General features: G+C 41.0%; 3 protein-coding genes across 7 annotated transcripts; all 3 read left to right on the top strand.

The window, feature by feature from the left end:
* The first annotated feature begins 18,915 nt into the window (after positions 1-18,915).
* LOC306938193 (uncharacterized protein) lies at positions 18,916-20,296 on the top strand. Its single transcript, XM_079522254.1, has 3 exons — positions 18,916-19,517; positions 19,631-19,726; positions 19,840-20,296. The coding sequence occupies exons 1-3, from the start codon at positions 18,993-18,995 to the stop codon at positions 20,092-20,094; spliced, it is 876 nt and encodes a 291-aa protein (XP_079378380.1). The 5' UTR covers positions 18,916-18,992; the 3' UTR covers positions 20,095-20,296.
* A 1,588-nt stretch (positions 20,297-21,884) lies between these two features.
* Positions 21,885-27,801, top strand: LOC306939016 (uncharacterized protein). Of its 4 annotated transcripts, XM_079523456.1 has the most exons (9): positions 21,885-22,006; positions 22,122-22,202; positions 23,783-24,020; positions 25,334-25,431; positions 25,565-26,162; positions 26,257-26,352; positions 26,447-27,051; positions 27,150-27,210; positions 27,305-27,801. In XM_079523456.1, exons 3-7 carry the CDS (start codon positions 23,901-23,903, stop codon positions 26,783-26,785), a joined length of 1,251 nt encoding a protein of 416 aa, XP_079379582.1. In that variant the 5' UTR covers positions 21,885-22,006; positions 22,122-22,202; positions 23,783-23,900; the 3' UTR covers positions 26,786-27,051; positions 27,150-27,210; positions 27,305-27,801. The 4 variants fall into 4 exon arrangements, with proteins under 4 accessions (XP_079379582.1, XP_079379583.1, XP_079379581.1 ...); XM_079523457.1 differs by lacking the exon at positions 27,150-27,210 and having other exon boundaries at positions 27,328-27,801; XM_079523455.1 differs by having other exon boundaries at positions 26,447-27,210.
* Positions 27,802-68,035: 40,234 nt separating this feature from the next.
* LOC306939020 (uncharacterized protein) lies at positions 68,036-71,576 on the top strand. 2 transcript variants are annotated; one of them, XR_013791815.1, is made up of 7 exons: positions 68,036-68,094; positions 69,316-69,553; positions 69,714-69,800; positions 69,940-70,533; positions 70,630-70,725; positions 70,820-71,247; positions 71,304-71,576. XR_013791815.1 is itself a non-coding variant. In XM_079523463.1 (6 exons), exons 2-6 carry the CDS (start codon positions 69,434-69,436, stop codon positions 71,063-71,065), a joined length of 1,143 nt encoding a protein of 380 aa, XP_079379589.1. In that variant the 5' UTR covers positions 68,036-68,094; positions 69,316-69,433; the 3' UTR covers positions 71,066-71,576. The 2 variants fall into 2 exon arrangements, 1 of the variants encoding a protein (XP_079379589.1); XM_079523463.1 differs by having other exon boundaries at positions 70,820-71,576.
* The last annotated feature ends 513 nt before the right edge of the window (positions 71,577-72,089 follow it).

Here is a 72,089-nt window from a genome sequence, read left to right as displayed (position 1 = left end):
TATCGAATCTTGTGGACCAGATGCGACTGGTGTTGCATATTCATTAAATCACACCTGTGTACAGTACACCCCATGATACATCATTCTGGGCGCTCATTCAGACTGGCCAAAATTTGTACCAAGTAGACATGCAGTCTCAATTAAATTAGTGGTTTAGCTTGATTAGCTTGACGCGAATATCATCATCATAATCATCATTGCTTTAGAGGTTTATCACATGTTTGCATGATTTCAAATCTTTTGAAATACACAACATAGAATAAAATAGGCCTATTGACCGTGATGTTTTCGTTCAGAACTTCTGTAAGCTTTAGACTGCACTTATTGCTATATCCACAAGAGGGCAGCCTTGGTCTGAACTTGAGGATTCTTTAGTTTATGGCATGGAGTAACATTTCTCTGTTCTTCTGAATTTTCAATAGTGTGCACACCCATACTAAACTGAGAATTAACATAAGTTTTCTTTGAGTATACTAGTTTCTCAGGAAAAATTAAACAAATGTTTTCAATGCTTTTATTTAAAAAAATAAAACTCAACAAGTACTGTAATCCATAAACTGTAAAGTGAAGTACAGGCAAAAATGATGAATATCGACATCAAATGGGTCCATACAGTGCTATCTGTCTTCTATCGAGGAACGCACTCATCATGGTTCCTGAAATATCTCTTGATGCATCATCATCACCACCAGTGTGTTAATTCTCTGACAGAGTAACTGTCACCTGCACATTGAACAAGCTGTGTGTCCACAGACTCCACAGGTGAAGAGTCCCAGGTGAACTTCTTCTTCAGTCCAACTGTTCTCTCTGTGGACCAACTAGGCTCCTGCTCCACTCCTGACCCATCGGCCTCCTCTGACAGAGGAGAGGCTTTGCAGCACCGACCAGAGGGACTGTCTTTCTTCAGGATGGAGTCAATGGAGAAAGAACTGTTGAACTTCACCTCACATCTGCTGTTAACAGCTTTACAGGCTGCAGCTGGTGGGGTCATCTCCTTTCTCTCTGTGGAGGTGAACTCTGGGAACCACTCCAAAAGGCCATGGAAGTGACGATGCACCATCTTTTCTGTTATTTTGCTGTGATCCAGTTTCCAGTAGTTACATGGGGACTCTGGGCTGAATGAAATCTGAAAATGAAAGAACAGTACGGTTAGAATTTATTGAGATGAGATATGAGAGCTCAGGTAAATACTGAATAATTTGTGACAATTCTTATCAGCGAAAGGAATTTATATTTACCTTGACAAAACATGTGTCGGTTGACAAGCGGACTCTGATGGTGTTCTCAAACGATTTTGTCCGCCGAGATCCCAATGAGTCCAGTCTGTTCATCAACTGCAGGAAAGAAAAATACGTGTTATTATGAATGCATTCTTGGAGAAGTCAAATTTACATTTGATATAAAATGGATATCACTGGCAGAGATAAGGCCAAGTTTGAAGTAGCTAATGTTGCCCAGGAAAGGGAAAGAGTTCAATTATTAGTAGGATTGTGCGTTTCTTACCTGACTGAAGGTGAGCATCTTTTCTGGAGAGTCTTGTAGGACGAAGGCGATCATTGCCAAGTAGGTTTTGCACTCGTTGAACCTTTCTTGCCGAGTAGCATTGGGTGGATCGGGACTCATGCACATTCTCTTGGTGGGTCTAGCAGCAGCACAATCATCAGTGAGTCCATCGTCTGCGTAGATCCTGTCAACAGTTCTCTCTGTAGACCAATTACGCTTCTGCTGCACTTTGACCGACCCAACAGACTTCTCTGACAGCGGAGAGGCTTTGCAGCCCAGACCAGAGGGACTATCTTTCTTCAGGATGGAGTCAATGGAGAAAGAACTGCTGAACTTCACCTCACATCTACTGTTAACAGCTTTGCAGGCTGCGGCTTCAGGAGAGTGGAGCGTTGTGTAGTGGTCTGGTGGTGGTGTGGTCAACATATCCTTTCTCTCCATGGAGCTGAATTCGGGGAACCACCAGATAACTCCTTTGAAGTGACGACGTGCCATCTTTTCTGTTATCTTACTATGATCAAATCTCCAGTTGTTCCATGGGTCTGACGGGCTCAGTGCAATCTGAAAAGTAAAGCAGTATGTTGTCAGTATAATGATATTTCAGCTATTTAGAGTTGACAGTTTACATTTTTATCAGTGAAATGTTTGTTTGGCTAATGTATATTTACCTTGACAAAACATGTGTTGGCTGACAAACAGACTCTGATGTTGTTCTCAAAGGATCTTGTCCTCGTCGACCCGAATGCTTCCAGTCTGTCCATCAACTGCATGGAGGAAAAAAATAGAAATCAAGTTACAAATTAGGTCTGAAATAAGTTACCATGTAGACCTGAGAGCCTTCGCAACACCAAGTGACGGCCTTTTATCCCCATATATGGCATTACATTACATTATGAAATGTATCAAACGGTTAGCAGCAGGATGGATTGTCTGTTTCTTACCTGACTAAAGGTGAGCATCTTTCCTGGAGAGTCTTGTAGGATGAAGGCGACCATTGCCAAGTAGGTTTTGCACTTGTTGAAACTTTCTTGCAGAGCAGCATTGGGTGAATGGTGGTAAGACAGGTGAGGTCCGTGGTTTTCAGACATCTTGTATCTTTGTTGTAGAATCAAGTCCAGGACACAGAGCAGTGGTTTGAGAAGTTCTCTCAGTCAGTAGCTTGTGCTGAATGAGCAGATGTCCAGGTCTCTGGATATATAAACCCTGTTGGAACAATAGGACATTTGAAGGTGTGAATTGCTGCTTGGTTAATGAGGGCCTTTCCATAGATGAGCTTTGATGGCCAGGGTGGAGCCAATGACCACAACAACAATAGACCATGTCCAACAGATCCTTTGGAGGTATCTGGGTGTAACATTCATTTTAGTTTTTTTTATTTTATTTTACCATGAATATCAGAGTGACAGTGGAAACAAACAGTATTCATTTCTCAAACAATGATCTTGAATTCCGTTTATTTTGGATACAGATTCCCAGAGCATATCAATATTTTTTGTTCATGGTTGTCTCGTTATATTTTGAGCATGTTGAACATATTGACATTGAGAAGTAAAAACCCAATGTTTTAATCCAACATGTTTTTTGTTTATTTGTAACATGGACCGCACATGTCCATGCATATGATATAACCTTCATATCCGGACTGTCCCACATAACACAAATCCAATCTATAATGTTCGTACACTAATTCATGTCCAATTGTATTCTTTACTACCCTGTGGTGTATAGTGTGAATCATTAGTTACTACGTAAATAGATTATTTTTCTACTTATAATATAGATAGCATGTAGAGACAGATGCCATGGGTTCATTAACCCAGCATCCAATAGTTTCAATGTACATTGTATGATGTTTAGACATTATAATACAATCAGTGATAACTGAGGTACTGTACTGTACTGTACTGTACTGTACTGTACTGTACTGTACTGTACTGTACTGTACTGTACTGTACTGTACTGTACTGTACTGTACTGTACTGTACTGTGTAAATGTATAATACATGTGTTGACTTCATTGAATGGCCCATTAGCCTCACAAACCTCCTGGAGTATGCATATGCATTATGCACATCACCTACACAGTTAGATACACATCACTATTATGCACATCACCTACACAGTTAGATACACATCACTATTATGCACATCACCTACACAGTTAGATACACATCACTATTATGCACATCACCTACACAGTTAGATACACATCACTATTATGCACATCACCTACACAGTTAGATACACATCACTATTATGCACATCACCTACACAGTTAGATACACATCACTATTATGCAAATCACCTACACACCTCTGGAATGGCTGTACATTGATAAGCTAATGTCAGCAATGTATAATAAATGTGTTGACTTCATTGAATGGCCCATTAGCCTCACAAACCCTGGGAGTCCTGGATGAGGTGATAATCACTGGAATGTGTTCTGTTCATGAACACACCAACAACATGACCTCCTATTTACGTCAATCTCCTTTCTACACAATTACACTCACTTCTGCATTAAAGAACACAGTCACATTTTACCAGAGGTGGAAAGTAATCAGCTACATTTACTGTACAGTACAGTACTGTGAAATGTTGAGGTTTACTAGTATTTAAATGTGTCTACACTTCTACTCTATACATCTCAGAGGCAAATATTGAACTTGCTCCACTGCAATTATTTGAGTTACAAGCTACGTAATTGTATACTAATGTATGGTATTGTATACGTACATTGTTGTTACAAAACATAATAACATTACATTTATATATGTAAATGGTCAAGGTGTGTGTGTGTACATGTGTCACACAGGTTATCCACTAAGACATGGTTCTCAAACTTTGTAATTGCAACCATAGGTCGCATTTACTATGAAAACGTGCAATTCCTGTGCGATTCCCGTCAGTGTATCATTCAAAATCCCCATACATGGGAAAGCCCCCATATATGGTGCCCAGGTCTTGTGACATCGCGTGACATCATCAGTGGAGATCCCTGATGTCATCAATATTGGCCGGCAACTCCACATCTGACCTCAAACCTCAAATCCTTAGATCTCCATATATGGATATATGTCCATTCAAACTAGACAGGCCTGCCCCAACGTTATTAGTGCAGCCGCGCCCGGCAGCTGGCGAATACTAGAGTTCTCAACAGGCCAGAAAATTAAGGCCTGGCCCTCATCAAACCCTGTACACTCAAGAGAATGTCCCCGCTGCCACCCTTAGATCTCCATATATGGAGCTGACCTGTTCTGAAATTCCATATCTTGATCTGAACTCATCAAACCATGTACACTCAAGACATGCTCCTTATATGGCCAGTACAGAATTCCTGCGCTCGCCCAGCAGTCTGCCGTCAACGAGGCGGATGCGTGCAGCCGTGCACGCTTCTCGCCCTTATGCGTCTTTTTTCTTTTTTTAAATGTTTTTTTTTTGTGGCTTTCGCCTTTATTTTATATTTGTTATGGAGGGACAGACAGTAGGCTGACAGGAAATGGGGAGAGAGATGGGGGGGAAGACATGCAGTAAAGGCCGTCGGGATCGGGAGTCGAACCCACGGCACACTGCCAGACTGGATTACCAGCCAAGGTGCCTGGACCGCTGAGCCACGGCCCAGGCCGCCCTTATGCGTCTTACTGGTTAATTAATAGTAATATAATTCAGTATTAATGATTATTATATATATACAGACCCCTATCTGAGAATATTGTGTGCCAAGGACCCCTCATTTGTGTCGTTAAAATATTTCAATATGTATCCATATAGCCAGTGTATAAGGTCAAAGGTTAAACGACTTTATGTTGTATTACCTCATTTGTCTGGAGCCCTGTCTAACAGTTTTGATTGATTGATTGAAATATGTATTAACAGTTTTGCAGAATTACAGTACATTTCAAGCACAACTCAATACAAAGACTGTTAACTGTGAGTGGACGACCCAATAAAGCATTACACTTGTTTACAAGAGGGTCCACCTTGTTAAATTCATCAAAACATTTAGAGACGTACAAATAGACACTTCTATATAGCCAAAGAACAGGAATTCATCATAAATGAGGTAAAAAGGGAAAAGAAACATATACAGTGAGGGGAAAAAGGGGTGGGGGGGATTCAGATTTTACGGGGGCCGTCCGTAGGTGCCCTTTGAGAGCGGTTTTGAAGGAGTCAAGGGATTTGCATGTCTTAATGACTGTTGGTAGGGCGTCCCACATTTTGGTGGCATAGGAGCGAAAATAATTTAGTCCCTTGTTTGTGCCGAATCTGGGTTGTACATGGTTTGTTGCACTCCCTCTGGTGTTGTGGGTGTGGACTTCGTTAACATTAAGGTACATGGGTATCTTGGTGTTGTATCGAATCTTGTGGACCAGATGCGACTGGTGTTGCATATTCATTAAATCACACCTGTGTACAGTACACCCCATGATACATCATTCTGGGCGCTCATTCAGACTGGCCAAAATTTGTACCAAGTGGACATGCAGTCTCAATTAAATTAGTGGTTTAGCTTGATTAGCTTGACGCGAATATCATCATCATAATCATCATTGCTTTAGAGGTTTATCACATGTTTGCATGATTTCAAATCTATTGAAATACACAACATAGAATAAAATAGGCCTATTGACCGTGATGTTTTCGTTCAGAACTTCTGTAAGCTTTAGACTGCACTTATTGCTATATCCACAAGAGGGCAGCCTTGGTCTGAACTTGAGGATTCTTTAGTTTATGGCATGGAGTAACATTTCTCTGTTCTTCTGAATTTTCAATAGTGTGCAGTGTGCACACCCATACTAAACTGAGAATTAACATAAGTTTTCTTTGAGTATACTAGTTTCTCAGGAAAAATTAAACAAATGTTTTCAATGCTTTTATTTAAAAAATAAAACTCAACAAGTACTGTAATCCATAAACTGTAAAGTGAAGTACAGGCAAAAATGATGAATATCAAATGGGTCATTACAGTGCTATCTGTCTTCTGTCGAGGAACGCACTCATCATGGTTCCATGCATCATCATCAATCATCATCATCACCACCAGTGAGTTAATTCTCTGACAGAGTAACTGTCACCTGCACATTGAACAAGCTGTGTGTCCACAGGTGAAGAGTCCCAGGTGAACTTCTTCTTCAGTCCAACTGTTCTCTCTGTGGACCAACTAGGCTCCTGCTCCACTGCTGACCCATCGGCCTCCTCTGACAGAGGAGAGGTTTTGCAACACCGACTAGAGGGACTGTCTTTCTTCAGGATGGAGTCAATGGAGAAAGAACTGTTGAACTTCACCTCACATCTGCTGTTAACAGCTTTGCAGGCTGCAGCTGGTGGGGTCGTCTCCTTTCTCTCTGTGGAGGTGAACTCTGGGAACCACTCCAAAAGGCCATGGAAGTGACGATGCACCATCTTTTCTGTTATTTTGCTGTGATCCAGTTTCCAGTAGTTACATGGGGACTCTGGGCTGAATGAAATCTGAAAATGAAAGAACGGTACGGTTAGAATGTATTGAGATGAGATATGAGAGCTCAGGTAAATACTGAATAATTTGTGACAATTCTTATCAGCGAAAGGAATTTATATTTACCTTGACAAAACATGTGTCGGTTGACAAGCGGACTCTGATGGTGTTCTCAAACGATTTTGTCCGCCGAGATCCCAATGAGTCCAGTCTGTTCATCAACTGCAGGAAAGAAAAATACGTGTTATTATGAATGCATTCTTGGAGAAGTCAAATTTACATTTGATATAAAATGGATATCACTGGCAGAGATAAGGCCAAGTTTGAAGTAGCTAATGTTGCCCAGGAAAGGGAAAGAGTTAAATTATTAGTAGGATTGTGCGTTTCTTACCTGACTGTAGGTGAGCATCTTTTCTGGAGAGTCTTGTAGGACGAAGGCGATCATTGCCAAGAAGGTTTTGCACTCGTTGAACCTTTCTTGCCGAGTAGCATTGGGTGGATCGGGACTCATGCACATTCTCTTGGTGGGTCTAGCAGCAGCACAATCATCAGTGAGTCCATCGTCTGCGTAGATCCTGTCAACAGTTCTCTCTGTAGACCAATTACGCTTCTGCTGCACTTTGACCGACCCAACAGACTTCTCTGACAGCGGAGAGGCTTTGCAGCCCAGACCAGAGGGACTGTCTTTCTTCAGGATGGAGTCAATGGAGAAAGAACTGCTGAACTTCACCTCACATCTGCTGTTAACAGCTTTGCAGGCTGCAGCTGCAGGAGAGTGGAGCGTTGTGTAGTGGTCTGGTGGTGGTGTGGTCAACATATCCTTTCTCTCCATGGAGCTGAATTTGGGGAACCACCAGATAACTCCTTTGAAGTGACGACGTGCCATCTTTTCTGTTATCTTACTATGATCAAATCTCCAGTTGTTCCATGGGTCTGACGGGCTCAGTGCAATCTGAAAAGTAAAGCAGTATGTTGTCAGTATAATGATATTTCAGCTATTTAGAGTTGACAGTTTACATTTTTATCAGTGAAATGTTTGTTTGGCTAATGTATATTTACCTTGACAAAACATGTGTTGGCTGACAAACAGACTCTGATGTTGTTCTCAAAGGATCTTGTCCTCGTCGACCCGAATGCTTCCAGTCTGTCCATCAACTGCATGGAGGAAAAAAAGTAGAAATCAAGTTACAAATTAGGTCTGAAATAAGTTACCATGTAGACCTGAGAGCCTTCGCAACACCAAGTGACAGCCTTTTATCCCCATATATGGCATAATTGGCATTACATTACATTATGAAATGTATCAAACGGTTAGCAGCAGGATGGATTGTCTGTTTCTTACCTGACTAAAGGTGAGCATCTTGCCTGGAGAGTCTTGTAGGATGAAGGCGACCATTGCCAAGTAGGTTTTGCACTTGTTGAAACTTTCTTGCAGAGCAGCATTGGGTGAATGGTGGTAAGACAGGTGAGGTCCGTGCAGGTTTTCAGACATCTTGTATCTTTGTTGTAGAATCAAGTCCAGGACACAGAGCAGTGGTTTGAGAAGTTCTCTCAGTCAGTAGCTTGTGCTGAATGAGCAGATGTCCAGGTCTCTGGATATATAAACCCTGTTGGAACAATAGGACATTTGAAGGTGTGAATTCCTGCTTGGTTAATGAGGGCCTTTCCATAGATGAGCTTTGATGGCCAGGGTGGAGCCAATGACCACAACAACAATAGACCATGTCCAACAGATCCTTTGGAGGTATCTGGGTGTAACATTAATTTTAGTTTGTTTTTTTATTTTAGCATGAATATCAGAGTGACAGTGGAAACAAACAGTATTCATTTCTCAAACAATGATCTTGAATTCCGTTTATTTTGGATACAGATTCCCAGAGCATATCAATATTTTTTGTTCATGGTTGTCTCGTTATATTTTGAGCATGTTGAACATATTGACATTGAGAAGTAAAAACCCAATGTTTTTTGTTTATTTGTAAGATGGACCGCACATGTCCATGCATATGATATAACCTTCATATCCGGACTGTCCCACATAACACAAATCCAATCTATAATGTTCGTACACTAATTCATGTCCAATTGTATTCTTTACTACCCTGTGGTGTATAGTGTGAATCATTATTTACTACGTAAATAGATTATTTTTCTACTTATAATGTAGATAGCATGTAGAGACAGATGCCATGGGTTCATTAACCCAGCATCCAATAGTTTCAATGTACATATTGTATGATGTTTAGACATTATAATACAATCAGTGATAACTGAGGTACTGTACTGTACTGTACTGTACTGTACTGTACTGTACTGTACTGTACTGTACTGTACTGTACTGTACTGTACTGTACTGTACTGTACTGTACTGTACTGTACTGTACTGTACTGTACTGTACTGTGTAAATGTATAATACATGTGTTGACTTCATTGAATGGCCCATTAGCCTCTCAAACCTCCTGGAGTATGCATATGCATTATGCACATCACCTACACAGTTAGATACACATCACTATTATGCACATCACCTACACAGTTAGATACACATCACTATTATGCACATCACCTACACAGTTAGATACACATCACTATTATGCAAATCACCTGCACACCTCTGGAATGGCTGTACATTGATAAGCTAATGTCAGCAATGTTACCATATTAGACATATTTAGGTTTTTCCAGTAAGGTTTCTTGTGTGTGTGTGTGTGTGTGTGTGTGTGTGTGTGTGTGTGTGTGTGTGGTTCCAACGATTGTTGTATTATAATGTTTAGACTGTACTGTACTGTACAGTTCGGCTCCATATATGAGATCTAAGGGTTTGAGGTCAGATGTAGATTGCTGGCCGGCTCCATATATGCAGATCTATGCAATATTGAAGCAATGATTTGTATGGTGTGTCCTATAAGTCCATGTGGGCGGGGCGCCTTGGGTGCATGACACACAAATAAAGAATATCTATCTATCTATCTATCTATCTATCTATCTATCTATCTATCTATCTATCTATCTATCTATCTATCTATCTATCTATCTATCTATCTATCTATCTATCTATCTATCTATCTATCTATCTATCTATCTATCTATCTATCTGATGATCCAGTCTTCTCCATGTACAGTATGGTTATCCAGGGTTAGATGAGGTCAGTGTCGTGATCTTCATATATAGAGATGGCCATATGGCGTGACGTGTCACGAGGTGTGATGTCACAAGGCGTGACCATATATGGAGACGTGACCATATATGGAGACGTGATGTCACGAGGCGTTATCTGGGAAAGGCATATTTTCTGTTTTTTTATGCACCACACATCTGGAACAAACTCACAGAAAATTGCAGGTAAAAATGTGTACCACTGAATATGTTTCATTTGTACTGTACCTAATTACTTTACTTTTTATTGTATTCAAACCTCCTTTTATATTGCTGTCCTGGATATCATGTGTTTTTTTATAATGATTTAGTTAAAACACTTTGTATTGCCCTGTTCCAAAGTGAATATTCCACACATTGCACAGTGAAAAGGTTTGTTTTCAGTCACAGCAGTCGAGGCAAGAAGAGAAGAGTTGTTTCATGCCACCTCTGCTGCATTCCAGTGATTATCGCCTCGTCTCATGTCTCTATTGTCTTAGACGATGATCCCTTTTCAAAGAGACCATCTCTTCAGACTCCACCCATAGCCCGTAGCACAGCACTGGCCCTAGCTTCGACGCCATTACAGGCGTATGCAAAGGAAACTGTGTGTGTGTGTGTGTGTGTGTGTGTGTGTGTGTGTGTGTGTGTGTGCGTGTGCGTGTGCGTGTGTGTGTGTGTGTGTGTGTGTGTGTGTGTGTGTGTGTGTGTGTGTGTGCCCTATAGTTTGTATAGTTCCAATGTGTACTGTACTGTACTGTACTGTACTGTACTGTACTGTACTGTACTGTACTGTACTGTACTGTACTGTACTGTACTGTACTGTACTGTACTGTACTGTACTGTGTAAATGTATAATACATGTGTTGACTTCATTGAATGGCTCATTAGCCTCACAAACCCTGGGAGTCCTGGATGAGGTGATAATCACTGGAATGTGTTCTGTTCATGAACACACCAACAACATGACCTCTTATTCACGTCAATCTCCTTTCTACACAATTACACTCACTTCTGCATTAAAAAACACAGTCACATTTTTACCAGCTACATTTACTGTACAGTACTGTACTTGTAAATGTTGAGGTTTACTATTATTTAAATGTGTCTACACTTCTACTCTATACATCTCGGAGGCAAATATTGAACTTGCTCCACTGCAATTATTTGAGTTACAAGCTACGTAATTGTATACTAATGTATGGTATTGTAGACGTACATTGTTACAAAACATAATAACATTACATTTATATATGTAAATGGTCAAGGTGTGTGTGTGTGTGTGTGTACATGTGTCACACAGGTTATCCACTAAGACATGGTTCTCAAACTTTGTAATTGCAACCATAGGTCGCATTTACTATGAAAACGTGCAATTCCTGTGCAATTCCCGTCAGTGTATCATTCAAAATCCCCATACATGGGAAAGCCCCCATATATGGTGCCCAGGTCTTGTGACATCGCGTGACATCATCAGTGGAGATCCCTGATGTCATCAATATTGGCCGGCAACTCCACATCTGACCTCAAACCTCAAATCCTTAGATCTCCATATATGGATATATGTCCATTCAAACTAGACAGGCCTGCCCCAACGTTATATTAGTGCAGCCGCGCCCGGCAGCTGGCGAATACTAGAGTTCTCAACATGCCCGAAAATTAAGGCCTGGCCCTCATCAAACACACATCTCTGTACACTCAAGAGAATGTCCCCGCTGCCACCCTTAGATCTCCATATATGGAGCTGACCTGTTCTGATGTTGATCTGAACTCATCAAACCATGTACACTCAAGACATGCTCCTTATATGGCCAGTACAGAATTCCTGCGCTCGCCCAGCAGTCTGCCGTCAACGAGGCGGATGCGTGCAGCCGTGCACGCTTCTCGCCCTTATGAGTCTTTTTTCTTTTTTTAAATTTTTTTTTTTGTGGCTTTCGCCTTTATTTTATATTTTTTTATGGAGGGACAGACAGTAGGCTGACAGGAAATGGGGAGAGAGATGGGGGGGAAGACATGCAGTAAAGGCCGTCAGGATCGGGAGTCGAACCCACGGCACACTGCCAGACTGGATTACCAGCCAAGGTGCCTGGACCGCTGAGCCACGGCCCAGGCCGCCCTTATGCGTCTTACTGGTTAATTAATAGTAATATAATTCAGTATTAATGATTATTATATATATACAGACCCCTATCTGAGAATATTGTGTGCCAAGGACCCCTCATTTGTGTCGTTAAAATATTTCAATATGTATCCATTCCATATAGCCAGTATATAAGGTCAAAGGTTAAACGACTTTATGTTTTAACTCATTAACTCATTTGTCTGGAGCCCTGTCTAACAGTTTTGATTGATTGATTGAAATATGTATTAACAGTTTTGCAGAATTACAGTACATTTCAAGCACAACTCAATACAAAGACTGTTAACTGTGAGTGGACGACCCAATAAAGCATTACACTTGTTTACAATAGGGTCCACCTTGTTAAATTCATCAAAACATTTAGAGACGTACAAATAGACACTTCTATATAGCCAAAGAACAGGAATTCATCATAAATGAGGTAAAAAGGGAAAAGAAACATATACAGTGAGGGGAAAAAGGGGTGGGGGGATTCAGATTTTACGGGGCCGTTCGTAGGTGCCCTTTGAGAGCGGTTTTGAAGGAGTCAAGGGATTTGCATGTCTTAATGACTGGTCTCTTTGAAAGGGGATCATCGTCTAAGACAATAGAGACATGAAACGAGGCGATAATCACTGGAATGCAGCAGAGGTGGCATGAAACTCTTCTCATCTTGCCTCGACTGCTATGACTGAAAACAAACCTTTTCACTGTGCATTGTGTGGAATATTCACTTTGGGCTTATACGCTGAATACAATGTTCTGGCCTTTAGGCCTTTTGTACAATGCCCATTGTACAATGCCCTGTACAATGAGAACAGGGCAATACAAAGTGTTTTAACTAAATCATTATAAAAAAACACAGGATATCCAGGACAGCAATATAAAAGGAGTAATAAAGTAATTAGGTACAGTACAAATGAAACATATTCAGTGGTACACATTTTTAAAACGACGAGAGTTGCAGCAGACCTGAAATTTTCTGTGAGTTTGTTCCAGATGTGTGGTGCATAAAAACAGAAAATATGCCTTTCCCAGATGACGCCTCGTGACATCACGTCTCCATATATGGTCACGTCTCCATATATGGTCACGCCTCGTGACATCACACCTCGTGACACGTCACGCCATATGGCCATCTCTATATATGAAGATCACGACACTGACCTCATCTAACCCTGGATAACCATACATGGAGAAGACTGGATCATCAGATAGATAGATAGATAGATAGATAGATAGATAGATAGATAGATAGATAGATAGATAGATAGATAGATAGATAGATAGATAGATAGATAGATAGATAGATAGATTCTTTATTTTTGTGTCATGCACCCAAGGCTCCCAGCCCACATGGACTTATAGGACACACCATACAAATCATTGCTTCAACATTGCATAGATCTGCATATATGGAGCCGGCCAGCAATCTACATCTGACCTCAAACCCTTAGATCTCCATATATGGAGCCTAACTGTTCTGCATTAAAGAACACAGTCACATTTTTACCAACTACATTTACTGTACAGTACTAGTATACTGTGACATTTTGAGGTTTACTAGTATTTAAATGTGTCTACACTTCTACTCTATACATCTCGGAGGCAAATATTGAACTTGATCCACTGCAATTATTTGAGTTACAAGCTACGTAACTGTATACTAATGTTTGGTATTGTATACGTACATTGTTGTTACAAAACATAATAACATTACATTTATATATGTAAATGGTCAAGGTGTGTGTGTACGTGTGCCACACAGGTTATCCACTAAGACATGGTTCTCAAACTTTGTAATTGCAACCAAAGGTCGCATTTACTATGAAAACGTGCAATTCCTGTGCAATTCCCGTCAGTGTATCATTCAAAATCCCCATACATGGGAAAGCCCCCATATATGGTGCCCAGGTCTTGTGACATCGCGTGACATCATCAGTGGAGATCCCTGATGTCATCAATATTGGCCGGCAACTCCACATCTGACCTCAAACCTCAAATCCTTAGATCTCCATATATGGATATATGTCCATTCAAACTAGACAGGCCTGCCCCAACGTTATTAGTGCCGCGCCCGGCAGCTGGCGAATACTAGAGTTCTAAACAGGCCCGAAAATTAAGGCCTGGCCCTCATCAAACCCTGTACACTCAAGAGAATGTCCCCGCTGCCACCCTTAGATCTCCATATATGGAGCTGACCTGTTCTGAAATTCCATATCTTGATCTGAACTCATCAAACCATGTACACTCAAGACATGCTCCTTATATGGCCAGTACAGAATTCCTGCGCTCGCCCAGCAGTCTGCCGTCAACGAGGCGGATGCGTGCAGCCGTGCACGCTTCTCGCCCTTGCGTCTTTTTTTCTTTTTTTAAATGTTTTTTTTTTGTGGCTTTCGCCTTTATTTTATATTTGTTATGGAGGGACAGACAGTAGGCTGACAGGAAATGGGGAGAGAGATGGGGGGGAAGACATGCAGTAAAGGCCGTCGGGATCGGGAGTCGAACCCACGGCACACTGCCAGACTGGATTACCAGCCAAGGTGCCTGGACCGCTGAGCCACGGCCCAGGCCGCCCTTATGCGTCTTACTGGTTAATTAATAGTAATATAATTCAGTATTAATGATTATTATATATATACAGACCCCTATCTGAGAATATTGTGTGCCAAGGACCCCTCATTTGTGTCGTTAAAATATTTCAATATGTATCCATATAGCCAGTGTATAAGGTCAAAGGTTAAACGACTTTATGTTGTATTAACACATTTGTCTGGAGCCCTGTCTAACAGTTTTGATTGATTGATTGAAATATGTATTAACAGTTTTGCAGAATTACAGTACATATCAAGCACAACTCAATACAAAGACTGTTAACTGTGAGTGGACGACCCAATAAAGCATTACACTTGTTTACAAGAGGGTCCACCTTGTTAAATTCATCAAAACATTTAGAGACTTACAAATAGACACTTCTATATAGCCAAAGAACAGGAATTCATCATAAATGAGGTAAAAAGGGAAAAGAAACAGTGAGGGGAAAAAGGGGTGGGGGGATTCAGATTTTACAGGGGCCGTCCGTAGGTGCCCTTTGAGAGCGGTTTTGAAGGAGTCAAGGGATTTGCATGTCTTAATGACTGTTGGTAGGGCGTTCCACATTTTGGTGGCATAGAAAATAATTTAGTCCCTTGTTTGTGCCGAATCTGGGTTGTACATGGTTTGTTGCACTCCCTCTGGTGTTGTGGGTGTGGACTTCGTTAACATTAAGGAAGTATTTAGACAGGTACATGGGTATCTTGGTGGTGTATCGAATCTTGTGGACCAGACCCATTGCACGATGCTGTACTCTGTCGTCAACCCTATCGGCTGTGTTCACAACATTCCTATGCTAAATGGTTTTAAGGAGCACATTTGATCATTTGCTTGATGTTCTGTGTAAACATCCCTGACAGTAGTTATAATTTACACCTGGTCTCTTTGAAAGGGGATCATCGTCTAAGACAATAGAGACATGAGACGAGGCGATAATCACTGGAATGCAGCAGAGGTGGCATGAAACAACTCTTCTCTTCTTGCCTCGACTGCTGTGACTGAAAACCAACCTTTTCACTGTGCAATGTGTGGAATATTCACTTTGGGCTTATACGCTGAATACAATGTTCTGGCCTTTAGGCCTTTTGTACAATGCCCTGTACAATAAGAACAGGGCAATACAAAGTGTTTTAACTAAATCATTATAAAAAACACAGGATATCCAGGACAGCAATATAAAAGGAGGTTTGAATACAATAAAAAGTAAAGTAATAAGGTACAGTACAAATTAAACATATTCAGTGGTACACATTTTTAAAACGACGAGAGTTGCAGCAGACCTGCAATTTTCTGTGAGTTTGTTCCAGATGTGGTGCATAAAAACAGAAAATATGCCTTTCCCAGATGACGCCTCGTGACATCACGTCTCCATATATGGTCACGTCTCGGTCACGCCTCGTGACATCACACCTTGTGACACGTCACGCCATATGGCCATCTCTATATATGAAGATCACGACACTGACCTCATCTAACCCTGGATAACCATACATGGAGAAGACTGGATCATCAGATAGATAGATAGATAGATAGATAGATAGATAGATAGATAGATTCTTTATTTCTGTGTCATGCACCCAAGGCTCCCAGCCCACATGGACTTATAGGACACACCATACAAATCATTGCTTCAATATTGCATAGATCTGCATATTTGGAGCCGGCCAGCAATCTACATCTGACCTCAAACCCTTAGATCTCCATATATGGAGCCGAACTGTTCTGACATTCCATATGTTGATCTGACCTCATAAAACCCTGTACACTCAAGACACGCTCCATATATGGCCAGTACAGAATTCATTTCATATGTTGATCTGACTCTCCATGGTAAAGCGCCAGAGCTCGCTCCGTCTGCCTTCACCCAGGCGGATGTGTGCACCCGACCTCGCCATCAGGGCGTCTAACTGGTATCGGAATATTGTTATTACTCTAATTTATGATATATTCTTCAGGTGACAGTAGGCTGACTTTGTAATTGTGTTAATATGACTGTTGAAATTCAGGTCTGAATTATAATTCACAATTTACAATTTAGGCATTATCATCAATCTGTACATTGAAACTATAAACACTATAGGATGCCTGACCACATCTGTGTACATAACATGCTATCTAAATTAAAAAATATATATATTTTACACCAAGGTTTTAACATTACTGTGTGCAGTTTACCGAATGTAAACTGCACTGTGCTGGTAGCGTTTTAAAGGATTGCACTGCACAGTACTTTATACTTTATAAACTGTGTACGCTCAAATGAAATGAATGCATGTTGCTGTAACTGTCAAAGACTGGGGTCAATGTTGTCCACAATCCAGCACTAAATAATTTCCAAACATGGAAGTATTAGTGCAATGACACTGTATATCAATATAGACTATACACTATAGAGTAGCCTCAGTCTGTTTCAGGTACAAACAATGAAGTGCAGAGGTGATAATCACTGGAATGTAAGCAAAACTCCCCCTCATTGAATAAACATGAACCAGTAAACTCAAATATATGCTGATGTTCATTTAAACACCGTTAGAACTATACACCTGAAGATGGTGAATGTATTTGACCGACTAGGTTAGGTTTGGCAGATTTTTTAAGGTTTACAGTATATATCACAGAATTAAAATAAATTAAACAAATAACCCACAAATATACAGAGTGCATCCAGATAATGCTAGAAATGTTTTTTTCATCCCACATATGCATATTTTGTTTTTACTTCTTTAGTTCAGTTCTAAGTGTTCAACATGCTCAGTCAAAATATAAAGAGATATTGATCGTTCCACTGTTAAAATTCAATTCAAAGGGCTCTATTGGCATGAGAAAACATAATTGTACATATTGGCATGAGAAAACATAATTGTACATATTGGCATGAGAAAACATAATTGTACATATTGGCATGAGAAAACATAATTGTACATATTGGCATGAGAAAACATAATTGTACATATTGGCATGAGAAAACATACCTTTACATTGCCAAAGCAAAAAGTAGAACAATACAGTCAAAACAAAATGGTATGTATTGAAAGTCAGAATCTTCAATAAATCAAAATCCAAAATTTCTACCAAGATCACTAATAATGCAGATAGTTGAGGAATACACACAATTATTAGTTATGTTCCATTTTGATATCCATCTCCTTTCACAGCAGCTCACAATCTTGCTGCTGTGTTTGCACATTGTTGTACTTCACCCAGCAGATATGGGAGTTTTTTGTTGTTCTGATATTCTTTGATTTCCACGATTATCTAAAATGTAGACTATATTAATAGAATCGATTGAAATACAACTAAACTAATTATGAATGTTCCACCCAGATACCTCCAGAGGATCTGTTGGACACAGTCTATTGTCGTTGTTGTGGTCATTAGCTCCACCCTGGCCATCATAGCTCATCACCCAAAAGGGTCCCATTTAGCAGGAATTCACACCTTCTAATGTCCTATTGTTCCAACAGGGTTTATATATCCAGAGACCTGGACATCTTCTCATTCAGCACAAGCTACTGACTGAGAGAACTTCTCCAACCACTGCTCTGTGTCCTGGACTTCATTCTAATCTACAGCAAATATACAACATGTCTGAAAACCTTGGACCTCACCTCTCTCACAAAGTAATTAAACAATGCAAAACCTACTTGGCAATGATCGCTTTCATCCTGCAAGACTCTCCAGAAAAGATGCTCACCTTTACTCAAGTAAGTAATAGACACACCTGCTAAGCATTGCAATTTGACATACATAAATGATTAAGCAAAAGTAAACATGTAATAACATTACATATATAATTCAGTATTATATATTTTCAAGGAATGTATTGTCTTATTTCATACCTGATTTGTAAATTAATTTTGTTTTTTGTTTTTCAGTTGATGGACAGACTGGAAGGATTTGCGTCTAAATGGACAAAATCTTTTGAGAACAACATCAGGCCTGTTTGTCAACGTACAGCTGTTTTGTCAAGGTAAATATAAATCCCTCTAATGAAGAATGATTCACTGATACATTTTCCACGGTTCAGGGAAAAACATTGAATAGCCGAACTCTCACAGCTTAATCAAATCTAACAGTACATTTTCTGTTGTTTTTGCTTCACTTTCAGGTTCCAAATGGCCCAGATGCTGCATGGAATTACAACCCCAACTATTGGAAACTTGATCATAGTCAAATAACAGAAAGGATGGTGGAACGTCACTTCCTAGGCCTTCTGGAGTGGTTCCCAGAGTTCACCTCCACAGAGAGAAAGGAGGTGTTGATCACACCACGACCACCACCGTACCACTACACAATTCTCCATCCTAGTCCTGAAGCCACAGCCTGCAAAGCTGAGGTGAAGTTCAGCAGTTTCTCCATTGACTCCATCCTGAAGAAAGACACTCCCTCTGGTCTGTGCTGCAAAGCCCCTACTCTGTCAGAGGAGTCCACGGAGAGAACTATTGGACTGAAGTGGAAGGTCAACTCTTCACCTGTGGGCACACGCCCTGTTCAATGTACAGGTGACAGTTACTCCATCTGCACAACAGGAGGCAGCCAAGACCATGAACTCACTGCTAGATCTGGTGCTGCAGCTAGACCCACCAAGAAGAGGTTGTTGGGGTTGAGTCTGCTGAGTCAGCAAGAAAAGTTCAACCATTGCAAAACCTACTTGGCAAAGATCGCCTTCATCCTGCAAGACTCTCCAGAAAAGAGGCTTACCTTTAGTGAGGTAAGAAACACATCTGATAAAACAAAAACTGTTTAATACATTAAAATGTAAAGTTGTCTCATTTCAGACCTAAGTTGTAATAAAGTTTTAATATCATTTTTCTTTTTTCCCAGGTGATGGACAGACTGGAAGCATTCGGGTTTGGGAGAACAAAGTCCTTTGAGAACAACATCAGAGTCTGTTTATCAACCAGCAAATGTTTTACCACGGTAAATATTAATTCATCTGATTATAATATTTAAATGGTGGAATAATGATACTTATTGATGATGATGACTTATACTGATCAAGCTTAATCAAACTTATTTTCTTTTCTTTTCAGATTCCAATGGGTTGGAATGGGTTGTGCAGGAACTACTGGACAGTTGATCATAGTAAAATAACACAAAAGATTCTGCGTCGTCACTTCGAAGGAATTCTGGAATGGTTCCCTGAGTTGACCTCAGTGAGAAAGGAGCTGTTGACCCCACCGCCACCAGAAGCTGAAGCTGCAGCCTGCAGAGCTGTTAACAGTAGATGTGAGATGAAGTTCAGCAGTTCTTTCTCCATTGAGTCCATCCTGAATACAGACCGGTGACCGCTACGTGACTCCATCTACTGAAAAGGGGGATTCAAAGAGGGAAAAAAACACTTGCTGTTGATGATAATGCATCGAGATATTGTTCACGAGTCATGATGAGTTCCTGGACAGAAGTCCTAAAGCACTGCTCCTTATTTCTACACTTATTTCACCCTGATATTCATCATTTTGTCTGTAAGAATTATTGGCTGTACTTTTTCTACATTGTAGAAAAATTGTATTGTACAATTGTATTGAAGATGTTGAGTTTTATTTTTTTTAATAAAGCATCGAAAAACATTTAGTGTTAATTTTATTTTTTCTAAATATTAAGTATAATGGTTTAGCTGCGTGCACTGCACATGGTTGAAGTCTGATGAAATTGAAAGAAGATGAAATAGTATAGACAATATCTAAATTAATGTTTAATAATCAGATCAAGATAGCTAAGATAAGCTTTTTTAAATGTTTATGGAGAGATTTGGGAGAGAAATTGAGGGTGTGAGATGGCACTATCCATAGAATATTAATTCATATTAACAGATAATCTATAATTATTCCTCACACAACATAATATTTTACCAAATAAAAACAAAAGCATTATTTTTGTAGAGAAGGACTGCCACATGCAACTGCAACTTTATTGATATGAAGCCATAGACATTTATCCGTGGCTAACTGCATATATGGAGCCGGCCAGCAATCTACATTTGACCTCAAACCCTTAGATCTCCATATATGGAGACGAACTGTTCTGACATACTATACCAAATCAAATCAAACTTTATTTGTATAGCACATTTACAACAGCCAAAGCTGACCAAAGTGCTGAACAGAGTAAGACAGTAGAGCTGAGCATAGCAATGTAAAACAATTAAAAGAGAGACAATAAAATATAAAACAGAGCATACAATAGCACAGAGCAGGAAATCAATATATAGGTAAATCAGGTGCAGTTAAAGGCGAGGGAGAACAGATTAGTTTTGAGGATGGATTTAAAAGCCCCAATTGACAAAAATATGTTGATCGTGCACTCGTCCTTCCTGTTCTGACATTCCATAATGTTGATCTGACCTCATAAAACCCTGTACACTCAAGATACACTCCATATATGGCCAGTACAGAATTAATTTCATATGTTGATCTGACAGTAGTCTGCCGTCACCCAGGCGGATGTGTGCACACGACCTCTCGCCCTCGCCCTCAGGGCGTCTAACTGGTATTGAAATATTGTAATTACTCTAATCTATGATGATATTCTTCAGGTGACAGTAGGCTGACTTTGTAATTGTGTTAATATGACTGTTGAAATTCAGGTCTGAATTATAATTCACAAGTTACAATTTAGGCATTATCAGTCTAACAGTAGAATACACACACACACACACACACACACACACACACACACACACACACACACACACACACACACACACACACACACACACACACACACACACACACACACACACACACACTCTCTCTCACACACACTCTCACACACACACACACACACACACACACACACACACACACACACACACACACACACACACACACACACACACACACACACACACACTTTGAATGAAGACACAGGAGAAACCTTACTGGAAAAACCTAAATGTCTAATATGGTATAACATTGCTGACATTAGCTTATCAATGTACAGCCGTTCCAGAGGTGTGTAGGTGATGTGCATAATGCATATCAATGTCACAGTTGAATGTGCAAAGGAGTCGAGCAGATATGTGTGGCCGGTTGGAATTGAGCCTCAGGGCCCACCATAGGGACAGTCCACTTCCTCATTGACAATCAGGTGACTATTTAAAGGCCCTGTCATCTGCCAAGCATCAGATGTTTGGTGAACGCTGCCGAGGGTCTAGAGACCTGGGTCTGCTGCTGGGCTTTTAATTATACTAGTGCCAGGGTGAGTAACATGTCTCAACTGTTGTTTTAATCATGTTCATTCTGCATCTAAGCGTATCTGTTATTCAGGTTGATGTTAATTCATTATGAATCTAAATGGATCTGTCATCATTCAGGTTTATAAGTAATGTGCCCTAGCTGTGCTACTGACCTCATGTGGCAGGAGGGAATGTGAGAGTACACATGGACATTTCAAGGTATCAATTTGTTACAATTATTTATTTTGTTTATATTTATATTGTGTACTAAATGTATGTTGTTCCCACTCCTTTAGATCTAGCCACTGCTGCTTTGTTTATGTTAATTTTATATTTGATACTGATTATTTGAGCCATTTATTTTACTGTGAATTCAAGTTTTGTCTTTTGTTTGTTTCCCCCAATATTGAGCCAGTATTTGTAGTTTTAACTTTATGTGTTCCACTAATAAATTAATGTATTTGGGGGAAGTTCATGTCTCATGACTCACTGTGCGAACTTGTTTGTGGGGAACCCAATTTACAGAGTATTCACTTATCCATTCTATTCCTTGATACCTCAAGGTGGCGTAGTCGTACAATTTTAACGTCTAAGCGTAACTTTCTTGCACCTGGTTACATACATCACTGAGAGACCATTGCCTTTGATGAAGACATTACATTACATTTATGTTCAACATTTACTCGGTGTACATTATATATGTTATAATTAATGAAAGAAATCAATGTACAGTAATACAGATTCACAAGACTACATTGCAGTGTTGCAAAGAACACAATTTGACATGACGGTGAATTTGACATATACTTTGTCTTATGCACATGAATCCACGTATATACCCTCATTCCTCCCCTGACTGGAAATAGACAATCTAAAAGTTCACAATGCATTGCAACTTGACACGTTGTGACCTTGTAGATCAGTTATTTTCATGGAAGGTTCTTCACCTCCTATGACAGAATTGGGCATTTCATCCCCCATTAATCCACTGTGAAATATATAGAAAAGTACAATAGTTAATTGTAAACTATAGTCATTGGACATCTATTTTAATAGTATAAAGATATACTAACTAGCTTATTAAAAGTCAAACACATTGAGGCTTTAAGAAATAAAAGCCCTATATCACATTTAACCTCATCAATATTTTCAAAATATAAAGAATAGACTTCATATTTAATATATTACAAAAATGCAAAAGTTACCTTTTGCATTTTGCTGTAACTGTCAAAGACTGGGGTCAATGTTGTCCACAATCCAGCACTAAATAATTTCCAAACATGGTAGTATAGTATTAGTGCAATGACACTATCAGTATAACTATATACTATAGACACTGGACTGGACTGGGAATCCATATCCAAAACCAAAATAAACAAATTGATCATTTATTTTATGAGAAATATATTCTGATCGTTCCACTGTTACAATTCAATTCAAATGGCTTTATTGGCATGATAAAACTTAATGCAGATAGTGGAGGAATACACAGAATGAATAGGTGGTTATGTTCCATTTTGATATCCTTCTCCTATCACAGCATGCAGCTCACAATCTTGCTGCTGTGTTTGCACATTGTTGTACTTCACCCAGCAGATATGGGAGTTTTTTTTGTTCTGATATTCTTTGATTTCCACGATTATCTAAAATGTAGACTATATTTAAAATTAGATTTTCTTTCTATGAAATAAAACTAAACTAATTATGAATGTCCCACCCAGATATACCTCCAGAGGATCTGTTGGACTACTAGTCTATTGTCGTTGTTCACACCTTCTAATGTCCTATTGTTCCAACAGGGTTTATATATCCAGAGACCTGGACATCTCCTCATTCAGCACAAGCTACTGACTGAGAGAACTTCTCCAACCACTGCTCTGTGTCTTGGACTTCATTCTAATCTACAGCAAATATACAATGTCTGAAAACCTTGGACCTCACCTCTCTTACAAAGTAATTTCACAATGCAAAACCTACTTGGCAATGATCGCTTTCATCCTGCAAGACTCTCCAAAAAAGATGCTCACCTTTACTCAAGTAAGTAATAGACCTGCTAAGCATTGCAATTTGACATACATAAATGACTAGGCAAAAGTAAACATGTAATAACAGTAATTATATAATTCAGTATTGTTCGGTTATTTGGCGATGTTGTGCCGGGGCTCCGACCAGCCCTGCAGTAGGCAGATCGTAGAGACTAATACGCACAGGGGTGAACTAAATGTTCCAATAATAGCTTATATTTGATGAACTCAAACGTGCATTTTATAGGGTTTTTATTAATTCATATTAATCATAAACACTTACAACATACATTCACACGTTCTGTTCACACTCCCCCCAACGCAAGATGAATTCAGTACCCTGGAGCTTGTCTGTCCTAATGGTCTGGTTCTATCCTCCTCTGTCGGTAGGAATTCTAGCTATCATTTGAACACTCTAAGCTGACCAGAATCGGCCCTGTTCTCAGGACTGTCAGATCTTGGTACAACTTAGCTTCCTTGATGGTTTTCAGTTAGTTCAGAGTGTGTCACTAAGTGATACTATGTGTGGTAGGTGTATCACACATTATGTGGTTTTAAATCTACATTATCATGAATTAAATGTCATTAATAAATGATCAGGACACAAGAAACACAAGAACACTTGGTTACAATCTAAACATATCACATCAATTATGAATAATGCACAATTATATATAGCATTTAATACATACCGCTGGCCTCTGCCTGCTACATGTATCACGTTCGTTGGTATTGGTGAATCTGCCTAATACTGTGCTACACAGAATAGTCACAGTGGGCTCTGACTGAAGTCGCACCTCAATGCTAACACTGTAAGCCAATCAGAAGCCACTGAACCATGCATCCTTTCTGCCCTCTCTGTGAGAGGACAGTGTGGAGATCTGACTTTAGGTTAGATTAAACTGTCAGACTATTACAGGTATTATTATTTAGGCTTTTTACCAACCCAATATATAATAGGTTATTAGAACACATTTAAACAATTGAAAAGGGAATTAAAGATTAAAGTTACTTATTCCACATTGCATGTCCTAGCTGAGTTGAGTCTCTCCTCTGAGAAGGAGTCATAAATGGCCTGTCTCACAACGAGAAGAGGCCGTAAATCCCCCGAATCCACCGGTCTGTATGTAGAATGGAATGTGGGGACCTGAAGCTCTCCCACTCTAGAGAGCTGCATATATCTCCAGTCAATCTGACCCAATATATCATTTCTCATTATGAGTACAAATCTCGCACACCCATAAATAACACGACAAGTATTATATATTTTGCATCAAGGAATGTATTGTCTTATTTCATACCTGATTTGTAAATTTTGTTTTTCAGTTGATGTACAGAGTGGAAGGATTTGCGTCTAAGTGGACACAATCTTTTGAGAACCACATCAGGGCCTGTTTGTCAAGGTACAGCTGTTTTGTCAAGGTAAATATAAATCCCTCTAATTAAGAATGATTCACTGATACATTTTCCACGGTTCAGGGGAAAACATTGAATACCCGAACTCTCACAGCTTAATCAAATCTAACAGTACATTTTTTGTTTGTTTTTGCTTCACTTTCAGGTTCCAAATGGCCCAGATGCTGCATGGAATTACAACCCCAACTATTGGAAACTTGATCATAGTCAAATAACAAAAAGGATGGTGGAACGTCACTTCGAAGGACTTCTGGAGTGGTTCCCAGAGTTCACCTCCACAGAGAGAAAGGAGGTGTTGATCACACCACGACCACCACCACCACCGTACCACTACACAACTCTCCATCCTCCTCCTGAAGCCACAGTCTGCAGTTTCTCCATTGACTCCATCCTGAAGAAAGACACTCCCTCTGGTCTGTGCTGCAAAGCCCCTACTCTGTCGGAGGAGTCCAGGGAGAGAACTGTTGAACTGAAGTGGAAGGTCAACTGGGCCTCTTCACCTGTGGACACACGCCCTGTTCAATGTACAGGTGACAGTTACTCCATCTGCACAACAGGAGGCAGCCAAGACCATGAACTCACTGCTAGATCTGGTGCTGCAGCTAGACCCACCAAGAAGAGGTTGTTGAGGTTGAGTCCACTGAGTCAGCAAGAAAAGTTCAACCATTGCAAAACCTACTTGGCAAAGATCGCCTTCATCCTGCAAGACTCTCCAGAAAAGAGACTTACCTTTATTGAGGTAAGAAACTGATAAAACAAAACAGTTTATTACATTAAAAGGAAAGTTGTGTCATTTCAGACCTAAGTTGTAATATCACTTTCTTTTTTCCCAGGTGATGGACAGACTGGAAGCATTCGGGTTGGGGAGAACAAAATCCCTTGAGAACCACATCAGAGTGTGTTTATCAATCAGCAAGTGTTTTACCACGGTAAATATTAATTCCTCTGATTATAATATTTAAATGGTGGAATAATTATACTTACTGATCAAGCTTAATCAAACTTATTTTCTTTTATTTTCAGATTCCATCAATGCTGCATTTGTGCAGGAACTACTGGACAGTTGATCATAGTAAAATAACACAAAAGATTCTGGATCGTCACTTCGAAGGAATTCTGGAATGGTTCCCAGAGTTCACCTCCACAGAGAGAAAGGAGGTGTTGATCACACCACGACCACCACCACCGTACCACTACACAACTCTCCATCCTCCTCCTGAAGCCACAGTCTGCAAAGCTGAGGTGAAGTTCAGCAGTTTCTCCATTGACTCCATCCTGAAGAAAGACACTCCCTCTGGTCTGTGCTGCAAAGCCCCTACTCTGTCGGAGGAGTCCACGGAGAGAACTGTTGAACTGAACTGAAGTGGAAGGTCAACCGGGCCTCTTCACCTGTGGACACACGCCCTGTTCAATGTACAGGTGACAGTTACTCCATCTGCACAACAGGAGGCAGCCAAGACCATGAACTCACTGCTAGATCTGGTGCTGCAGCTAGACCCACCAAGAAGAGGTTGTTGAGGTTGAGTCCACTGAGTCAGCAAGAAATGTTCAACCATTGCAAAACCTACTTGGCAAAGATCGCCTTCATCCTGCAAGACTCTCCAGAAAAGAGACTTACCTTTATTGAGGTAAGAAACTGATAAAACAAAACAGTTTATTACATTAAAAGGAAAGTTGTGTCATTTCTGACCTAAGTTGTAATATCACTTTTTCTTTTTTTGGGGAGAACAAAATCCTTTGAGAACCACATCAGAGTGTGTTTATCAACCAGCAAGTGTTTTACCACGGTAAATATTAATTCCTCTGATTATAATATTTAAATGGTGGCATAATTATACTTACTGATCAAGCTTAATCAAACTTATTTTCTTTTATTTTCAGATTCCAATGGTGCATTTGTGCAGGAACTACTGGACAGTTGATCATAGTAAAATAACACGAAAGATTCTGCATCGTCACTTCGAAGGACTTCTGGAATGGTTCCCTGAGTTGACCTCAGTGAGAAAGGAGATGTTGACCCCACCAGAAGCTGAAGCCTGCAGGGCTGTTAACAGATGTGAGGTCAAGTTCAGCAGTTCTTTCTTTATTGAGTCCATCCTGAATACAGACCGGTGACAGCTACGTGACTCCATCTACTGAAAAGGGGGATTCAAAAAGGGAAAAAAAACTCTTGCTGTTGATGATAATGCATCAAGAGATTGTTCACGAGTCATGATGAGTTCCTGGACAGAAGTCCTAAAGCACTGCTCCTTATTTCTACACTTATTTGACCCTGATATTCAGCATTTTGTCTGTAAGAATTCTTGTCTGTACTTTTTCTACATACTTGTGTATTGAAGATGTTGAGTTTTATTTTTTTAATAAAGCATCGAAAAACATTTTGTGTCAACTTAGGTTGGCTGCACATGAATGAAGTCTGATGACATTTAAAGAAGATGAAATTGTAATATACAGTATAGACAATATATAAATGAATGTTTAATAATTAAGATCAAGATAGCTAAGATAAGCTTATTTAAATGTTTATGGCGAGATTTGGGAGAGAAATTGAGGGTGTGAGATGGCACTATCCATAGAATATTAATTCATATTAACAGATAATCTATAATTATTCCTCACACAATATAATATTTGACCAAATGAAAACCAAAGTATTATTTTGTAGAGAATGACTGCCACATGTAAGACTGCAACTTTATTGATATGAAGCCATAGACATTTATCCGTGGTTAACTGCGTATATGGAGCCGGCCAGCAATCTACATCTGACCTCAAACCCTTAGATCTCCATATATGGAGCCGAACTGTTCATTCCATATGTTGATCGTGCACTCTACACTTAATACACGCTCCATATATGGCCAGTACAGAATTAATTTCATATGTTGATCTGACTCTCCATGCTAAAGCGCCAGCGCTCGCCCAGTGTGCATGCGACCTCGCCCTCAGGGCGTATCGAAATATTGTAATTACTCTAATCTATCCTCAGTCTAAACATTATAATAATATAATGTGTACATGGAACTATACAAACTATAGGATGCCAGGTCAATAAATGAACCTGACATCTGTCTACATAACATGCTATCTAAATTACATCTTTACCCAAGGCTAGAGCAATAATCTATACGACTACACCAAGGTTTTGTTAAAAAGAGGGAAGTCCACACAGGCTCAGCTCCACAGTGTTTCATTTATTTTAAAACACAGACATCCACAAACAGAAACACAACATTTCGGGTTTGGGCCTTCATCAGGTCAGGTGACATAATCAATGACAGCCTCCACATATGGCGGAAACAGGGCAGGTAATAATTGTTACGTACACCATTCTGTGAAATAAATAATAATAATAATTTGTTTTATGTGGTGGTTTTTCCATATTTATTGCGCTACACTCAAAATAAATGCATGTCTGAGTTTTAAACTTTTGTCCATGTTTTAGATTTTGCTTTTAGATGGTTTTCTGGCTGAGACACACACACACACACACACACACACACACACACACACACACGCACACACACACACACACACACACATTTAATGAAGACACATACTGGAAAAACCTAAATATGTCTAATATGGTAACATTGCTGATATTAGCTTATCAATGTACAGCCATTCCAGAGGTGTGCAGGTCATGTGCATAATAGTGATGTGTATCTAACTGTGTAGGTGATGTGCATAATAGTGATGCGTATCTAACTGTGTAGGTGATGTGCATAATGCATATCAATGTCACAGTTGAATGTGCAAAGGAGTCGAGCAGATATGCATCACTGAGAGACCATTGCCTTTGATGAAGACATTACATTTATGTTCAACATTTAGTCAGTGTACATTATATATGTTATAATTAATGAAGGATGTCTCGCGGGCGCCTCCCTAGGGAGGTCCTCGACGCACGTCCCACTGGGAGGAGACCCCGGGGCAGACCAAGGCGCAGTTGGAGGAAATACATCGACTCACTGGCCTTGGAACGTCTCGGAATCCCCCAGGAGGAAGTCACTAATGTTGCTGTGGAGAGGGAAGTCTGGAGCACTCTGGTGGAGCTGTTGCCCCCGCGACCCGACTACGGATAAGCGGTTGAAGATGGATGGATGGATAATTAATGAAAGAAATCAATGTACAGTAATACAGATTCACAAGACATTGCAGTGTTGACGTGAGAGTGAATTTGAGATATACTTTGTCTTATGCACATGAATCCACGTATATACCCTCATTCCTCTCCTGCACAAAATATCCTTGCCGGAAATAGACAATCTAAAAGTTCACAATGCATCGCAACTTGACACGTTGTGACCTTGTAGATCAGATATTTTCATGGAAGGTTCTTCACCTGTCCAGAATTGGGCATTAAAAACTATAGTCAGGCATATATTTTAATATTATAAAGATATACCTATGATAAATAGCTTATTAAAAATCAGACACATTGAGGCTTTAAGAAATAAAAGCCCTATATCACATTTAACCTCATCAATATGTTAAAAATGTTAAAAATATAAAGAATAGACTTCATATTTAATATATTATGTAATGTAATGTTTTGAGAATGCAAAGTTACCTTCTTTTGCATTTTGCTGTAACTGTCAAAGACTGGGGTCAATGTTGTCCACAATCCAGCACTAAATAATGTCCATATGGTAGTATTAGTGCAATGACACTGTATATCAATATAGACTATATACACTATAGAGTAGCCTCAACCTGTTTCAGGTACAAACAATGAAGTGCGGATGAGGTGATGTTATATGCTTGCATATATGCACACCTCACTTTACAACATGCTGATCACTATGTGTTCACTAATAGCACTTTGTCCTCCCTGTAGTGCTGATCTATGCTGCTGGGATCTACGCTGCAGTGTACACTCTCCTCACCTGGCTGTCACTCAACTGAGGCTGCCGCCGCCCTGTCCCAGCTGTAGCTCATGCATGATTAGGGCCATGAGTATAAATTGGAGTGTTTGTCAGTTTCAGTAGATCCCCAGCACCCAAGCAGAGAACAACATGCTGCCATTATGCCTTAGTTAAGTTTGTCTCTTTCATATTTTCAGTTAAGATGGGCTGGTCGTAAGTATGATTTTGGGTACTTTTCTTTTTGGTTAGTTTAGTTGCATATTAAGTTTTGGTAGTTTATGGGAGTCTGGTGACTCCGACATGCACATAGTGCGTAGCTCACCAGGCCCCCCTCTTTTGTTTGTTTGGCCAGTCCATCCTTTCTTTTGTTTTGTTAGGGCTTTAGTTAGGTCATGTTTTTGTTGATTGTACAGTTTGTTCACTCAGTTATTTATTGCCAAAAGACAATGATGTGTGATTATGATTTATGAATAAAGTTTCATTGTACTTTTGACCTGACTTTTGTCCTGTTATCATGTTATGGTCCTTGGTGTTCGAGCATAATTGATATGGCCCATATTGTAAATTGGGGGCTTTTGTAAAATTCTCTTATGTTTGTAGTATAGGCACTTTGGCTTAAAACTAGCAGAGCTCTAGTGGCAGGAGTCTCTAGTTTGAGAGGGATTTTTTTCAGGTACTGTTTTGTGTGGTTTTGTAACCCTTTGAGTGTATGCAGTGACCTGTTGAGTGACATCCCATTTGTAGTTTTTTTTTGCCAAATGCCTACTATAGTCTAAGGCAGGGGTGCCCACACTTTTTTGACTTGAGGTCTACTTTTAAAATTGCCAGCTCAAGGTGATCTACCAACCAAAAGATAATTATCCCTTTGCTTAAAATACTCAAAATGTACCTATATGGCGAATGAATAAATAACATTAAGGCATTAGGACTTTCAAAATCTAGGTTTCAAAATCAATTCTATTTATTTATCTTTTCAGTTTCCCCGCATTGCAAAGAAGAGACTTAATTTCTGACTTTTTCGGATTTTCTGACTTGATCTGGCCTGTTAACATTTTCATAGACCTGGTTGCTTGTTTCTCTCTCAGTCACGAAATGTGGCAACCGTCAAAGCTAGTCCTAGTTAGTGTGGTTGCCCTAAAGGGCAACCAGACTATAGTACTTGTAACACTTTATTATTTACCTGGATTAGTCTTTTTTTTGATGTGCTACTCCTCCCACAGTTTTGACTGTACGCACTTGAGCCATATCTCAAATTGACCGGCTTCATCGGGAAGGATGTGCTTGTATTTTTTTAAGAGAAATGTTGTATAGTTTAATTGATATGAATTTATTAGTGAATAGAATTTCCCCATTGACATGAATGGGAAAATGCGATTTTTCGCATTTTCTCACATTCAAGTATTTTTTCCTCAGAGACTGTAAGGACTATAGTTACAAAACTTGGAGGGTAGGTTCATAATAATTACTAAAATTAATCAACTTATAATGTTATCGGTCGGCCTCATGGTGGCGCTATAACAGCCCACTTTACATTTTGGCTTATAACTCTTGAACCGTAGGTTGTAAAATCAAAATATTTTTTTCCCTGATTTCCTTGAGTCATGACGCATCTCCTCATATAGGCCACGCCCATTTGCGTCATGATAGATTTTCCGCCATTTTGAATTTTCTCCAAAACACACTTTTTTCTCCTCCTCCTACAGATTTTGTCCAAATCTCACAAAAATCGGCACACATGATCTCCGGACCCATCCGATTACAACACCAACTGCAGAATTTTGGTAGTGCGTGTCGTTCGGCCGTAATCGTCGTCCGAAGATAGTAGGAGGGGCCTATTTTACAAAAAATGCCATAAATCACGAACAGAATGTCCGATCCATCCCAAATTGTAATCACATGTCGCGGGTGGTTCAATCGACCAAGTTCCAAAAGCAATTCCATTTTCATCCATAGGGGGCGCCTCAAATGCGAAAAATGTAACGGTTTGTCGCAAAAACATGATTTTTGGGGGCTAAATCCCCTCCGAATGACTTACGCATGATCGCAGGGGTGACACGACATTGTAATTGGCTGGCAATATCAGTGGGAGGGGCATATGTAAGCCACTGCGGCAACCACACTTTGCAATTTTTTAAAATTGCGACCTTTCTAGTTTGTTTTGGTTGTGATGCATGGATGATGGCATCATGATGCTACCACACAGAGACTACCGTGCAGGCGCGGACCCCCACGGAGGTCGGCGCGGACCCCCGCGGAGGTCCGCGATAGTCTGCGTGGGGGTCCGCGTCGACCTCCGCGGGGGTCCGTGCCTCCGCGGTAGTCTGTGTGGGGGTCCGCGGATAATGGGGGTCCCCGCGGAGGAGTTTGTTTAACAACAGAACACACCCGACGTTCTCCTTCAAAGCCACCGGCGCGCCGCCGCCTGTCCGAGGCGAGGATTGTTTTTCTTTTTTTCTTTTTTCATGGCAAGGCCAAGCGGTCTACCTGCGCAGCGCTTGCGATCGACTGGTCGACCGCGATCGACGTAATGGGCACCCCTGGTCTAAGGTGTACTGTTTTCGTGTTGGGGTAACCTAGTTATCTTATGTCTCCGCAACCTTTTGTTTTGGTTGACCTTTAAGTTGGTCTGTGCAGGTATAGCCTGTTTTCTTGTGAAGGTTGACCTCTTTGTTGTGGTGAATAATCATGGAGTTCAAACTTGATGGATTTGTGAGAGACCCTACATTAGAGGTTTTCCATCACTGTGCCAAAGAGCATTTGGGTTTAATTGCAGATCACTACAAGATACCTGTGGGTTCACAAGAGAGAAAGCGAGTTCTCAAACAGGTGTTGTGGGTGGGCTTGAGTGATAAGGGGGTGCTTTCTGGTCCTTCTAGTCCTGAATCATCAAAGTTTGTGGTTGAACTGTCTATGGAGAATCTCATTCGGCTGAAGGAGTTGGAGCTCAAAAGGATGCGTAGTAATCTCGAGAGATGTACTCGAGAGATGTACTGAGGCTAATGTACCTGGTGGAACGTTGTTGGTGACCCCTGAGGTGGTGCCAGTCCCTATGGCACAAAGTGAACATGAGGTGGGGGTGACTGTTCCAACTGTTTTTGCCTCTTTTGAGGTAAACTGTTCTGATGAGAAGCTGGTAAGCTATTATGATGAAGTTGACTTGAGTGAGAGCTTTCTTGTGGATCTAGATGAGGGTGGGACTGCTGTTGTGGGTGGGACCGACATGGTTTCAGTGGAGTCGCAGCAGGTCAGTGCCCCATGCGAGGCAGAGGTGTCCCTGTCCGTTGAGTCAGGAGGCGTGGCCCTGTCTAAAGAGAAGTTCATTGCTGAGCAGAGTGATGTGGAGGTGGCAGAGCTGGTTGACAGTACTGTCACTGAGGAGGAGGTGGAGTCCGTGTCAAAGGGGTATTTTCTGAGCAAAAACCTGTTTGTGCGTAAATGTTCTCCACTTAATGCATCTAGTCAGGATGACTGTGTTGTATTCTTGTATGAAATAAAGTACACACGGACAAGGCAGCTTCAAACCATGTGTTCACTTCTTTACTTCCTCTTACTTATCATTTGACCTCATGACATCATCAATACAATACCATTCACCTTTTCGCATTAGGGCCCCCTAGTCTACCTTAGGGCATTGCACTTTCAGACCATACACAGTATATCACATCTTCCCCTTTTTTAAGAGTAGAACGACATCCAGCCTAGCTAGACAAACACCTGTGCATAATGGCAATGTAACAGCATGGCATATCAAATATAGAATAAATGAAAATGAATAGCAAAAATATGAAATGCAAATAGCATACATATGAAATCTTTTTTTCTTTTTTTCAAACAAGTGATTAGTAATCACTGGCACATTCTTAATGAAACAAATCAATTATTCTCTGGCACACAATACATATTCTTTATCAACATGTTTTTTTTTTAAACAATGTTAATAGCAAAGCTATAATAGCATGCAAAGTCTACCTTGTTCTCAGTCTCTAAGTTACACAGTCCTTGAGCCAACAGGGCTTGCTTCTCACCCTCTGAGGTCTGCCCTGGGCATGATCAGTTAGCTGTGTGTGTGTGCTCTTACTGTGGGCCCAGGTACAGGGAGTGAGTGATCAGCTGGTGCAGCACTGTTAGATGGGACAGGTTGGGTAATGTCAGCTGGAGCAGCGCTGTCAGGGAAAAGTGACAGGTGGATTGCATTCCACTTTCGTCCATCCTCAAGAACATATGTGCTCTGTCCAGTCTTTTTCATTATCCTTGTAGGCTTTCCGAATTTCAGTTCTCCTTTCTTCACATGTAGTGGATTCCTGACACGGACCATGTCCCCCTTTTTGAAGGACGAATCCTTGGCCCGACGTCTCATCAGTGTAGGTCTTGGACTTTTGTTGATTGGCGAGAACGCGTGTGCGCACCACGGCGTCTGCGGGAGGTGGAGTCGGTTCCACCAACACACTGTTTAGCTTCGTGCGCATTTTGCGTCCATGCAGGAGCTCGAACGGTGAAACACCAGTTGTTGCATGTGGCGTTGCTCTGTAGTTCTGTAGAAAATCCAGCACGTAGCGTTTCCATGGTTTCTGTTCCTGATTGGCGCTCTGAATACATTTCTTAAGCACACGGTTAAAGTGATCCACGGCCCCGTTTGCTTGCGGATAATAAACCGAAGATCTGCTGTGCGTAATGTCCCTCTCTTTAAGGAACGTGGCGAAAACAGCAGCAGTGAACTGACCCCCGTTATCACTAACTAAATCCAGGCAATTGCCATGTTTGCTGAACACAGTAGCCAGGAAATGAATAACAGCATTGGTAGTAATGGTTGGTGTAAAAGCGACTTCGGGCCACTTACTGTAATAGTCAACCAAGGTCAGTGCGTAACGGCATTCCAGTGGCGCTGTTTCGAACGGTCCACAGATATCAATTCCCAGTTTCTGCCACGGCCCGTCTGGATACGGAGCCGGCTGCAGTGGGGCGACGTGTGTCTTTGTAGTTTTGTCAGTCAGCTGGCACGTGAGGCAGGAAGAGATGGCAGCTTGAACACAGGCGTCCATGCCTAGCCACCAGTAGAGATCACGTAGGCGCTGTTTAGTGCGCAATATTCCCTGGTGACTTTCATGGGCCAGTGCAACGATGGACTGTCGGAGTGCGACAGGTACAACGAGGCGATACGGGCCTCGGTAAACAAGCTCGTCATGTACTGACAGTTCATCTCTGACGGAGTAGTATGGAGCCAGCTGGGAAGGTAGAGCGTTCTTGGCGCTGGGCCATCCATTTTGTAATTGTGTTTTGAGCGCACACAGCTCTGGGCACGCAACACATGCAGTGGTAAAGTCATGTGCTGAAATAGCATGTAGATCAGTGGTTATGTAGGCGACTAGATCCGGTTCAGGCTCTGCATCCCCACAGCAGGGCAACGGGAGACGAGACAAGCAATCGGCTGTCACATTCTGTGCTCCTGGACGGTAAGCAATGTCATAGTTGAAACACAGCAAACGAGCCGATCATCTCGCTATGCGCATGCCAGCGCGTCCTAGCCCCTTTGTAGCGAGGAGAGTAGTAAGGACCTGGTGATCTGTGCGTAAAATGAAACGAGTGCCCCAGAGGAATGTTCTCCATCTCTCTGCAGCCCACACGCACGCCAGAGCTTCTTTTTCCACTATGGAGTATTTTCGCTCTGCAGGACTGAGTGTGCGCGAGACAAAAGCAACTGTGCGCTCTGTTTGATCAGGGTGGATTTGGGCAAGAACAGCACCCAGCCCGTAGTCGGAGGCATCCGTGGAGACTATGATAGGGAGAGCTGGGTCAAACATACATAAAGCAGAACTGTTAATGAGTCTCTTGACCTGCTCAAACGCTTGTTGAGCAGCATCAGTCCATTCAAAGTCATTTTCACTCCTCAGGCACGCGCGCATTCCCTCCACAAGGGAGGAGTAGTGTGGAACGAACTTTGCGTACCATGACGTCAGCCCGAGGAATGAACGTAGTGTAGTAGCATCTTTTGGAGCAGGTGCTTTGAGAATAGCACTCACATGGCCGTCATCGGGCAGCAGCCCCTCAGCAGTAATGACGTGCCCGAGGAAACGAAGCCTTTTCTTGTTGTAGTGGCACTTGTCTTTATTCAGCTGCAGGCCTGCCTCTTTCAGGGCTGCAAGAACGGCTTTCAGATGGCGGTTGTGGGACTCAACATCTTTTCCGTAGATAATCAAGTCATCCAAGTAGGCCTGTATGCCAGGCATGCCTTTCAGAATGGTTGCCATCATTTTTTGAAAAGCAGAAGGAGCCGATGCGAGTCCGTATGGGACCCGGCGGAATCTGAATAAACCCTCGTGCGTAATGAACGCTGTCAAGTCGCGGCTATCTTCGTGGAGAGGAACTTGGTAGTACGCATTGGCGAGGTCTATTGTGGAGAATACTGTAGACCCCCGAAGTTCAGAAAACAAATCCTCCATGTGCGGAAGCGGATAACAATCCATGACAATTGCCTTGTTAGGCTCACGTAGATCAACGCACATTCGTATGCTGCCTGTTTTCTTCTGTATCACCACAATGGGTGAAACCCACGGAGATGCGTCAATCTTTTCAATGACACCGAGTGTCTGCAAGCGTTCCAATTCTTTTGTGACGTCTTCTTTGACGGAGTAGGGAAGTCTGCGCAATTTCTGTTGTACGGGAGTCACTTCATCTTTCACTTTTACGCGGTGCACAAAAGCCTTTGCGCGGCCCAGTGTGGGAGGTGCGGTTTCAACCTGACAGACAGGAGCGTCCGGCATGTTTTTAGTTATCACCTTGTTCCCGACGAGACGTAGATTGAATGCCAGAAACAAGTCCATGCCCAATAAAGGCGTCCCTGCTTTGACAACGTAGATTTTGGCAGGCACAGTAGTGCCATCATGGTGCACAGTAGCTGGCAGACATCCAAGTGACGGTATTTTGGATTTGGAGTAGTTTAACAGCTGAGATGGCGGTGCAACGAGAGGGTTACAGTAAAAGTGGTCAGCGTACATGTCAGTTGACGTGGTATTATGGAGGCAGATGAGCCGGTGTCCACCACTAGGTCGACTTTGTACGGAACAGACTCTTTTGTGCGTATTGTGACTCAGCATATGATTCTGTTCTTTCTCTCTGACTCATCCTGTAGATAAAGGACTGTAAGCTCTGGGAGCTCACTCTCAACCTCCTGAACGGTCTCCTTTCTGGAGGAGCGGCAAACTCGTGCGTAATGGCCTTTTTTGTTGCACTGTTTGCATGTCACCTTTGCCGCAGGGCATCCTGGGGAGTTGGCGAGGTGATCACCGGATCCACACCAGTAGCAGGAGGAACCGGAGCGACTTGGCTTGTGTCCCTTATATTCTGATTTCCCCTCACGTCCTTTCTGTGCACGGAACGGTTTTGATTTCACCGCCTGTACTGGCAGTGATGAGCTGGCATGGAGAGACTGAGCATGCGCCATGGCAGATTCAACTTGGCATGAAAGTGTAATCGCCTTTTCCAGTGTAAGATCAGTTTGCATTAAGAGTCTTTCCCTAACTCTTGGGCACGATGCTTTCTCAATCAGTTGATCTCTCAGCATTTCGTTGGCTCTGTCACCAAAATCACATGTTGCAATCAATTCCCGTAGTGCAGATACATAATCTGAAATGGACTCGTGTGGCAGCTGCGCCCTCTGTCGGAACTTGTGACGTTCAACTACCACGTTTACTGTCGGCGTAAAATGCTTCTTTAGTGCTTCTACAGCCGCAGCATAAGTATCACCTGTTTCAGGAATACCGTAGAAAATCCTCTGGCCTTCTGCACCCAGGCAATAAAGTAGAGTAGCACGCTTCCGTTTGTCTGGCCAGGCGTCCCCTTCCGCATGAATGACAAGCATGTAATTGTCGAAAATCTTCATCCACATTTCAAATGGAAAGGAAGGTTGACCCGGGCAGGGCAGGAATAGTGCAGGCAGGTGGATAGTAGAAGATACGGCCATCCTCGTCGCCAAATATGTTGTATTCTTGTATGAAATAAAGTACACACGGACAAGGCAGCTTCAAACCATGTGTTCACTTCTTTACTTCCTCTTACTTATCATTTGACCTCATGACATCATCAATACAATACCACCTTTTCGCATTAGGGCCCCCTAGTCTACCTTAGGGCATTGCACCTTCAGACCATACACAGTATATCACAGACTGGAGCATGGATAGGCAAATTGTAGCACCATGTCGGCAATGTTCCCTCTAATTTTTTTTCGGTCTGAGCAAACACTCAAACCTCCTGAGCAGACATCAGCAACTACTGAGCAAACATTACGTCACCTTGACACCAACTATCCAAACGTTAGATAATGCTAAGTGAGCGCCCCTCACTTCACACAGGTGGGATTTTTTTCTTTTTTCCAAATGGATTTTGGTATAAGAGTGAATCAATGTATAGTTACATAAAGTTACGCAAGTTACAACATTTTTATTTTATATCAAGGTGGTAGGCTAGCAATTTTAGGAATATTCAGTTAGTCTATATCAGTGGTTCTCAACCTTTTCAGGCTGTGACCCCCCAAAGTAATCATATTTGAACTGGGGACCCCCCACCCAGACAAGCAACAGAATGGTTCCACAGATAAATATTGTGAAAATAGCCGATCTACAAGCTCGTTGTGAACTTGTAGATCGGCTATTTTCACAATTGTTGCCTCTTTCTTTATCATTTAATAATCTGGCCAATGTTTGACCAGTTTTTATAGCATGGTTTGCTGATTACTTTTGATGCAGTAATGGTATTTTTTTCTTTTAGAGCCTTTGAGGTATTATAAAAGTCTTAAAAGTCCTTAAATTGTCACTTCACTGTCATCTGGGGTCCCCCCACCCCCAAATCATGTGGGGACCCACAGGTTGAGAACGACTGGTAGGCTATATGAATACTCAATATTGCTTTACATGGGGGGGCATGAGAAAACGGAAATAATGTATTGGGACACACACACCCGAGTTTGTTGGTTTGTGTTTTTGAACTCCTAGTTTCTCAGATTGTCGAACGTCAGCAGCCCCTTTTGAAGAAAGCTGTATTAACAGATTGGATAATTACAGAGAGGTTCCATATGGGGCTAGACCGCTAGAGATTAACGTTAGCTTCCACATGTTTCATTCACAAGCACACCGGACTGTCTGGAGGCTTGTTGTGCTGTAGTGATAACAACGTTAGCTAACCAGCTAACGAGAAGCTAACGTTAGTCCCCCTCTCTTGTTGTTGCGCACAGCCGTGCTTTTATCCACACTTCCATCCGTTCGCCTTTTAAATCTAAATGTCCCATCAACGCACGGGTCCAAGCAACGCCAGCTTATCTGGTTCTTGGGGTTTCATTAACACTGACACTGACGAGTAGCCTCGGTCCCAGGCAGGAGGAGAGGAGAGGAGACCATAGAGTAATAAAAGGAGGGGAGGAGACCTATCTGTCGCGGTCGCCTCGCCTGTGTAATCTAAATAAAGTGTAAAGTAAATAAAAGTGTGGGCAAATGTCGACTCGGGATAGGTAGTGTTGTAATCTAAGTACGGGACCCTCGTCTGGGTTGACAGACAGGTAGTGTGTGCAGGCTGGGTGGTGTGTGACAATCCTGTTGAAGTATTACTTTGGTACGGCGACTGCGGCGGCGGCCGGCGGGTACCCGGGAGAACAAATTAACGAGACAGTATCACGCTAAGGTTCACAAAGTTTATTACACAAACATGAAACCTATATAGTGCTGGATCATAATGACGTAACAATAAGATATGAGACAGAAGAACGTGCCTACTGCAGCAAGGCTGACCTTGCTGCCGCCTAGATGTCTCTCGTAGCCTATCTATAAAGAATGCTACAGTACCGGCAGTACACAATACATATCAAGTACACTGTATCTCAAGTTCAAGTACATAGACTAAGATGTACTGTGCATGGGCTAATATCACAACAGTTCCCGTCTTTGATTCTGAAAGAAACAACTGATACTATATTGATACAGTGCGGAAATACGTCGCAATCACAATCTCGGAACCGAAAAAAAACTAGCCAATATCACCTTATCACTTCGTCTGTGATATCAATCTTTGCTAGGAAAATTGTAACCGAGTCCCCCTCCTCATCAACCATCCATTGGGCGAACACACGCATGCGATTTGATTGCGACGCGAAAGAAAGAGGAGAGAGAGAGGGAAAGAGAGAGAGAGAGAGAGAGAGAGAGAGAGAGAGAGAGAAAACAAAGAAACAGAGGGGAAGACATCAAGAAAATCCAACGCTACATATTAAAAAGAAAACACATTAATAATATAATCATAAATATACAAAAATCATTAATTAATAAAAGGTGAGGGGAGGGAGAGGGAAAGGAGGGGAGGGGTAGGGAAAAAGGATTGGGTATGAGAAGAAAAGGGAAGGATACAAAAATAAAAAACACAATAAAATCATCCTGACTATAACACAATAAAATCATCCTGACTATATGTAACCTAAGTTAGATCACTGATCATCTTCAAACCTAACTCATTTCTAAACTAATGAATAATCAATCTTGAATCAAGTAATGTTCTGTCTAATTTCTACACTCCTAGAATAAAATATAAGACACAAAATCAGTAAATCAGTCTAATCTAAGACTATTCTATTCTTGATTATTGTTGCTCAGTGATCTTTGAGCATCACCTTTCATCTATCCTCTTACTCACTGTCTAGTGGTGTTGCATTCAGGTTGGCACAGTGTTCACAATCATTATCAGTGGCCTGTAGAGTATATGCGTTGTTAGAGCGGATGCTTCTGGTTTCTAACAGGAATGCTGTGTTTACGGTGTGGCCTACAATCTTACTAATACACGCTTTAACGCACATCAACCCAACGCAGAAAACAAAAATGCACCTCACTAGTGGAATGACTAACTGTAGTATGAGGCCCTTCCAACCTGACATTAATGAGTCTAACCAGCCAAATTCTCCGTCATCGGTCACTTCTCTATCCTGTAGCTCCTGTCTGATTTGGGTCATGTTATTCAATGCCTGTTGTATGACCTGACCATCAGCATCATCTTCTGGGATGAAAGTACAACATGTCTGATCTCCTATGAGAACACACACACCCCCCGATGCCCCTGTCAATAGATCCAAAATCAATCTGTTTTGCATAACCATTAAACGCAAGGCGGTTAACTCCTTGCGCACACTCTCTCCTTCGGTGACACTTGCATTGATAAATGACATTAGCCTCTCTACTTTCTCACATACTTCACCTAATCCAGAACTTGCCCTGTGTGGGATTGTACTGCCTCCCTTAGATCTGAAGGCCCTCTTTGAACGACTGTGAAATCATGTATGCTACAGTGTGTGGAATAACAGTATTTGGCAGCAAATAAAAACAAATAAGAACTCTGCTTCACTGAAAACACAAAAAAAAAAAAAAAATCCATGTTTGGACCCCCCCCTTCACCGACAGTGTCCAGGGCGTAGATCCCAGGCAATAACAGGCTGTGCCTCGCATCTCCATATCAGCAACTGTGCACAATGATAGTTTTCAAAAACAGGCTGTGCCTCGCATCTCCATATCAGCAACTGTGCGCAATTGACCCGCATCGAAATCCATGTCAGATAGCGCGCAGGTGACCTCGCATGAATCTCCCTTACAAATTGTCTTTGCCTTCTTGCTTGTGCCTTTCTCTGATATTGTCAGGCACGTGTGATTAGCATGCCTCCCTTGAACTGGCCATGCATCTCCAGTGCGGCTGACACAACAGTAGTGTATATGTCGCGCGCGTCCTTGATGATAGTAGTATCCACAGGGCTTGACCGCTAATCCAAATCGAAAACGGCAGTGTCTAATCTCGCGCACATTCTTGATGATAGTATCCACAAGGCTTGACCGCTAATCCAAATCGAAAACGGCAGTGTCTAATCTCACGCAAATTCTTGATGATAGTATCCACAAAGCTCAACCGGTAATCCAAATCATTGACTCATATTGTCTGTGATTGATATCCTTTTCGTCACGAGCATAATGTGACTTTGTGCATATCTCCATCATGAGTTCAGGAAAAGGATGATCTCCAACGTACCGAAGATTGACCTTTGGACTTGGTCAAGTGGTCAAGGATAACATCCTGCACCGACATTTGACCATTTGGCTTGATGAAAGTGGTACATAGTCAATTTGTCCATGTGTCCTTGCATCTCGAAACCTGTCCCCCGCTGGGGCTGGGGCAGCGATGCGATGACCTCCAAACGTCCGACGTAGCCCCTCTGGGCCTGTGGCAGCGATGTGATGATCTCCAAGCGTCCGATGTAGCCCCTCTGGGCCTGTGGCAGTGATGTGATGATCTCCAAGCGTCCGATGTAGCCCCTCTGGGCCTGTGGCAATGATGTGATGATCTCCAAGCGTCCGATGTAGCCCCTCTGGGCCTGTGGCAATGATGTGATGATCTCCAAGCGTCCGATGTAGCCCCTCTGGGCCTGTGGCAGTGATGTGATGATCTCCAAGCGTCCGATGTAGCCCCTCTGGGCTTGTGGCAACCGAGCATGTTGGTTTGGCCCTGTCCTCTGATGTCTGGTTTTGGGGCGGTGGCCGTTCGACGCCCGAGGCGCATCTCCCTGCTGGTGATGTGATGGTCGTCGGCCGAACGCTTAGGTCCTTTGGACTTCCCTATAGCAGGGTGCAGTCCAGGGCCTGGACCCTTCTCCACTTTAGGTCGGCCTTAGGATGAATAGCACTCCCTTGCACTGTCTGCTATCTGTGTTTTGGGACAAAACTGAACAGCAGGTTTCCCCCCCAAAAATACACTGGCATATTGTGTGTGTGGGACCTCATGTCCCGTCCTTGATCCACCCGTTTACAGGTAACATCAAATATTGTTTCAACCTTAATCAATATTCCAGCTAAACATTCTGCCCATACAAAGATAATAATAATAATAATAATAATAATAATACAATTAAAAAAAAATGTGTGTGTATTCATTCAGCATGTGTCATATACGTACCCATCCATTTGTTCGTGGCCTTGGCGAGTTGCACTGTGTAGGGATTTGTTATCTCTAAAGAACACTGTTCCAATAACAAGATAAGTGGCCCTCTTCCAAAATGTAATTTCTTTCATACAAGCAGTGCACCGGCACAAATGGTTAAAACTGGGTTAATTGTGTTAGTACTTTTCAGACCATGCTTCACTCTTCATCCTCCCAACCCGGTGGACAAACAATTGAATTAATAATACATTTCAGGCCCACACTCCAAAAAAGGGCACATTTCACCAAACTTATCCTGTGCGGGCGAGGGAAAAACAAAAATTACATATGATAGTTATTCAGCAGATCATAATTACAGACACGTTTCTCCCCTGATTGTACTTCTGTGGGGGGAAAATGTATTAGGGTTAAATCGTCCACTCAAAAACAAAACCTGTGAGACTCTATCCGTGTCACATGTGGTGGAAAACCTCTAACTTTTCTTGTGACAGATTCACTCACACTTAGTCCATACCTTAGACTCTTGACCATGTTGTCTGTAACATGGTGTTTATACCTTGACGCGACCTTACGATACATAAATTGGCCTTCCCTGTCCTGAATAACACTACATTAACTATGCTACTTTTGAGCTGTAATGCATTTATTTCCTTCCACATCATGCGTCCATGTGTGGATATGAAAGAAATGTCCATGCAGTCAAAATCATCACTTATTAAACTTCTCTCACTTGGCGCTGATGAACATAATACAAGAAGAAAACAGCCAGATATAACAGGAAAAAAAATTGAGGACCGACCCCTGTAGCTGACCTTTAAAGTAAAGAATACTGAAAACTGAGAATGCTTTATATCAACTCCACTGGTTACTGGGGGTTCCCTAATAAAAACTAGTAATGAGCAAGACATATAATCATTTGAGGCCTGTTGTCTTCATGAACAGTAAAAAAAAACAAGTTTGAATGTAGATGACTCTCTCTAAAGGTACAGACTCATAGTGCACTGACTATCTTACTAAACAAAAAACTGCACGTAATGTGCACGCACATGTAACCATGATATTGTTGCTATCACAAAAAATGTTCTATTCGCTATTCTGTCGTCGCTTACAAAACCATTGTCCCAGAAACGCCAAAACATAATCTTATCTCGACTAATTGATTATTTTGTGAGCATAGATGCTCTTTACCGGGTGTACTACTGAAATGGAACAAGAAACGTCATATCTGCCGGAGAGACATGGGTGTGTGTGTTGATATTACTAAAATGCTTAAGCATATTCTCTCTTACTGTACAAACCTATTGTCCTAGAACACCACGACCATAATCGTCTCTTGTCTGATTATTGATTCGCTGTGAGCATAGATGCTCTTTACCGGGTGTCCTGTTGTACTAGAAAATTGTAACACTCATTATTTTAACTCACCATCATCCTGAATATATCTTTACCTTTATTTATTTATTTTTCTAAACGTGATGGACTCTATGAGACTAATATTGAACACAATTAATTCTCCAAAGCTTTTGACTCTCACTTCTCTTCGTGATAATTAGAGATTATAAACGGCATTATATTTAGTGCTACAGAATTTTGGAGAGACAGCGAGCTCCACTTGCGACCGCGACGGGTCGCTTCGACGGCTGTCTGAGTCGTCGCAACGAGTGCCCATCGTCGCGGGTGCCTGACTCGTCCCGACGGGTCGCCACAGGTGCCCATCGTCTCGACGGGCGCCTGACTCGTCGCGACGATTGCCCATCGTCTCGACGGGGGCCTGTTTTTGTCGGCGTTTCTGAGTCGTCGCGACGATTGCCCATCGTCTCGACGGGGGCCTGTTTTGTCGCGACGATTGCCCATCGTCTCGACGGGGGCCTGTTTTTGTCGGCGTTTCACCCGTGCGTCGGAGAACGGGCGCTCGTGCTCGAATCTGCCTCTCTCCCTCCTTCCCTCCATCCTATGTGTGTGCTTCCCCCCCCCCCCCCACCCGACCGCCTCCCCCTGTGGGGTAGGGGGTCGGGTGGGGGTCCCTGCGGACCTTTGGGGGGGGGGGTCCGGGTCCCCTTGGGAATCCCTTTACGCATGCCTTCATTTGTCCCCGTGAATTGCTTCCATTATTTTAATCCAATAACCATATGTTGCATCACATTTTATCGATTGATATAACTTCAATAACCTCCGGAAATAAGGATTTTTTTTTATTCGATTTGAACGTTTAATGGCCTATTGAAAAGACAAGTGTTTCTTTTTTTTTTCCTTTTACGCATGAGAGAGAGAGAGAGAGAGAGAGAGAGAGAGAGAGAGAGAGAGAGAGAGAGAGAGAGAGAGAGAGAGAGAGAGAGAGAGAGAGAGAGAGAGAGAGAGAGAGAGAGAGAGAGAGAGAGAGAGAGAGAGAGAGAGAGAGAGAGAGAGAGAGAGAGAGAGAGAGAGAGAGAGAGCACGCAGACGGAATGTGTTCACGCTCGTCCTTCTGGGGGGTCCCCGGGAGACCCCCCCCAACGCAATAGATAACACAGAAATCACACTATACAATGCATTTACATTCAGCCGATCTACGAGCTCATATCTGCTTCTTTGCGAAAGCCGCGCATTGCGACGTATTCTGTCTGTCTGTCTGTCTGTCTGTCTGTCAGCGCACGCTGACAGACAGACATGTTTAAGTTTTCCATTTAACTATTCAGCACCGAAATAAATTACTCATCCATTCATTAATGCATTCATTCATTCATTCATTCTTTCATTCAATTTACTGCTTTAAGGAAATTATGTCTGTATAGGAGCCATGAATGGGATTGTTGCAATGTGTGGTTATGTTGATTATATCTTTGGTCAATGAAATGAATGCGCTTGATTGACGGGGCCTGATTAATTCATAAACGTCACCTGTTTGGCACACACAGTGAGAGAGAGGGGGGGTATGGAACGCCATACCTTTTGTTGACCGCTTTATTTTTGCTTTCTTTTATTTATGTTGATCGCTGTTGTTGCTTTACTTTTTGTTTGAGCACTCTTTGAGTTATTCACATTTCTTTAATAAAACCCCTTAAACGCATTGTTTTGGACCCAGCGAATTCCTTTTGTTTGTGGAGCGGAGCGCGTCTGACAACATAGCCCATCCCATCGCCTCTCAGCGACTTTAAAGTTTATTTCTCACGTAGTCGCTTTACAATGTCCTTTATATCGAAGCAGCTGTAATACAATACATTTTTTGTCCTCAAAGGTTTCTGTTATTTTATACAAAACGAATGAACCACCAAACGTCCTTAAATCATTTTAAATAAATACCATCAACATAATGAAATTAATGCAATTTTAAAATGACTGCAATTTTAAAACCATTGTATTAATAAAGTATAAAGACTGGATTCTGATTATATTGTTAATGTTGTTTATTACAGTTACAGAGGCGTATGCAGTCCTCAAAAGTCAATACATTCAAACAAATCCTTTTTGTTTCTTTTGTAAGCTTTAAACAATTGACAAAAGTAGATGTAGGCTACCATATTGGGGACCCCCATTTTGCGTGTGCATTTACATTCAGCCGATGTCACAGATGATCTGGATCATCTGTGACAGCACGTTCATGTTTACTGCATTAAATTTGTAACAACAGCATAATATTGGGTTGTGCAGGTGAGATTTAGAAAACCCTTAGAAAAATCTTCAGTGAATGCTTTTAGGGACTATAGGCCTACATAGAATGTGGAGGGAGAAAGGTACCAGCTGCACTTGTACCCCTTATATGCTCATTCCATGCAGCTCGGCAGAATGCGAGTGCGGCTTTAGTTTGATGAACATTGAACCTCATAACATCACTCCGTTCGCGACTGCATACAGAACGTGTGTCGGCTCTGATGTTTATTAGACAGTATGGACCTCCGCTCAGGTCCTGGAATCCAGAGTCAAGACTTGGCTGCGAGCACATCGCGCGGCAGAAAGCACAAAAACCAGAGTGGCACAGCCTGTCATGTCAGATAACCCAGACCCACTTTGGCAATTTTTATAAGACAGGGGTTATTGGCGTCTTTTTGGTTTGTTTTATTTTATTTCTTTTCTTATTTCTTCCTCAATATTGTTTAAGAATTAATGTGCCATCCATGACATGCTGTCACCAGTGTACCAGTTCAGTGTCTGTTATTTAATGAAATTTATCGAATATTGGCTAAATGTTTATAATGTCTTCTGTCCAAACAATGAAAAGCACTAAGAAAAGGCAAGTGAGTCTCTCTTTAATTAAGCATGATGAGCCATGCGTTTTCCACAAAACAATTAAATATCATTGAATATAATTGCACCCTTGTCATTACTACTATGTTATTATAGCTTTCAGTAGGCCACCACAGGCACAGACACCAATTGGCCTACATGAAGTTAGAGGGATGGGCAGAAATGGTGTAGGCTATTTTCAACTGTTAATGGGGTTTTCTTTCTTCACAAATGAATTCTACTTTGTTGTACAACAGTGTCCCATAAAAGTTGCATCATGATTTGAATTCCGGACTGAAAACACATTTTCAAAACAATAGAAAGAAGTAAGCTAAATACTACACAGCAAATGATGCGAGAACAACAAAAAAAATAGCCAATCTACAAGTAGGCCTACACGACGTGTATAGTAGTATATTATATTAATTATAATTATAATTATAATCACACACACATGCCAGGCATTGTGAGCTTGTAGATCTGCTATTTTTGTATGACTCCCAGGTCAGGACTCACATCTCGTCTGTCTGTCTGTCTGTCTGTCTGTCTGTCTGTCTGTCTGTCTGTCTGTCTGTTTGAAACAAAAAAAAAGTGACTCCAAAGCGCCACCTCGTGTTAGTATTTGGAACTAGATTTACTGCAGAGTGAGGCAAATGAGGCGTGTGATGTCAACATGAGAAACGACAGTCAATAGGCACCGACTGTATTTATTCTGAATTTCACATTTTGTTCACACTTTGTTCTCATTTTATTCACTGTCAGTCTGTGGAATAAACAATACAAAATCACTTAAATCGTTGTACAGTCTCACAAGTATGTATGGTATTTTCATATGATAAAATGTGAACTCATGCATGTTTATACTGGATAAACATGCACGAGTGGATAAATTATCCATCATGAATAGTAACAAATAACTATACCTCTTCTGCCACTTCTTCTTGGCTGGAAAAAAAATAATGTTGGATTATTTCACAAAATCAAGTTACACATATATTTACATGTCTTTAAAGACAATCTGTAATATTTAGAATCTATGTCATCAACAAAAAGTATTTTCAAGAAAACAGACCTTTCAGGCATAAGTAGTTTTTCTGCCTGATATCTGTTTATAGCCATCGATTTTTTCAAAAACAGGATGGTGACCTGTGAAAAATGACAAACATCAAACAAAGTCATATTTAGGTTACAATGTTTACAAACATTCTCATCTCTAACATCAAAGGTTTTTTCTTAAATGGATCGCTTAGTAGGAAAATATATATTTTAACAATGACTAACCTCAGGCATCAAAACACATTGGTAGAAGTCCTTTTGCTTCCTTTTTTCCCCCGGAAATGTCGTTTCGACTAAATCAGCAGTTTTGGGGTTGTCTTTCAAGTGTTTTGCCAAACGTTTTATCTGTAGTGACAACATGAACACATTGATTAATTGTGATATGAACATAATTGCAACTTATTTTCTGTTGTTGTTGTTGTCTGTTTGTTGTTATATAGTCTGTTTGTTGTTATATAGCACACGCATTTTTTAAATTGTTTTACCATTTCTCTTGATAGGTTGTGAAGTGTCTTGTTGTTTGCATAAGCACTGGCATAGCTTGCAAACTTCGTGTCATTCATAAAGGCATGGTATCGATTACAAAACGTTTTCTCGTTCAAAATGTCTTTCGTCAGTTTCTGTGATAACGAAATAAATAATAAAGTTGTGATCAGTGACACAGTCAATCAATCATGTGTTGAAATCAGATTATATCAATAATAATAGTTACTGCACCGTGATGTCCTTTGAATGAACTTGCTTCTCCAAGCTTTCCAAACTGAAACTAATGTTGAATGTCCTAAAGTGAAAACAATAATAGAGTTAATACATTGAAATGTAACACATTGTACACCATCATTTACATGAACAACTTATAATACATAATACAATTTTTACATTTAATAATTACATAAACCGTTACTTGTATTAATATAAGAATGTGTTTTTTTTAACCGTGCTATACTTACAGTTGATCGGAACAACCGCAGTCGAATTCCCCTTTTTTCAACCTTTTGGTTTGTTTAGCATCAAGTCCCAGACACTGTTCGTGTATCACATTCTTGCATGTACTACACATCACTGTTTCAGCCTGACTCCTTTCTTTGCGTTTTCGGAGCTCAAACAAACACGCCATTACAGACGTGGCCATGCATGAAGATTTTGCACCATGTCTTTTGTCACGCTTAAGCCTTTTTTCCTCTGTGTGCTATTTCAATGGGAGGTGGACATTGGTGGGGTTAATTCCTTTAACATTTATGTAAATCACATATGACAGTTTCCATAAAGGTAACAAAACTGCATGTCTTACTGTGTCTGCGTGTTTATGACTTCTGGTCTGCCTGTGAAGCTCTGGATTCTGTGTTTCCATGTTGGAACCTTCTTCTCCTTCTTCACCTTCTTCACGTCCTGTTTGCTATTTTCAGGGTAGGTGTGAGGGTGTCAAAAATATTTTCACTTGCATTTATGTATCGCACATTAAGACATTTTAATATAGTGATAATGTATACGAAAACACAGTCTCATACCTTTGCAAAAGTTTTTTTTTGTTTCCCTTTTTTTTTGCACCTTCGCACTGAGGGTCTTCAAGAGAGGAGGATGGTAGCTTTTTTCCACGATATAAGGGGCAGAAGTTATTTGCACTTATTATTCGCATATCTTCAATATTATTCAATTATATATTTTTTATGCCATTATACAAGACCATCTCTTACGTTTTCCGCAACCTGTATTTTGCTTCTGGTAACCATTTGGTCTGCTTCTTTTTCTGTTTCCACGGTTGGATCCTCCTGGTTTTTGGAAGACAAATTATCATGGTGGGTGTGTGTGTGTGTGTGTGTGTGTGTGTGTGTGTGTGTGTGTATTGAGGGGGGGTGGGTATATATTGCATGAAAAACTTTGTCTGTGTCTCACCTCTCCTGCGTCTTTTTTCAGCAACTGACATGCGAGGTACTTTCTGAGAATTTCTGTATGCGGTGCATACAAATATTCTCGTTCCACTTGGATTCCTGCTGCCTCGTTTTCCACCGCCTTTTAAGGACAAATTGAAATGCAAGTAACTAGATTAAACACTATAATATATAAGATTGGGGGAAAAAAGAAACAATTATTAACCTTTCATGTGGTTGCCTTTCCTCGTTACTCAAAGCAAATACGGAGGTGTGTGTGTGTGTGTGTGTGTGTGTGTGTGTGTGTGTGTGTGTGTGTGGGCTTGTATTGCCTACCACGTGGGGTCTTGCGTCTGATAGCACACTCACGTCGTGGGGACCCATTTCCCACGTGGGGACCAAAGTATGGGTCCCCACAAAGTTTAGCATTTAAATCACTCGGAGCAATGTAGTGATCTGCCCAGAGCTTTTTTTCTCATTGGCCCACATGGTCTTAAATGTCTGCCAAGTGGGCTAAAGTGTGCTACAAGTGCTCCCCCTAGCGACTACAACGGGTAGTGTAGTCACAGCATATGTGTGCTTATGTGTGCTTATGTTAGCCGATGAGAAGCGACAGGCCAGTCCGTGTGTGTGTGTGTGTGTGTGTGTGTGTGTGTGTGTGTGTGTGTGTGTGTGTGTGTGTGTGTGTGTGTGTGTGTGTGTGTGTGTGTGTGTGTGTGTGTGTGTGTGTGTGTGTGTGTGTGTATTTACCATGCAAGCGAATATTCCGCAGCTCGTCATGTCTGCTTGCAACCAGTGATTAGGATAACGATAGCTTTTCTTGGACACAATTCTCGTAAAGACATCTTTATGTTTGTGACTCAGGAATGCCTTTCTGAAATTGCAAGTATATAAAAATGTTTTAATTAGTTTAATTAGTATATATATATATATATATATATATATATATATATAGCCAGATGTGTACATGCATGTAAAATAAGTATTCATTTGTGATACAAATTCAGTAAAGTTATGTCCATATATGAGTAATGTTATGTGAGCATAAATACAAGATTTCTTACTTCATCGTTGAGGTGTACAAATCACTCATCTTAAAACGTCCGTAGGAGTCATAGACTCTGATTTCTTCAGCCAGAAAGTCGACAACCTTATGAATTTTTTTTTTTGTTTAAATGTATCATTTCTATGAATACCACTATCCCAAACGTGTTGTCTTATATAAAACGAGTATGATGAAGTATAGAAACTTTTACCATCACATTACATAGATTACTAATTTTGCATCCTGTGAATTGATTAAAAAATGTAATTGAATTACTTGTAAAACTTTTTACTTTACAATCAAATGTAAAAGGACAAATCCCTATTACCTTTATGTACTGCATATTTTGGGTCAGGACGACATCAGTTCGGTCAATATCCATAAGCCATATAGACCATTGGAAGTCAGGAACCATCCACCACTGCACTCAATGTACATGTAGTTATAAAACAGACTATTAATAATGAAAATGCTATCTACATTTTTGACATGAGTATTAACGTTTAATTATTATAGTTACATTGCTTATTCACATTCAAACCTGACAGTGTTATTACCGTTGGAAACTTTTTTAAGATCTGCGCAGTCCTGAAGTTCAAAACCTGTATGCAGAATAATAATTAAAATGTTTTTAGGTACACACACACACACACACACACACACACACACACACACACACACACACACACACACACACACACACACACACACACACACACACATACACACACACACACACACACGTTAATTTTCAACTTACGTCTCCTGTCAACCAGTCGTGTACAGCGCTACCCTTGGGACATAACACAAAGTTATTAGGTGCAACCGTTTTGAAATCTTCCAAAGTCAGAATACAATTGTCCAATCTGCGCAAGGTTTGCGATTGCTGCCCCACGTCCTCCTCTCGAAGTGAGATTTTGATCAATTCTATCTGTAAATACAAATGTAATACATCACATAAATTAATCCAATCCAGAAATAATAATAAGGTTCTGTAACAATTTCAGACAGACAAACAAAACAACTAACTAACCTCTTCTTCCGGAGTAATTGCGAATTCTTCATATCTAAATGGGCTAAGTGGGTTCTCTTTCAGCTTGATGTAACACTGCACAGTCCCATTCCTCTTTTTCGAAATCCCAGGTGTTCTCTTTTTCCTGTTGTGTGGGATCTGCTGCTGCAGGTTTGATTTTTTTCGGTCCTTTAGGAAAATAGGTAGGCCTACCAGTTATGTACTTTGCACTTTGTATTTTTGATTGTTATTCATTATGATGCTACCAGCAAAACCTGTTACAAAACAATAAGGACTGAAACCAGTTTCAAAATAGCTGCGGTACAAAAAGTGAATAAAATAATGAATTAGCGAATGTTTGTATGTAAGTGAACTTTTCCTTTTTCCAGTTGACAATTACAATTTATTTTGAAGTAATTTACACTGTCATCAATTACCTTTTTGCATTAGAAGTCCCATTGGTCCAACATCAAGAATCTGTGAGGCCATCTTTTCGATTCTGTCCTTAAAAAGCTTGTTGATGTTTAGATTTCTCATTTCGATGTGAACTCTCATAGTAAACATGAAAGAAGCTTGCTTCATTTCACAGAAAGAATAAAGTACAGAAGACAGCTTTCTGTTCAACTGTTCAGCTTTTGACGAGTTAACTTTGGCTCGGAGTGTAGGGCAAGTATTTAAACTCCGCAGACGCTCCTCTGGGCGTGTTTGATTTTTCTCATGAAAACGGTCGTATGCCGCATATCTATCACACGTTTTTGTGATTGGGTGGGGCTTTGTGAATCGATCGCGTTTATCGAGGCGAACTTGAACTGGATGAGAATCCAATTTTTCCACCCAGTCCAGTGAGACGTTCAGTTTTCTGACTTTAGCCTGATTAACATTCTCGATCGTGTTTTCACAAAACCGTCCTTCATGTGGCTGGAAAAATGTAGGCCCTGACATGCGATTTCGCATGTGTCTAGCCACCTGACCGGCTATGTCACACACGAACACGGTCGGAAAACTTTGTAGGCTTAATAAACCATCGCAATGGTCGCGTGCGCTTTCTTTCCAGAACAAGAAATTTAAGTAATATACAACTCCATGAGTGCAGGTGAAATGTAATATGCCACCTAAAGAGAAGAAATAGACATTACGAATTAAAATGTATTTCAATTTACTTTTGCTATAACAGTGTTATTACAGGAATATAATAAAAATGGGGGCATTTTATCTTCACTTTATGGAAAAGTCAGGCAGTCAGCACATCCGTGCATAATTAAATGAACACCGTAAACCCCCCCCCCCCCCCACACACACACACACACACACACACACACACACACACACACACACACACACACACACACACACACACACACACACACACACACACACACACACGGTGTGGGGTCTGTTCACATAACAACATTTTCTTACCTCCAGCATTTTGCAGTTTCACGAACAGTTTTGGATAGACTTTTTTGAAGTTGCATAATTCTTCCAAGCGCTGACGCAAATCTGGAATGGATCCATCATCCGAAACCCCCAGATATTCACAGGCAGCTTGAAGTTCTAGACGCGTTGCCTGTATGATAAAACCCATATTTAATGAATTTAAATTAATTGTTATAATACATATAGTCTAGATTAAAAAAATATATAAAAAAATCACATTACATTAGATCTTTCAAGCAATTCCACTATGGAAATTTCCTCCGTTGCAGTCAAATCATCTGTGATTGATGCTTGGTGGTCTGATCTAGCCCCTCCTGCTTTCTTTAAGCCTTTCAGTCCTTCGGTTTTTGGTAATACGTCCTGAAAACGTACATTTTTCCCCATCCACGGAGAAAGTGTTGAATATCCAGGTTCTAACGAGTACGGATTTTTCTTGGCCTTCGCTGCGTAGAGCAAAAGTAATTGAAAATGAATTATTATAAATTCTTCACATGTTATTAATGTAACAGCAATCTACATCAGAACCCGGACGTTGACAGACACTTTAATCTTAAATTAAATATGCCAACGTCCTTCAAAAATATATATACCAGTAATGAAGCCCTCTGCAATCATTTCCTTATTCAGGTCGGACCAGGATGATTCAACATCAATTTCTTCTGGTGGAGTGTAATTACTCTCAGGTCTCGCGAAAAATGTCACTGTAAGATGTATTTATTCAGTTTAGTCACATTTTATCAAGCTTTCAGAATTATTTGTCTAAGTGAAGATAGGTATTTTAATTTACTTTAACACGTCACTAAAAGTTGTGCGAACAAAACCAATTCCAAATTCAGATAGGACAGACAAATTGGCAGGAGGAGGGTATCTCCAAATTTGAACATTAATATAACGTATTTGCTGTTTAATTGTGTGTTCAATCTTACTTGGGAGGTCAAAGGCAACTTTGAAATCAGCGTCACATATCAGTATAGCTGGCGAATGTCCGCATCTGAGGCACGAATATTCAAACTGAAAGTCCATCAGAGACAGGAAATGTCTGAAAGCTTTCCTAATTGTCGAGTGATGTGTTTTCAGCCCGTTGAAAAGATATAGGGCTTCTAACGTCCGCCCAGGAGCTGTGTCATTCTATGTGAAGAAATGTAAGGATTAAAATAGTGATAAATTGAAAATTAATAATGCACAATAACTCCTTACAGTGATTTTTGTTAAGAGGTTGTACATTAGCTATTTTCTTTGGAGCGCAACTTCGGGCACACACACACACACACACACACACACACACACACACGCACACACACACACACACACACCAACATGGGCAATGCCTGTGTGAAAAGTGGGAGCAGGTGCAACCAGTGAGACATTAACTAATTGACTTAATTCGTTTAAAAATACTTACAGCCATGAACGCCAACAGGAAACACAACAGTGGAATAGACACGAATATCTTTCCGCTGTAGTTGTGGTAACCGGACAGATAATTCTGATGGCGAAAGTCGACGTCACATTTTGTGCATGTTTTGATGAAAACACTGCTGTCTGCATGGATGAAATGTATGGTTAGGCTATTCATTAAAATCACAACAGCAGCAGTAGGCTATATTAGCCAAGTACATGTTACAGTAATGCTTATTATGACTTACCTTTGCCAATGCCATTTATGCCAATTGAAGAGTTTCATTGCAAAAAGGACAGACTGTTTCGGATGGAAGAAATTCAGCTGGAATTTCTTGTTCTACAGTACGTAGTGATTTTGGCAGTGTATCATATGCTGGGATTCGTTTTTCTTTGTATATGTACTCTGTCATTTTGCGATTTTTTTCTGAATTCGTGCGCGTCTCGTCAGTAAATTAACTATCTTGAAGTTCAAGTTCAACGTCATCGAAAACATGTTCTGGGCCCACATCCGCCTCTTTAATCAATTCGATTTTCTCTTGAAAAAGCCACCATGAATACATACATGTGTGGATACAGCGGGGGGTGATATTGCATGGACAATTCCATCGACCTTCTTTAACGTTAAACGTTATGATTGCCCGAAGCAAAGGGCACCAGCTGTCTGGTGCTGTCCCAGTGTATACTGAAAAATAGCAAAAGTTTTTGGAAACTCCTATTTCCTCATAAAGAATGGGGAACACTGCTACTGCCTTTTGGTTTTCAGCCTCGGTTAATGCAACCACGCACTGATCATTCCAATTTTGGGATATCAATCTTTGATCTTGCATTTGATCTAACGTGGCTACTTCTAGACTAGCAGGTTGTTCGAATGGCAGAGGTCGTCTTTTCAAATGAATGCATTCAATTCCTGGATTGCCGGAAGAACGAAAGATTTTTAGCATTTCAACACAATCTGGATTGACACAATCACTGCCCAAATGTGACTTTCTAACATGGATAGGAATTATAGGACCTCCAATTTCGTGTTTTGGAGTGACATAAATCCCCCTTATGGGATCAACACACTGCATTGGATAACTTAGGGAACCTCCATGTTTTTTTTGTTCATGTTTTCGCAAATTCGAATAATTACTGAATGTGTGTGAGCACATAGGGCATGGAATTTTCAAATTTGGTCCTTCAATCTGTCCTTCGCACAAATCCACATCCTCATCGTGGTCACTACCTGCGTCAGGTAATTTGTCTAAAATATATGACAACAGAAAAATAACATTTTCATGTTTAATTACAGCAAGGAGGTTGATTAAAAAGCTGATTAAAAATAACATCAATAATACGAAATTAATTGCTAAAGTCAATGTAAATATATATATACCTGTGTTCTTTTGAATTTTGATATCAGCTGGTTAATAGTGGGAAAAAAACATTTAAATTAAGAATTGGTTTATTACACGTCATACGTCACATTCCAATGGACACATGTACACGCACACACACACACACACACACACACACACACATATATAGTGTGTGTAAAAAATAAAACAAAATGAAATTAGCACCAACTTACTGTGCCAGCTCTTAAAGTGTTTAAAGATTCCATCCCATCTGTCGAAAGCCTCGAATTCGCAAAATTCACAGTGATAATGCGAACGATTATGCGAATTCTTAATCCCACAATAACAGCTTAGAAGAACTCTTTCTGTATAAAAAAAAGAAATTTTTTTATTCAGTGAAATGCCACGAAAGCATGCAGGGGGAAAATATATATAGAAAGCAAATACATAGCAAGCAGACATACCCTTTCCGTTTGGATGTGTGTAGAAGGCTGCATGTTGAATATGCTGTTTTGTTAAATGTTCTTTAGTCTGTAACGGTATTTTTTTACCAGGCTTCTCGTGGCAAAACATGCATTCTTTATCTTCGTGTGTTAATGCTATGACCTCTAGGACACTGGAGTACAGTGTTTCAACAACTGAAAGAAAAACAAAGTCAATTATTTATTTTAACTTCACTGCCTGCACGTATTAAGATGACTCTGGCAAGCCGTTTTAACATTTAATAGCTAGACTGGATTTGTATTCCAGATATCTGTAATTTAGTTCTTCCTAGTCAAAACTAACGTTTCAGATATTCACAATGACATTCCTCCTATCAACAACTGTCATTTCAGATATCCAAAATAAAAAATAACATTCCAGACATCCATTACTACATTTTGTATATCCAAAAATACATTGTGACTAGTAGAAATCTAATTATATGGATATCCACAATTCATATGTTATATTCGTACTTATGACTAGTACAAATGTAATTTTGGATATCTGAAATAGTAGTTTCTCCTAGTAATAATTCAATTGTATATATCCAGAATGTTGATTCTAGATATCCAGAATGCAGTTACAGATATCTGAAACTAAAAGCCCCATACACATGAATGGGAAACGTGACATCATTTCTGCTAGGAAGAATGAGGTTATGGATATCTGAAATGACAGTTGTTGATAGGAGGAATGTCATTGTAGATATCCAAAACGTTATTGTTACTAGGAAGAACTGAATTCTACATATCTTGAAATACAACTTGGTAACACTTTATATTAAGGTCGCCTTTATAATGCATTATAAGCTAATTTATAATGCATTATAATGTGCTTATAAGTAAGGCCAAACGGAATCTGCTGTTTTTTTTCTGTTTTTCTGCGGTGATTACGGCAGGAGGGATTCTGCGGAGTGTTTTTTTTTCTTTTAAGGTTTTAGACAGTTATCTAGGACTATAATCAATGTGTTTAGAGCAAAAAGAACTCTAAATATGCTAAATAAACCTTAAAGTACCACAACAAAGTAATTAAGATCTATTAGTCATCCATTTTTATTCAATAATAATTCACTCCTTCATAAACATTCTTTAGTACAAATCAAATAAGAAATGTGAAATTAAATTACAATGGGTCCAACATGAACATACATATACTTAGCCAGCCAGCCAGCCAGCCAGCCAGTGGCTTTCCGCCAGTCAGCCAGCCAGCCAGCCAGCCAGCCAGCCAGCCAGCCAGCCAGCCAGCCAGCCAGTTATATAGCCAGCCAGTCAGTCAGTCAGTCAGTCAGTCAGCCAGTCAGTCCTGCCTGCCAGCCAGATAGCCAGGGCCCAGCTTGGGGGCTTTCTCAAGAGGAGTCATATAAAATAGCTCAATGCTGTATTGCTGATTACTAGGTTAGGACCCCGCAGTGGTGTCCGGTTAGAACTTAAACCAGGATGCTTCGACTTCTGCCTTCTCCCTGCAGCCGACCCTAGTTATATACTCTCCGACTATGCTTGTCACGATGACTAAGCCAGTTAGATCTATCCATATACATATCTATCCGATATCAGCACTAGGTCGGCTCGGGCCCAAATATAGGGATTGTCATACATGTCATATGTCATATAGCCCAACGTCCTAGTCAGAGTCTTCGTTACAGCCAGAATATCTGCCTCAACCAGAGCCTTTATAAAATACAACACAAACGTCTTCCTCTCAGCAGTACATGGGCCTTGGAGAGGCAGGCAGCCAGGGTTTCAGTCCTATAGATCGTACTGCATAACAAAGGCAATTTGTTAAAACCCTAGCATCCCTATTCTGAGAGTAACAGTAGTCGAAAATAGCAGATCTACAAGTTCACAAACGATGCCTCATGCTGCGACTAAGTGGGCGCCTAAAAATACTGAACATGAATCCAACACAAGACTGCTGTGGGCACTAAAACAGAGTGGGCACTAGGGAAAGGAGGGCAGACTGGGCACCAGGGAAAGGTAGGCACCAAAACAGAGTGGGCAAGCTATCTATGAAATCTATTGAAAAGTTTAATCTGCAACAAAATGGGTCCCTGGCTCCTGCTTCATCTTTCTCAGCTAAAGGTTTTCTCTCAATTCAATTCAATTCAATTCAATTCCATTCCATTCCATTCCATTCCATTCCATTCAATTCAATTCAATTCAATTCAATTCAATTCAATTCAATTCAATTCAATTCAATTCAATTCAATTCAATTCAATTCAATTCAAATCAAATCAAATTAGCTTTATTGCCTGGCATGACAAAACATATGATTACATTGCCAAAGCAAAAGTGGAACAGCCAATCAATATAAAACAATGTATGTACAAATAAATATTGAATATAAATAGGAATTAAATAAATGTGTAAACAGATGTGTTACATTAACATTTTGAGTAATACTAATACTATCTTGTGAAACTATAAAAAGATTTCATATTCTCTCTCACACGCTCTCTCCACACACACACACACACACACACACACACACACACACACACACACACACACACACACACACACACACACACACACACACACACACACACACACACACACACACACACACACACACACACACACAGGGCCGCATTAACCGTGGAACTTAGTGGAACTTGTGTTCCACGGCCTGCAGCCTGCAGGGCCCTGTGAGAATGATAGACAGTTTAGACACTGCACGTGCACACATAGACATAAAAGGGGTCTTGAGCCCCTGCCCTTTTACCCGTTGGTAAAAAGGTGCCCTCTCCAGACCATGAATTATAGCCGATCTACAAGCTCACAACGCGTCCCAGCGCGACGAGTTGTGAGCTTGTAGATCGTCTATTTTCGGTACGCGATACAGCGCGCAACGAAGTATGTCCAATCGAAACCTAACCCTGCCGGGCGCACGCACTCACATGTCCATTGTCCATTCAATGAGGAGAGCAGACGCACACAGAGAAGCGCAGACAATCAGTGATCCGTCTCAATTTGAGACAGATACAGTAGGTAGATGTGGATTACAAATAATTATACTGTTCATTTCCTCTCTCTCTCGCTCTTTATCTAATATAGCCTTAGATAAAGACTCTAGATGTATTTTATCGTTTTTACTATGTTTTATCTCTACGAGAGTCTTATCTACCTACCACCCCCCGATTGCCCTGGAATGTCAGCTCCAAAGACCGTACTTCTCCAAACATGTACAAATGCTAAATATAAGGTGCTTACCCGCTTGCCCCAAATGTTAACTCGGTGTAAGGCGTATTTGTGCAATGTATTAGTCCATATCTTTCAATAAAGAAGTGTTTTAATCCCGTCTGTGGCCAATTCTGTCGGTTCCCAATAGCGGTGGTGACGGGGCGCATCCGGTGAAATCCGGAATTACACTCAATGTAAACAGGAAATAAACGAGGGGGGAAAATGGCGTTCAGCCACAGACGGGAACAAAACACTTCTTTATTAAAAAATATGGACTAATACATTACACAAACAGAACGGACACCGAGTTAACATTTGGGGCAAGCGGGTAAGCACCTTATATTTAGCATTTGTCCATGTTTGGAGAAGTACGGGCTTTGGAGCTGATATTCCAGGGTAATCTGGGGGGGTGGTAGATAAGACTCTCGTAGAGATAAAGGATATCAAAATCGATAAAATACATCTACGAGAGCCTTCAGTATTTAAGGCTACTTAAATACTTAATAACTGAAACTGCTCATTTTACATTGTTAACCAGCAATTTAAGGCTATACTGGATTGTTAGGGCAGGCTGGGTGGTTGTTGTGGCTGTTCTGGCAAAGATTGTTTTTTTGTCAATGTGATCAGGGCAAGAAGGTTGTGTCCCACTGTTGTAGAGTAATATGCTGAATTGCTCATATAGATCATCAGTGACAGTAACTTTTGTATGAATATTGTTCATGTTTGTTTCAGTATAACTCTCGAATCGATTCATAGTGTTAATTTAAAATGAGATATTCCTCTATATCTGGGTAGAAATGTAATCTAATGTCCTGTAATGCCCTTTTGAAATTCCAGCCCCTGCCTCTCCAAATCCCTCTGCACGTCTCTTTATAGCAGAAACGGACTGTTGGAAAGGCTGTGCTGTGCCCTGTGTCTGTGCAGTGTGACTGTCAGCGCCGCTCGTGCTGGCGGTGGCACATGCACCGAACGCACGTGCGGTGCGCGTTCATTCGCTGGGCGCGCGAACGCACCCGATATTGTCCGATTAATGTTGAGGGGGGGCCTTTGATTTTGTGTTGTTCCACGGCCCTGAGGGGTCTTAATGCGGCCCTGCACGCACACACACACACACACACACACACACACACACACACACACACACACACACACACACACGCTCTCTCTCTCGCACGCACGCGCTCTCTCCAAACACACACACTCTCTCTCTCAGCTCTCTCTCGCCTCTCGGAGCCTCTTTTTTTAGTCCAGCATGTTAACCAACCCACCTAGCAAATAGGCTACAACACCCCCCCCCCCCCCCCCCCCCCCTTGAATAAAAGTTATTGAATTTCGACGAAGTCACTCAGCAGTAGGCTAAGCTCCTCCTGCAGTAAACCCGACAGGACTTCCGAAGTTCCGACAGCTTTTGATGAAGTTATATTGCCTCCAGACCAGCCGCAGTCGCCGTACCAAAGGAATGATTCAACCAGATTGTCACACACCACCCAGCCTGCACACACACCTGTCGGTCAGAACCAGACGAGGGTCCAGTACTTAGAGAGTTTCATAACAGTTAATATTACGCTGGCCTGGGTAAAGTAAACTACAACATGAACGTGTTAAGAATCCTCGTTCCTCACCGCATCCCTGTCGTGGCAATAATCACGTTAACCCACAACCTCTCGTGTAGGCCTAATATTGCTTAAGTTAAAACGGCTTGCCATAGACTCATGTTTAAAGTTGTCTGCTTACCAGGCCCAGTCGAAGGACCAGTCGACTTCTTCTTTTTTCCGCCACGAGGCATCCTTGTGTGGAAGCAGGAGTCTCCATATAGACGCAAGTGACATTTAGGTTGATGCCTCTATACATGGGGCTTCTCTCACTGTGTGTGCCAAACAGGTGACGTTCATGAATTAATCAGGCCCCGTCAATCAAGCATCCATAGCACCAGTGACAGCGCATTCATTTCATTGACCAAAGATATAATCAACATAACCACACATTGCAACAATCCCATTCATGGCTCCTATACAGACATAATTTCCTTAAAGCAGTAAATTGAATGAAAGAATGAATGAATGAATGAATGCATTAATGAATGGATGAGTAATTTATTTCGGTGCTGAATAGTTCAATGGAAAACTTAAACATGTCTGTCTGTCAGCGTGCGCTGACAGACAGACAGACAGACAGACAGAATACGTCGCAATGCGCGGCTTTCGCAAAGAAGCAGATATGAGCTCGTAGATCGGCTGAATGTAAATGCATTGTATAGTGTGATTTCTGTGTTATCTATTGCGTTGGGGGGGTCTCCCGGGGACCCCCCAGAAGGACGAGCGTGAACACATTCCGTCTGCGTGCGTGCGCTCTCTCTTTCTCTCTCTCCCCCCCCCTCTCTCTCTCTCTCTCTCTCTCTCTCTCTCGTGCGTAAAAGGAAAAAAAAAAGAAACACTTGTCTTTTCAATAGGCCATTAAACGTTCAAATCGAATAAAAAAAAATCCTTATTTCCGGAGGTTATTGAAGTTATATCAATCGATAAAATGTGATGCAACATATGGTTATTGGATTAAAATAATGGAAGCAATTCACGGGGACAAATGAAGGCATGCGTAAAGGGATTCCCAAGGGGACCCGGACCCCCCCCCCCAAAGGTCCGCAGGGACCCCCACCCGACCCCCTACCCCACAGGGGGAGGCGGTCGGGTGGGGGGGGGGGGGGAAGCACACACATAGGATGGAGGGAAGGAGGGAGAGAGGCAGATGCGAGCACGAGCGCCCGTTCTCCGACGCACGGGTGAAACGCCGACAAAAACAGGCCCCCGTCGAGACGATGGGCAATCGTCGCGACAAAACAGGCCCCCGTCGAGACGATGGGCAATCGTCGCGACGACTCAGAAACGCCGACAAAAACAGGCCCCCGTCGAGACGATGGGCAATCGTCGCGACGAGTCAGGCGCCCGTCGAGACGATGGGCACCTGTGGCGACCCGTCGGGACGAGTCAGGCACCCGCGACGATGGGCACTCGTTGCGACGACTCAGACAGCCGTCGAAGCGACCCGTCGCGGTCGCAAGTGGAGTTCGCCCCTCCTGGAATTTTGATCGCGCACAGCTGCACTACACATTTACATTATAATAGCTTCTCGCCCTTGGGCTTCTTACTGTTGCTTTTGCCTAACAAAAATAGATTACTCTGTACTATAACTTCCTAAATAAAGTATATAATCACTTAAATCTAGTGACTTCCCTGGCCAATAGTGACTTCCCTGGCCAAATACAGCGGATCTACGCTGGTGCACGCACATGCACGCCCTGTATGAACCGTGCACACACTCAGCTGTTGGTTTCTAAGTCAAAGGACACTACACAGATAAGTACTCTTACTAGACCAAACAATTCCCTGCAGTCCTTTCCTTTCTGTGTGCTTGCATGTGCAAGTGTCCCTCTCCTGCACGTGTGTGTGCTGTGTGCACGTGAATGTGTGTGTCTTTTCTCTACTGTACTGCCATGTGCCAAATGTACCATTACAAAAACGGGTAGATGAAAATTTGACCCTCACATTCTCACATCGTAACTGGGCCGTCGAGCGGTGGTACGACCCATATCCCTGCAGTCACGTGATGGAAGATGGAAACATACTCCTTTTGGGAAACAGATGCAAAAAAAACAAATGTTCATTCATTGAGTGTGCCCTCAACACACTGCATTGTTCATGAAATCTCATGTGTTACTTGAAAAAACACATTTCTCCATAAAATGTTCAGTGTTAAGTTCCCAACACAACATGGTGTACTCCACAGCAGTCTTTGTTTTGAGGCCTCACTGGCCTCGAGGGGTCCCCCAAAGATCCCTTCTGCTTCACGTGGCCTTCAGTGACAAAAATTGAAAATTGAATTTCCAGGCTGACTGGCTGAGTGTTGACGATTTAGCCTTTTTATGTGAAAAATGTGAGGAAGAAATATTCCTATACGCTGGGTACTTATTTTTGAATTTGGCAGTTTCACTAATATTCTAATTTGAACTTAATGTTCGCTAGGGTGTGTAGTCGTGTGAGAAATCTACACTGGGGTGGCTCATAGCTGCACAATTTGTTTACATTCCCAAACTAAATGCTGATAACAAGCTAGCATGTAAAGTATGATGAAATAATCCTGACCTGACAGGCTGACAGACCTCAAATAACTTTATATGAACAGGCCTGTCTGAATTCAATTCAATCACGCCTCCCCTGAATTTGCCCGTGGACACAAATTTGGTAAATAGATTGTTGGTGCATTTATGAGAGCTATTGTATTGACTGGACTCCACAAATTACAGCATTTCTCACTGAAATAATGATAATTTTTTTTTATTCCTGTATAGACGTCTTACATTTACTTTTGATACATACTTAAGTCTTCTCTGAAGTTTTGCTGCAACCCTCTTGTTACCTACATAAGGTAAACCGACGTCTTACATTTACTTTTGATACATACTTAAGTCTTCTCTGAAGTTTTGCTGCAACCCTCTTGTTACCTACATAAGGTAAACCGACGTCTTACATTTACTTTTGATACATACTTAAGTCTTCTCTGAAGTTTTGCTGCAACCCTCTTGTTACCTACATAAGGTAAACTACCTATGTTTGAAGTATTTTTACTTTCGCCTGTATCACTGATTTTTAAGTACATATTTTTCTACTCCATTATTGTTATATTATTCCGGCCATTTGAGAGTTTGTAGATCGGCTCGCTTCTTTACTTTTACTCAGGTAGCCTACATTTTGAATTATCGACCAGGGCAGGGTACTTACTACTTTTACTCAAGTACATTTTACTGCAAATATATTTAGTGCTCTTACTTGAGTACTATATTTTGAATTATCGACCAGGGCAGGGTACTTACTACTTTTACTCAAGTACATTTGATTTACTGACACTATATAGCGCTTGATACTTTTACTCGAGTAAAACATGAGATTACTATATTCCTGCCGCTTGCGCAAGCACTCAGTGTTCTTGTCCAAGGTCGTCTAGCCACTTACTTCTCCAGCTTCATTTCTAACGGGCTGGGGTGTTATGTAAACACCATAGTTAGCTAATTCTATTATTTCTAACGCTTTGGCTGGACAAATTAGCTTAGAAACCCTATGTTTTGGCCCTTTGAGAGCTTGTAGATCGGCTATTTTTTGTCACTCAATGTAAGTAATGAAACAAAAACTACACATGATCAGTTGATTTGTACTTCTCTTATCCGATCCTTCAGCCCCCCCTTGGTTATAGGCCCGTAGAAACTCTGTAGAAACAAATCAGGTTGAATTACATTCTGTACATATCATGACTGCATTGACTCAACTGGTCTCTAGTTCATAGTTCTTCACGAGTTATTTTAGTCACTGTAAATCTCAGGCTATGGCGCAGCAGCCAGTGTTATGTAAACACATAGATAACTAAGGTTCTTTCTACTCCTGCATGGCTCGTCCATTGCCACATCAATATACTAGTATACAATGAATGAATGTAAAACTGAGCATTTGGAACGCGCGACTGGGAGAACACCCCGTCACATAACAATACCATACATTTTTGCCACCCTGATTCTAGGGTTAGCTTACCAATGCCCATTCCCAACTCAAGACACACAACACAAAACAGACAACCAGCAGGAATATTCAACGGTATCTCTTCACACACCAGCCCTTGAAAAATGATACCTCAAATGGGTACCGAAATGTTCTATCTAGCAGTGACTTTTAGGACAATGACCAGAGTGAATCAAGGCAAAATACAAATGAATGTATGCTGTGGGGAAAAAAGCACCACCACAGGCTCAGTATGACACAAATCATACCCTGTTGGACAACATCCAACAGAACAAAAACAACAGGGAAACACACAGCTGTTGTGCGGTACGAAAGCAAATCGCCCGGCTTAACCTAGCATGGGAGACACCACTAGGCCACTGTCAACTATCAATAAACAGTGTACGAATCAACAGAATAAATCTGTCCAGCTAACGAACCAATCGTTAGGCTTAAATATGGACTTAAACCATATCGCTGCTTGATACACAGAGCAGTCTTCTGCTAACGAACCAATCGTCAGGCTTAAATATGGACTCTAACCATATTCGCTGCTTGAAACACAAAGCAGTCTTAATCTCTAAACTCTGTCAAGTCAACTAAAACAAAAACAACAGTCACTTTTTATAAACAACCTAACTAAACAGGGTCTATGTCAGTAAAATTTGGAAGCGTAAAAAAGATGTGGGACCAAAAAAGACAAGGTTTAACTTTACCAGGCAAGAGGAGAGGCACTTATTCTCTAGAAAGAATAAAACATAAAGTGACTCACCTCTTGCTGGTATCTCACTTCTGAGCACCAATTGTTGTAATCTAAGTACGGGACCCTCGTCTGGGTTGACAGACAGGTAGTGTGTGCAGGCTGGGTGGTGTGTGACAATCCTGTTGAAGTATTACTTTGGTACGGCGACTGCGGCGGCGGCCGGCGGGTACCCGGGAGAACAAATTAACGAGACACGAGACAGTATCACGCTAAGGTTCACAAAGTTTATTACACAAACATGAAACATATATAGTGCTGGATCATAATGACGTAACAATAAGATATGAGACAGAAGAACGTGCCTACTGCAGCAAGGCTGACCTTGCTGCCGCCTAGATGTCTCTCGTAGCCTATCTATAAAGAATGCTACAGTACCGGCAGTACACAATACATATCAAGTACACTGTATCTCAAGTTCAAGTACATAGACTAAGATGTACTGTGCATGGGCTAATATCACAACAGGTAGGTTTTTTTTTTTACACCAGCGTCTGTGTCTGTGCGCGACAGATTTCAGTTGTGCGCGGGGGCATTTGGCCATGTGCGTGCGTGCGTGCGCACCTTAGGGGGAACATTGCATGATGTCGGTATGAGAATGGAAATCTGAATCTGGCTCACATATGCAGAGTGCTTGGGAAGCCAAAGCAAACCATTGCTTCTGCCTTGTATGCAATTCCGGTGGAGGAGCAATTTGAGGGGATCCAAATTACAGCAACAGTAATTGTTAGGGTTCTCAAGTCCAGCTTAAGGTCACAGGTGTTTGACCCAGGTGGTAAAGCGGTTGGAAATCAAACTTATTTAGTTGGGTGCTTATCATCCTGAGAGTAAAGGTTTTTCCCATAGATTTATTCTTTCCATAATACTTTTTGGTATATACCTGTAGTATGTGAAACAAATGATCATTAATGAGATTTGAGGTACACTTGAGTATTATCACATACCGAGCACAATTCTGTTTTTTTTCTGTGAAATTCGGATGCAAAATACAAATGATGAGTAACATTTTGGGAAGTATGTTTTTTGGGTGAGAAACAAACTATTGAGTTTAGTGTACATCTATTTCGAAAGTTAAAGTATCATTTTGGAAATTTGACATTTATTATTTTGTGGTAGAAACAATGTTTTTGTTATATTTAGTAGGACCATTTGTTATTGAATGATTCGTTTCTGTTACTGGTGTATGGTGTTGCCAGGGTTAGAACTCACCATTCAATAACTTAGGGTGGGGGTGTTATATGCTTGCATATATGCACACCTCACTTTACAACATGCTGATCACTATGTGTTCACTAATAGCACTTTGTCCTCCCTGTAGTGCTGATCTATGCTGCTGGGATCTACGCTGCAGTGTACACTCTCCTCACCTGGCTGTCACTCAACTGAGGCTGCCGCCGCCCTGTCCCAGCTGTAGCTCATGCATGATTAGGGCCATGAGTATAAATTAGAGTGTTTGTCAGTTTCAGTAGATCCCCAGCACCCAAGCAGAGAACAACATGCTGCCATCATCTTTTCAGTTAAGATGGGCTGGTCGTAAGTATGATTTTGTGTACTTTTCTTTTTGGTTAGTTTAGTTGCATATTACGTTTTGGTAGTTTATGGGAGTCTGGTGACTCCGACATGCACATAGTGCGTAGCTCACCAGGCTCCCCTCTTTTGTTTGTTTGGCCAGTCCATCCTTTCTTTTGTTTTGTTAGGGCTTTAGTTGGGTCATGTTTTTGTTGATTGTACAGTTTGTTCACTCAATTATTTATTGCCAAAAGACACTGATGTGTGATTATGATTTATGAATAAAGTTTCATTGTACTTTTGACCTGACTTTTGTCCTGTTAACACGTTATGGTCCTTGGTGTTCGAGCCAATTTTAAAGGGCCGTAACAGGTGATAATCACTGGAATGTAACCCACTCATTGAATAAACATGAACCATTAAACTCAAATATATGCTGATGTGATGTTCATTTAAACATTGTTAGAACTACACCTGAATATGGTGAATGTATTGGACATACAGCCAGTACTAGGTTAGTTTTGGCAGATTTTTCTCGTTTTCATGGAGTGCATATGCATATGCATATGCAAATATGCACATATGCATATTTTGTTTTTACTTCTACCTGTTCAGTTATAAGTGTCAGTTATAATGAGACAACCATCGACAAACAAAAATTTCCAAAACCAAAATAAACAAATTGAAGATCATCATTTATTTTATGAGAAATAACATTCGGATCGTTCCACTGTTACAATTCAATTCAAAGGGCTTTATTGGCATGAGCAAACATACTTTTACATTGCCAAAGCAAAAAGTGGAACAATACAGTCAAAACAAAATCTAATGAACAATTGAAAGTCAGAATCTTCAATAAATCTAAATCCAAAATTTCTACCAAGATCACTTCATGCAGATAGTGGAGGAATACACACACTTTAGGGTGGTTGTGTTCCATTTTGATATCCTTCATCACAGCAGCTCACAATCTTGCTGCTGTTTGCACATTGTTTTACTTCACCCAGCAGAGTTTTTTGTTATTCTGATATTATTTGATTTCCACGATTATCTAAAATGTAGACTATATTTAAAATTAATATAATCGATTTTCTTTCTATGAAATAAAACTAAACTAATTATGAATGTTCCACACAGATATACCTCCAGAGGATCTGTTGGACAGAGTCTATTGTTGTTGTTGTTGTGGTCGTTAGTCCCATTTAGCAGGAATTCACACCTTCTAATGTCCTATTGTTCCAACAGGGTTTATATATCCAGAGACCTGGACATCTCAACATTCAGCACAAGCTACTGACTGAGAACCTCTCCAACCACTGCTCTGTGTCTTGGACTTCATTCTAATCTACAGCAAATATACAACATGTCTGAAAACCTTGGACCTCACCTCTCTTACAAAGTAATTAAACAATGCAAAACCTACTTGGCAATGATCGCTTTCATCCTGCAAGACTCTCCAAAAAAGATGCTCACCTTTACTCGAGTAAGTAATAGACCTGCTAAGCATTGCAATTTGACATACATAAATGACTTGGCAAAAGTAAATGTGTAATAACAGTAATTATATAATTCAGTATTATGTATTTTGCATCAAGGAATGTATTGTCTTATTTCATACCTGATTTGTAAATTTTGTTTTTCAGTTGATGGACAGACTGGCAGGATTTGCGTCTAAGTGGTCTAAGAACAACATCAGGGCCTGTTTGTCAAGGTACAGCTGTTTTGTCAAGGTAAATATAAATCCCTCTAATTAAGAATGATTCACTGATACATTTTCCACGGTTCAGGGGAAAACAGTGAATAGCCGAACTCTCACAGCTTAATCAAATCTAACAGTACATTTTTTGTTTGTTTTTGCTTCACTTTCAGGTTCCAAATGGCCCAGATGCTGCATGGAATTACAACCCCAACTATTGGAAACTTGATCATAGTCAAATAACAAAAAGGATGGTGGAATGTCACTTCGAAGGACTTCTGGAGTGGTTCCCAGAGTTCACCTCCACAGAGAGAAAGGAGGTGTTGATCACACCACGACCACCACCACCACCGTACCACTACACAACTCTCCATCCTCCTCCTGAAGCCACAGTCTGCAGTTTCTCCATTGACTCCATCCTGAAGAAAGACACTCCCTCTGGTCTGTGCTGCAAAGCCCCTACTCTGTCGGAGGAGTCCACGGAGAGAACTGTTGAACTGAAGTGGAAGGTCAACTGGGCCTCTTCACCTGTGGACACACGCCCTGTTCAATGTACAGGTGACAGTTACTCCATCTGCACAACAGGAGGCAGCCAAGACCATGAACTCACTGCTAGATCTGGTGCTGCAGCTAGACCCACCAAGAAGAGGTTGTTGAGGTTGAGTCCACTGAGTCAGCAAGAAAAGTTCAACCATTGCAAAACCTACTTGGCAAAGATCGTCTTCATCCTGCAAGACTCTCCAGAAAAGAGACTTACCTTTATTGAGGTAAGAAACTGGTAAAACAAAACAGTTTATTACATTAAAAGGAAAGTTCTGTCATTTCAGACCTAAGTTGTAATATCACTTTTTCTTTTTTCCCAGGTGATGGACAGACTGGAAGCATTCGGGTTGGGGAGAACAAAATCCTTTGAGAAACACATCAGAGTGTGTTTATCAATCAGCAAGTGTTTTACCACGGTAAATATTAATTCCTCTGATTATAATATTTAAATGGTGGAATAATTATACTTACTCATCAAGCTTAATCAAACTTATTTTCTTTTATTTTCAGATTCCAATGGTGCATTTGCGCAGGAACTACTGGACAGTTGATCATAGTAAAATAACACTAAGGATTCTGCATCGTCACTTCGAAGGAATTCTGGAATGGTTCCCTGAGTTGACCTCAGTGAGAAAGGAGATGTTGACCCCACCACCAGAAGCTGAAGCTGCAGCCTGCAGGGCTGTTAACAGTAGATGTGAGGTCAAGTTCAGCAGTACTTTCTCCATTGAGTCCATCCTGAATACAGACCGGTGACATGAGTCATGATGAGTTCCTGGACAGAAGTCCTATAGCAGGGGTTCTCAACGTTTTTGGCCGGGGACCCCCGGAAATGCTTTGGCAATGTCTCGGGACCCCCGACCCCCAATATAAATTGACTGCCTCAATAACCTTAACCCATTTTGGGCGAGAACCCCTTTTGGTGTTTTAAGCATTATGTTATAATTTAGCTATTGAAAAATAGCAGATCTACAAGCTCATAGCGCGCTACGAGCTTGTAGGTCTGCTATTTTAGAAAAATCGTGAAAATATTATATATATATATTTTTTTTTAAATTTGGGGACCCCCTAAAATAATTTGGCGACCCCCCCCGAGGGGTCGCGACCCACGGGTTGAGAACCCCTGTCCTATAGCACTGCTCCTTATTTCTACACTTATTTGACCCTGATATTCATCATTTTGTCTGTAAGAATTCTTGTCTGTACTTTTTCTACATACTCGTGTATTGAAGATGTTTTTTTTTTTTAAATAAAGCATCGAAAAACATTTTGTGTTCATTTTAATTTTTCTAAATGTTATTCAAATAAGTATAAAGGTTTAGCTGTGCACTGCACATGATTGACATCTGATGAAATTTAAAGAAGATGAAATAGTATAGACAATATCAATTTACAATTTACAATTTAGGCATTTAGCAGACGCTCTTAATCCAGAGCGACTTACATTAAGCAAAAACAAAAAGCATGGCATACATCACATGTATAAAAAGTAGTTATCATGAATCATGCGTAAACTAGAACGTAACAGTGGAGTATCTATGTAAACTATACATACTATACTATATAATATATTATACATGTGTACTATAAAGTGCTATGACTACATAAAGTGCAATTCTAGAGCTGTCTACATAACAAGCTATAAGTCTGTTTAAAATACTATCTAAGTCTACATAATGTGCTATCTAAGGGGCTAGGCTAGGGCAAGTGCTACGGGCCATGGTGGAGTCTGAAGAGGTGGGTTTTCAGACTACGGCGGAAGATTGGGAGTGAGGCTGCA

This window comes from Electrona antarctica (assembly GCF_951216825.1).
Source record: "Electrona antarctica genome assembly, chromosome: 15".
Lineage (NCBI taxonomy): Eukaryota > Metazoa > Chordata > Actinopteri > Myctophiformes > Myctophidae > Electrona > Electrona antarctica.
Note: the sequence above shows the minus strand (reverse complement) of the source record. Positions and strands in the feature narration are given on the sequence as shown.

Coding starts and splice junctions, on each gene's coding strand:
- LOC306939020 (XM_079523463.1), top strand. CDS start 69,434: ATGTCTGAAAACCTTGGACCTCACCTCTCTTACAAAGTAATTAAACAA. Junction 69,801..69,939: donor GGTACAGCTGTTTTGTCAAG/GTAAATATAAAT, acceptor CTTCACTTTCAG/GTTCCAAATGGCCCAGATGC. Junction 70,726..70,819: donor TCAGCAAGTGTTTTACCACG/GTAAATATTAAT, acceptor TTTTATTTTCAG/ATTCCAATGGTGCATTTGCG.
- LOC306939016 (XM_079523457.1), top strand. CDS start 23,901: ATGTCTGAAAACCTTGGACCTCACCTCTCTTACAAAGTAATTTCACAA. Junction 24,021..25,333: donor AGATGCTCACCTTTACTCAA/GTAAGTAATAGA, acceptor TTTGTTTTTCAG/TTGATGTACAGAGTGGAAGG. Junction 25,432..25,564: donor TACAGCTGTTTTGTCAAGGT/AAATATAAATCC, acceptor TTTGCTTCACTT/TCAGGTTCCAAATGGCCCAG.
- LOC306938193 (XM_079522254.1), top strand. CDS start 18,993: ATGGTGGAACGTCACTTCCTAGGCCTTCTGGAGTGGTTCCCAGAGTTC. Junction 19,518..19,630: donor AGAGGCTTACCTTTAGTGAG/GTAAGAAACACA, acceptor CTTTTTTCCCAG/GTGATGGACAGACTGGAAGC. Junction 19,727..19,839: donor CCAGCAAATGTTTTACCACG/GTAAATATTAAT, acceptor TTTTCTTTTCAG/ATTCCAATGGGTTGGAATGG.